The 72,089-nt window shown below is 38.6% G+C and overlaps 1 protein-coding gene and 2 long non-coding RNA genes across 10 annotated transcripts in view; 1 reads left to right on the top strand and 2 right to left on the bottom strand.

The window, feature by feature from the left end:
- The first annotated feature begins 33,115 nt into the window (after positions 1 to 33,115).
- Positions 33,116 to 34,338, top strand: LOC311305502. Its single transcript, XR_014630017.1, has 3 exons — positions 33,116 to 33,256; positions 33,340 to 33,431; positions 33,520 to 34,338. It is a non-coding gene; the product is annotated as an uncharacterized lncRNA (long non-coding RNA).
- A 23,151-nt stretch (positions 34,339 to 57,489) lies between these two features.
- LOC311305554 lies at positions 57,490 to 59,003 on the bottom strand. Its single transcript, XR_014630023.1, has 2 exons — positions 58,892 to 59,003; positions 57,490 to 58,290 (listed from the first exon to the last, which is right to left on the bottom strand). It is a non-coding gene; the product is annotated as an uncharacterized lncRNA (long non-coding RNA).
- Positions 59,004 to 64,883: 5,880 nt separating this feature from the next.
- Positions 64,884 to 72,089, bottom strand: part of traf3ip2a (TRAF3 interacting protein 2a) — a 19,992-nt gene continuing 12,786 nt past the window's right edge. For 2 of the 8 annotated variants that reach the window (XM_084431476.1, XM_084431475.1), the window contains 8 exons: positions 70,835 to 70,952; positions 69,659 to 69,748; positions 69,328 to 69,497; positions 69,169 to 69,257; positions 68,987 to 69,055; positions 68,345 to 68,449; positions 66,607 to 66,681; positions 64,884 to 66,468 (listed from right to left, as the gene is read on the bottom strand). In XM_084431476.1, coding sequence (XP_084287602.1) covers positions 66,322 to 66,468; positions 66,607 to 66,681; positions 68,345 to 68,449; positions 68,987 to 69,055; positions 69,169 to 69,257; positions 69,328 to 69,497; positions 69,659 to 69,748; positions 70,835 to 70,952 — 863 coding nt within the window. In that variant the 3' untranslated portion in view covers positions 64,884 to 66,321. Of the gene's footprint in view, positions 66,469 to 66,606; positions 66,682 to 68,069; positions 68,227 to 68,344; positions 68,450 to 68,986; positions 69,056 to 69,168; positions 69,258 to 69,327; positions 69,498 to 69,658; positions 69,749 to 70,834; positions 70,953 to 72,089 lie in introns of those variants that run through there. The other 6 variants (XM_084431480.1, XM_084431477.1, XM_084431478.1 and 3 more) reach the window with 5 other exon arrangements.

Below are 72,089 nucleotides of genomic sequence, written 5' to 3'. Positions count from 1 at the left end.
AGAGGTCCCATTTTGACCTACTGAACATATTTCTGGCCAAAGAGTCCTAAAAGATTAACACTATACATTCAGATTGAAATCCTCGGATGTTTTATCATCCTGACAAAAGTCCATATTTGACATACTGAATTTTTTTCTGGCCAAGGAGTACTCGAAACTTGACCTTTCCATATATACTCGTTGACTCTTTCTGATGTTACGTCAGCCATACAGAAGTCCATATTTGACCCAAGGAACATGTTTCTGGCCAAAGAGTCCTCGATCTTGGGCTTTCTATACATACTCATAGACTCCTTCTGATGCATCATAAGCCATATAGATGTCCATATCTGACCTTTTGAACTTGTTTCTGGTCAAAGTGTCCTGAAAATGTTTCAAACTATATACAATTATAGACCGCTTCTGATGATAAATCAGCTATACAGAGGTCCCCTTTTGACATACTGACTATATTTATGGCCAAAGAGTCCTCGATCTTGGACTTTCTATACATACTCATAGACTCCTTCTAATGCTACATAAGCCAAATAGATATCCATATCTGACCTTTTGAACTTATTTCTGATCAAAGGGTCCTCAAAAGTTTTTAAACTATATAAAGTTATTGACTCTGTCTGATGATAAATCAGCTATTCAGAGGTCACATTTTGACCTACTGAACATATTTCTGGCCAAAGAGTCCTAAAAGATTAACACTATACATTCAGATTGAAATCCTCGGATGTTTTATCCTGACAAAAGTCCATATTTGACATACTGAATTTTTTTCTGGCCAAGGAGTACTCGAAACTTGACCTTTCCATATATGCTCGTTGACTCTTTCTGATGTTACGTCAGCCATACAGAAGTCCATATTTGACCCAAGGAAGATGTTTCTGGCCAAAGAGTCCTCGATCTTGGGCTTTCTATACATACTCATAGACTCCTTCTGATGCTTCATAAGCCATATAGATGTCCATATCTGACCTTTTGAACTTGTTTCTGGTCAAAATGTCCTCAAAGTTTTTCAAACTATATACAATTATAGACTGCTTCTGATGATAAATCAGCTATACAGAGGTCCCCTTTTGACATACTGACTATATTTATGGCCAAAGAGTCCTCGATCTTGGACTTTCTATACATACTCATAGACTCCTTCTAATGCTACATAAGCCAAATAGATATCCATATCTGACCTTTTGAACTTATTTCTGATCAAAGGGTCCTCAAAAGTTTTTAAACTATATAAAGTTATTGACTCTGTCTGATGATAAATCAGCTATTCAGAGGTCCCATTTTGACCTACTGAACATATTTCTGGCCAAAGAGTCCTAAAAGATTAACACTATACATTCAGATTGAAATCCTCGGATGTTTTATCCTGACAAAAGTCCATATTTGACATACTGAATTTTTTTCTGGCCAAGGAGTACTCGAAACTTGACCTTTCCATATATACTCGTTGACTCTTTCTGATGTTACCTCAGCCATACAGAAGTCCATATTTGACCCAAGGAAGATGTTTCTGGCCAAAGAGTCCTCGATCTTGGGCTTTCTATACATACTCATAGACTCCTTCTGATGCTTCATAAGCCATATAGATGTCCATATCTGACCTTTTCAACTTGTTTCTGGTCAAAGTGTCCTCAAAATTTTTCAACCTATATAAAATTATAGACTGCTTCTGATGATAAATCAGCTATACAGAGGTCTCCTTTTTACATACTGAATACATTTATGGCCAAAGAGTCCTCGATCTTGGACTTTCTATACATATTCATAGACTCCTTCTAATGCTACATAAGCCATATAGAAATTAATAAATGACCTTTTGAACTTATTTCTGATCAAAGGGTCCTCAAAAGTTTTTAAACTATAGAAAGCTATGGACTCCTTTTGATGATAAATCAGCTATTCAGAGGTCCCCTTTTGACCTACTGAACATATTTCTGGCCAAAGAGTCCTCAATCTTGGACCTTCTATACATACTCATAGACTCCTTCTAATGCTACATAAGCCATATAGAAATTAATAAATGACCTTTTGAACTTATTTCTGATCAAAGGGTCCTCAAAAGTTTTTAAAATATATAAAGTTATGGACTCCTTTTGATGATAAATCAGCTATTCAGAGGTCCCCTTTTGACCTACTGAACATATTTCTGGCCAAAGAGTCCTAAAAGTTTAACACTATACATTCAGATTGATATCTTCGGATGTTTCATCATCCTGACAAAAGTCCATATTTGACATACTGAATTTTTTTTTGGCCAAGGAGTACTCGAAACTTGACCTTTCCATATATACTCGTTGACTCTTTCTGATGTTACGTCAGCTATACAGAAGTCCATATTTGACCCAAGGAACATTTTTCTGGCCAAAGTGTCCTCGATTTTGGGCTTTCTGTACATACTCATAGACTCCTTCTGATGCTTCATAAGCCATATAGATGTCCATATCTGACCTTTTGAACTTATTTCTGGTCAAAGGTTCCTCAAAAGTTTTTAAACTATGTAAATGTATAGACTCCTTCTGATGATAAATCAGACCAAAAAAGGTCAAATTTTGAGTCTTGAGTCAATATGTATAGAGAGTTAATGTTCAATGATTTTTTGGCCAAAACATATATTCAGAGGGTCACATATGGACACCTGTTAAAGTGATGAATCATCAGAAGAAGTCTATGAGTATTTAATGTTAACTTGTGAGGACCTTTATGCCAAAAATATTTTCAATCTTTCAATATTTTCATCTATAAAGCCTATGAAGAATCAGAAAGAGTCTATGCGTATGTATGAAAGTTCATGATTGAGAACTCTTTGGCCATAAATATGTTCCTTGGGTCAATAATGGACTTCTGTATGGCTGACGTGACATTAGAAAGAGTCAACAAGTATATATAAAAAGGTCAAGTTTAAACTCTTTGACCAGAAAAAAAGTTCTGGACTTTTGTGAGGATGATATAACATCTGAATATATCAATCTGAATGTATAGTGTTAATCTTTAAGGACTCTTTGGCCAGTAAAATTTTTGGTAGGTCAAATATGGACTTCTGTATGGCTGATTTAATATCAGAAGGAGTCTATACGTTTATGATAGACAAAATCCTATTGAGAATTCTTTGGTCAAATTTTTTTTCAATCGGTCAAATATGGACTACTGTCTGCCTAATTTAACGTTATGAGAAGCCAGTCTATATGTATAGTGAGTTAATGTTCACAGACTCTGGCCAGAAATATGTTCACTGGGTGAAAAATTGACTACTGGCTGAAAATACAACATCACAAGAAGTCAACATCTGTAGTATAGCAAGATAATGTTCATGAACTCTTTGGCCAGAAATATGTCCAGAAGGTCAAATATGGAGTTTGTCAGGATGATAAAACATCTGAAGATATCGATCTGAATGTAGTGTTAATCTTTTAGGACTCTCTGGCCAGAAATATGTTCAGTAGGTCAAAAGGGGGCCTCTGAATAGCTGATTTATCATCAGAAAGAGTCAATAACTTTAAACTTTAAACTTAAACTTTAAAGTTTATACTTTGAAAACTTTTGAGGACCCTTTGATCAGAAATAAGTTCAAAAGGTCAGATATGGATATCTATATGGCTTATGCAGCATTAGAAGGAGTCTATGAGTATGTATAGAAAGTCCAAGATCGAGGACTCTTTGGCCAGAAATATGTTCAGTAGGTCAAAAGGGGACCTCTGTATAGCTGATTTATCATCAGAAAGAGTCAATAACTTTATATAGTTTGAAAAATGTTGAGGACACTTTGACCAGAAACAAGTTCAAAAGGTCAGAACTGGACATCTATATGGCTTATGAAGCATCAGAAGGAGTCTATGAGTATGTATAGAAAGCCCAAGATCGAGGACTTTTTGGCCAGAAACATGTTCCTTGGGTCAAATATGGACTTCTCTATGGCTGACGTAACATCAGAAAGAGTCAACGAGTATATATGGAAAGGTCAAGTTTCGAGTACTCCTTGGCCAGAAAAAAATTCAGTATGTCAAATATGGACTTTTGTCAGGATGATATAACATCTGAAGATATCAGTCTGAATGTATAGTGTTAATCTTTTAGGACTCTATGGCCAGAAATATGTTCAGTATGTCAAAAGGGGACCTCTGAATAGCTGATTTATCATCAGAAGGAGTGTATAACTTTATATAGTTTAAAAACTTTTGAGGACCCTTTGACCAGAAATAAGTTCAAAAGGTCAGATATGGATATCTAAATAGCTTATGTAGCATTAGAAGGAGTCTATGAGTATGTACAGAAAGTCCAAGATCGGACTACAGTCTGGCTGATAAAACATCACGAGAAGTCTGTATAGTAATAGAAATATGTATAGTAAGGTTAAAGTTCAAGGTCTCATTCCAGAAATATGTCCAGAAGGTCAAATATGGACTTTTGTATGGCTTATTTAACATCAGAAGGAGTCATATAGTTTATCATAGTCAAAGTCCTTTTGAGAACTCTTTGGTCATCTTTTTTTTCAATCGGTCAAATATGGACTACGGTCTGTCTGATTTAACATTACGTTAAGTCAGTCTATATGTATAGCAAGATAATGTTCAAGAACTCTTTGGCCAGAAATATTTTCAGTAGGTCAAAAGGGGCCCTCTGTATAGCTGATTTATCATCAGAAGGAGTCCATAACTTTAATAGTTTGAAAAATTTTGAGGACACTTTCAGGTGTCGACGAGTATGTATAGAAAGTTAAAATCAATTAACTGAATGTACAAATAATGCATTCGAATAGACAAAATATACAGCTATTTCATCTATGCAATGAAACATACAACATATGTGCTTTCGCACTGCACTGCATACTCAGCAAACTTATTCATTTGTTCATTGAAGGGAAATTATTGCATTAGCTATCGCATTACAATGCATAGAATAACCTCGTGTGCAAAGAAGAGATAAACGTGTTGCATTGCATTTTGCATTTCAATGCATGCCAGAAATAACTCATTCCTTTGTGACAACAGACAACGATGTACATTGAAGGATATCATATATGCTATGCACCTCTTGCTTTGCATTGCATTGCACACTAACTCATTCCCATGTTCATAAAAAGAAAACATGTGTTGCTGCATTGCATTGCACAAACGATCTAACGTTGTGCATTGAAGAATAACAAATAGGCAATGAACTTCTTGCATTGCATTGCACACCTGAACTAATTCAATCCTATGTTCATTAAAGAAATAATATACTTGTTGTTGCATTGCATTGCACAAACGATCTAACATTGTGCATTGAAGAAAAACATAGGCTATGCACTTTCTTGCATTGCATTGCTCACCAGAACTAATTAATTCCCATGTTCATTAAAGAGCTAACGAATGTTATTGCATTGCACAAACGATCTAACATTGTGCATTGAAGAATAACATATAGGCTATGCATTTCGTACATTGCATTGCATTGCACACCAGAACTAATTCATTACCATGTTCATTAAAGAGATAACGAATGTTATTGCATTGCATTGCACAAACAATCTAACGTTGTGCATTGAAGAATAACATAGGCTATGCATTTCTTGCATTGCATTGCACAAACGATCTAACGTTGTTAAAGAGATAACGTTCTAACGTTAACGTTCAATAAAGAGATAATGAATGTTATTGCATTGCACAAACGATCTTACGTTGTGCAGTGAAGAATAACGTGTAGGCTATGCACTTCTTGTATTGCATTGCATTGCATTGCACACCAGAACTAACTCAATCCCATGTTCATTAAAGAGATAACATATGTTTTGTTGCATTGCATTCCACAAACGATCTAATTGTGTGCATTGAACAATAACATATAGGCTATGCACTTCTTGCATTGCATTGCATTGCACACCAGAACTAACTCAATCCCATGTTCATTAAAGAGATAACATATGTCTTGTTGCAATGCATTGCACAAACGATCAAACGTTGTGCATTGAAGAATAACATATAGGCTATGCACTTCTTGCATTGCATTGCATTGCACACCAGAACTAACTCAAACCCATGTTCATTAATAGAGATAACATATGTTTTGTTGCATTGCATTGCACAAACGATCCAATGTTGTGCATTGAAGAATAACTTATGTGTTGTTGCATTGCACACCAGAACTAACTCATTCCCATGTTCATTAAAGAGATAACATATGTGTTCCTGCATTGCATTGCATTGCACAAACGATCTAACGTTGTACATTGAAGAATAACATATAGGCTATGCACTACTTGCATTGCATTGCACACCAGCACTAACTCATTCCCATGTTCATTAAAGAGATAACATATGTTTTGCTGCATTGCATTGCATTGCACAAACGATCTAACGTTGTGCATTGAAGAATAACATATAGGCTATGCACTTCTTGCATTGAATTGCATTGCACACCAGAACTAACTCATTCCCATGTTCATTAAAGAGATAACATATGTTTTGCTGCATTGCATTGCATTGCACAAACGATCTAACGTTGTGCATTGAAGAATAACATATAGGCTATGCACTTCTTGCATTGCATTGCATTGCACACCAGAACTAACTCAATCCCATGTTCATTAAAGAGATAACATATGTCTTGTTGCAATGCATTGCACAAACGATCTAACGTTGTGCATTGAAGAATTACATATAGGCTATTGCATTGCATTGCACACCAGAACTAACTCAATCCCATGTTCATTAATAGAGATAACATATGTTTTGTTTCATTGCATTGCACAAACGATCTAATGTTGTGCATTGAAGAATAACTTATGCACTTCTTGCATTGCATTGCATTGCACACCAGAACTAACTCATTCCCATGTTCATTAAAGAGATAACATGTTTTGCTGCACTGCATTGCATTGCACAAACGATCTAACGTTGTGCATTGAAGAATAACATATAGGCTATGCACTTCTTGCATTGAATTGCATTGCACACCAGAACTAACTCAGTCCCATGTTCATTAAAGAGATAACATATGTCTTGTTGCAATGAATTGCACAAAAGATCTAACGTTGTGCTTTGAAGAATAACGTAAAGGCTATTGCATTGCATTGCACACCAGAACTAACTCATTCCCATGTTCATTAAAGAGACAACATATGTGTTGCTGCATTGCATTGCATTGCATTGCACAAACGATCTAACGTTGTGCATTGAAGAATAACCTATAGGATATGCACTTCTTGCATTGCATTGCATTGCACACCAGAACTAACTCAATCCCATGTTCATTAAAGAGATAACATATGTCTTGTTGCAATGCATTGCACAAACGATCTAACGTTGTGCATTGAAGAATTACATACTGTATAGGCTATTGCATTGCATTGCACACCAGAACTAACTCAATCCCATGTTCTTTAATAGAGATAACATATGTTTTGTTTCATTGCATTGCACAAACGATCTAATGTTGTGCATTGAAGAATAACTTATGCACTTCTTGCATTGCATTGCATTGCACACCAGAACTAACTCATTCCCATGTTCATTAAAGAGATAACATGTTTTGCTGCATTGCATTGCATTGCACAAACGATCTAACGTAGTGCATTGAAGAATAACTTATAAGCTTGCACTTCTTGCATTGCATTGCACACCAGCACTAACTCATTCCCATGTTCATTAAAGAGATAACATATGTTTTGCTGCATTGCATTGCATTGCACAAACGATCTAACGTTGTGCATTGAAGAATAACATATAGGCTATGCACTTCTTGCATTGCATTGCATTGCACACCAGAACTAACTCAATCCCATGTTCATTAAAGAGATAACATATGTCTTGCAATGCATTGCACAAAACATCTAACGTTGTGCATTGAAGAATAACTTATAAGCTTGCACTTCTTGCATTGCATTGCACACCAGCACTAACTCATTCCCATGTTCATTAAAGAGATAACATATGTTTTGCTGCATTGCATTGCATTGCACAAACGATCTAACGTTGTGCATTGAAGAATAACATATAGGCTATGCACTTCTTGCATTGAATTGGATTGCACACCAGAAAAACTCAATCCCATGTTCATTAAAGAGATAACATATGTCTTGCAATGCATTGCACAAAACATCTAACGTTGTGCATTGAAGAATAACAAATGCACTTCTTCATTGCATTGCATTGCACACCAGAACTAACTCATTCCCATGTTCATTAAAGAGATAACATATGTCTTGTTGCAATGCATTGCACCAACGATCTAACGTTGTGCATTGAAGAATAACATATAGGCTATTGCATTGCATTGCACACCAGAACTAACTCATTCCCATGTTCTTTAAAGAGACAACATATGTTTTGCTGCATTGCATTGCATAGCACAAACGATCTAACGTTGTGCATTGAAGAATAACCTATAGGATATGCACTTCTTGCATTGCATTGCATTGCACACCTGAACTAACTCAATCCCATGTTCATTAAAGAGATAACATATGTCTTGTTGCAATACATTGCACAAAAGATCTAACGTTGTGCATTGAATAATAACATATAGTCTATGCACTTCTTGCATTGCATTGCACACCAGAACTAACTCAATGCCATGTTCATTAAAGAGATAACATATGTCTTGTTGCAATGAATTGCACAAAAGATCTAACGTTGTGCATTGAAGAACAACATAAAGGCTATTGCATTGCATTGCATTGCATTGCATTGCATTGCATTGCATTGCACACCAGAACTAACTCAATCCCATGTTCATTAAAGAGATAACATATGTCTTGTTGCAATGCATTGCACAAAAGATCTAACGTTGTGCACTGAAGAATAACATATGCACTTCTTGCATTGCATTGCATTGCACACCAGAACTAAGCCATTCCCATGTTCATTAAAGAGACAACATATGTGTTGCTGCATTGCACTAACGATCTAACGTTGTGCATTGAAGAATAATTTATAAGCTTGCACTTCTTGAATTGCATTGCACACCAGCACTAACTCATTCCCATGTTCATTAAAGAGATAACATATGTGTTGCTGCATTGCATTGCATTGCACAAACGATCTAACGTTGTGCATTGAAGAATAACCTATAGGATATGCACTTCTTGCATTGCATTGCATTGCACACAAGAACTAACTCAATCCCATGTTCATTAAAGAGATAACATATGTCTTGTTGCAATGCATTGCACAAACGATCTAACGTTGTGCATTGAAGAATAACATATAGGCTATTGCATTGCATTGCACACCAGAACTAACTCAATCCCATGTTCATTAATAGAGATAACATATGTTTTGTTGCATTGCATTGCACAAACGATCTAATGTTTTGCATTGAAGAATAACTTATGTGTTGTTGCATTGCATTGCATTGCACACCAGAACTAACTCATTCCCATGTTCATTAAAGAGATAACATATGTTTTGCTGCATTGCACAAACGATCTAACGTTGTGCATTGAAGAATAACATAAAGGCTATTGCATTGCATTGCACACCAGAACTAACTCATTCCCATGTTCATTAAAGAGATAACATGTTTTGCTGCATTGCATTGCATTGCACAAACGATTTAACATTGTGCATTGAAGAATAACTTATAAGCTTGCACTTCTTGCATTGCATTGCACACCAGCACTAACTCATTCCCATGTTTATTAAAGAGATAACATATGTTTTGCTGCATTGCATTGCATTGCACAATCGATCTAACGTTGTGCATTGAAGAATAACCTATAGGATATGCACTTCTTGCATTGCATTGCATTGCACACCAGAACTAACTCAATCCCATGTTCATTAAAGAGATAACATATGTCTTGTTGCAATGCATTGCACAAACGATCTAACGTTGTGCATTGAATAATTACATATAGGCTATTGCATTGCATTGCACACCAGAACTAACTCAATCCCGTTCATTAATAGAGATAACATATGTTTTGTTGCATTGCATTGCACAAACGATCTAACGTTGTGCATTAAAGAATAACATATAGGCTATGCACTTCTTGCATTGCATTGCATTGCACACCCAAAATAACTCATTCCCATGTTCATTAAAGAGATAACGTGTGTTGTTGCATTGCATTGCATTGCATTGCATTGCATTGCATTGCACAAACGATCTAAAGTTGTGCATTGAAGAATAACATATAGGCTATGCACGCATTGCATTGCATTGCACACCAGAACTAACTCAATCCCATGTTCATTAATGAAATAACATATCTGTTGCTGCATTGCATTGCACAAACGATCTAACGTTGTGCATTGAAGAATAACATATAGGCTATGCACTTCTTGCATTGCATTGTCTTGCATACCAGAACTAATTTATTCACATGTTCATTAAAGAGATGTGTCTCATTGGAATGCACAAACGATCTAACGTTGTGCATTGAAGAATAACATATAGGCTATGCACGTCTTGCATTGCATTGCATTGCATTGCACACCCAAACTAACTCATTCCCATGTTCATTAAAGAAATAACGTGTGTTGATGCATTGCATTGCACAAACGATCTAACGTTGTGCATTTAATAATAACATATAGGCTATGCACGTCTTGCATTGCAGTGCATTGCATTGCACACCCAAACTAACTCATTCCCATGTTCATTAAAGAGATGTGTTGTTGCATTGCATTGCACAAAATATCTAACGTTGTGCATTGAAGAATAACATATAGGTTATGCAATTCTTGCATTGCATTGCATTACACACCCAAAATAACTCATTCCCATGTTCATTAAAGAGATAACCTGTGTTGTTGCATTGCATTGCATTGCATTGCACAAACGATCTAACGTTGTACATTGAAGAATAACATATAGGCTATGCAGGCATTGCATTGCATTGCATTGCACACGAGAACTAACTCGTTCCAATGTTCATTAAAGAGATAACATATGTGTTGTTGCATTGCATTGAACAAACGATCTAACGTTGTGCACATAAGAATAGCATATAGGTCAGGCACTTCTTGCATTGCATTGCACACCCAAACTAACTCATTCCCATGTTCATTAAAGAGATGTGTTGCATTGCAATGCACAAACGATCTAACGTTGTGCATTGAAGAATAACATGTAGGCTATGCAATTCTTGCATTGCATTGCACACCAAAACTAACTCAATCCCATGTTCATTAAAGAAATAACGTGTGTTGATGCATTGCATTGCACAAACGATCTAATGTTGTCCTTTGAATAATAACATATAGGCTATGCACGTCTTGCATTGCATTGCATTGCATTGCACACCCAAACTAACTCATTCCCATGTTCATTAAAGAGATGTGTTGTTGCATTGCATTGCACAAAATATCTAACGTTGTGCATTGAAGAATAACATAAAGGCTATTGCATTGCATTGCACACCAGAACTAACTCATTCCCATGTTCATTAAAGAGACAACATATGTGTTGCTGCATTGCATTGCATTGCATTGCACAAACGATCTAACGTTGTGCATTGAAGAATAACATATAGGCTATGCAGGCATTGCATTGCATTGCATTGCACACCAGAACTAACTCGTTCCAATGTTCATTAAAGAGATAACATATGTGTTGTTGCATTGCACAAACGATCTAACGTTGTGCATCATTGAAGAAAAACATATAGGCAATGCACTTCTTGCATTACATTGCACGCCAGAACTAATTCATTCCCATGTTCATTAAAGAGATGTGTTGTTGCAATGCATTGCACAAAACATCTAACGTTGTGCATTGAAGAATAACAAATGCACTTCTTCATTGCATTGCATTGCACACCAGAACTAACTCATTCCCATGTTCATTAAAGAGATAACATATGTCTTGTTGCAATGCATTGCACCAACGATCTAACGTTGTGCATTGAAGAATAACATATAGGCTATTGCATTGCATTGCACACCAGAACTAACTCATTCCCATGTTCTTTAAAGAGACAACATATGTTTTGCTGCATTGCATTGCATAGCACAAACGATCTAACGTTGTGCATTGAAGAATAACCTATAGGATATGCACTTCTTGCATTGCATTGCATTGCACACCTGAACTAACTCAATCCCATGTTCATTAAAGAGATAACATATGTCTTGTTGCAATACATTGCACAAAAGATCTAACGTTGTGCATTGAATAATAACATATAGTCTATGCACTTCTTGCATTGCATTGCATTGCACACCAGAACTAACTCAATGCCATGTTCATTAAAGAGATAACATATGTCTTGTTGCAATGAATTGCACAAAAGATCTAACGTTGTGCATTGAAGAACAAAATAAAGGCTATTGCATTGCATTGCATTGCATTGCATTGCATTGCACACCAGAACTAACTCAATCCCATGTTCATTAAAGAGATAACATATGTCTTGTTGCAATGCATTGCACAAAAGATCTAACGTTGTGCACTGAAGAATAACATATGCACTTCTTGCATTGCATTGCATTGCACACCAGAACTAACCCATTCCCATGTTCATTAAAGAGACAACATATGTGTTGCTGCATTGCATTGCATTGCATTGCACAAACGATCTAACGTTGTGCATTGAAGAATAACATATAGGCTATGCACTTGCATTGCATTGCATTGCATTGCATTGCATTGCACACCAGAACTAACTCAATTCCATGTTGATTAAAGAGATAACATATGTCTTGTTGCAATGCATTGCACAAAAGATCTAACGTTGTGCATTGAAGAATAACATATGCACTTCTTGCATTGCATTGCATTGCACACCAGAACTAACTCATTCCCATGTTCATTAAAGAGATAACATGTTTTGCTGCATTGCACTAACGATCTAACGTTGTGCATTGAAGAATAATTTATAAGCTTGCACTTCTTGAATTGCATTGCACACCAGCACTAACTCATTCCCATGTTCATTAAAGAGATAACATATGTGTTGCTGCATTGCATTGCATTGCACAAACGATCTAACGTTGTGCATTGAAGAATAACCTATAGGATATGCACTTCTTGCATTGCATTGCATTGCACACAAGAACTAACTCAATCCCATGTTCATTAAAGAGATAACATATGTCTTGTTGCAATGCATTGCACAAACGATCTAACGTTGTGCATTGAAGAATAACATATAGGCTATTGCATTGCATTGCACACCAGAACTAACTCAATCCCATGTTCATTAATAGAGATAACATATGTTTTGTTGCATTGCATTGCACAAACGATCTAATGTTTTGCATTGAAGAATAACTTATGTGTTGTTGCATTGCATTGCATTGCACACCAGAACTAACTCATTCCCATGTTCATTAAAGAGATAACATATGTTTTGCTGCATTGCATTGCACAAACGATCTAACGTTGTGCATTGAAGAATAACATAAAGGCTATTGCATTGCATTGCACACCAGAACTAACTCATTCCCATGTTCATTAAAGAGATAACATGTTTTGCTGCATTGCATTGCATTGCACAAACGATTTAACATTGTGCATTGAAGAATAACTTATAAGCTTGCACTTCTTGCATTGCATTGCACACCAGCACTAACTCATTCCCATGTTCATTAAAGAGATAACATATGTTTTGCTGCATTGCATTGCATTGCACAATCGATCTAACGTTGTGCATTGAAGAATAACCTATAGGATATGCACTTCTTGCATTGCATTGCATTGCACACCAGAACTAACTCAATCCCATGTTCATTAAAGAGATAACATATGTCTTGTTGCAATGCATTGCACAAACGATCTAACGTTGTGCATTGAAGAATTACATATAGGCTATTGCATTGCATTGCACACCAGAACTAACTCAATCCCGTTCATTAATAGAGATAACATATGTTTTGTTGCATTGCATTGCACAAACGATCTAACGTTGTGCATTAAAGAATAACATATAGGCTATGCACTTCTTGCATTGCATTGCATTGCACACCCAAAATAACTCATTCCCATGTTCATTAAAGAGATAACGTGTGTTGTTGCATTGCATTGCATTGCATTGCATTGCACAAACGATCTAAAGTTGTGCATTGAAGAATAACATATAGGCTATGCACGCATTGCATTGCATTGCACACCAGAACTAACTCAATCCCATGTTCATTAATGAAATAACATATCTGTTGCTGCATTGCATTGCACAAACGATCTAACGTTGTGCATTGAAGAATAACATATAGGCTATGCACTTCTTGCATTGCATTGTCTTGCATACCAGAACTAATTTATTCACATGTTCATTAAAGAGATGTGTCTCATTGGAATGCACAAACGATCTAACGTTGTGCATTGAAGAATAACATATAGGCTATGCACGTCTTGCATTGCATTGCATTGCATTGCACACCCAAACTAACTCATTCCCATGTTCATTAAAGAAATAACGTGTGTTGATGCATTGCATTGCACAAACGATCTAACGTTGTGCATTTAATAATAACATATAGGCTATGCACGTCTTGCATTGCAGTGCATTGCATTGCACACCCAAACTAACTCATTCCCATGTTCATTAAAGAGATGTGTTGTTGCATTGCATTGCACAAAATATCTAACGTTGTGCATTGAAGAATAACATATAGGTTATGCAATTCTTGCATTGCATTGCATTACACACCCAAAATAACTCATTCCCATGTTCATTAAAGAGATAACCTGTGTTGTTGCATTGCATTGCATTGCATTGCACAAACGATCTAACGTTGTACATTGAAGAATAACATATAGGCTATGCAGGCATTGCATTGCATTGCATTGCACACGAGAACTAACTCGTTCCAATGTTCATTAAAGAGATAACATATGTGTTGTTGCATTGCATTGAACAAACGATCTAACGTTGTGCACATAAGAATAGCATATAGGTCAGGCACTTCTTGCATTGCATTGCACACCCAAACTAACTCATTCCCATGTTCATTAAAGAGATGTGTTGCATTGCAATGCACAAACGATCTAACGTTGTGCATTGAAGAATAACATGTAGGCTATGCAATTCTTGCATTGCATTGCACACCAAAACTAACTCAATCCCATGTTCATTAAAGAAATAACGTGTGTTGATGCATTGCATTGCACAAACGATCTAATGTTGTCCTTTGAATAATAACATATAGGCTATGCACGTCTTGCATTGCATTGCATTGCATTGCACACCCAAACTAACTCATTCCCATGTTCATTAAAGAGATGTGTTGTTGCATTGCATTGCACAAAATATCTAACGTTGTGCATTGAAGAATAACATAAAGGCTATTGCATTGCATTGCACACCAGAACTAACTCATTCCCATGTTCATTAAAGAGACAACATATGTGTTGCTGCATTGCATTGCATTGCATTGCACAAACGATCTAACGTTGTGCATTGAAGAATAACATATAGGCTATGCAGGCATTGCATTGCATTGCATTGCACACCAGAACTAACTCGTTCCAATGTTCATTAAAGAGATAACATATGTGTTGTTGCATTGCACAAACGATCTAACGTTGTGCATCATTGAAGAAAAACATATAGGCAATGCACTTCTTGCATTACATTGCACGCCAGAACTAATTCATTCCCATGTTCATTAAAGAGATGCATTGCATTGCATTGCATGAAAAAGATCTAACGTTGTGCACAGAAGAATAGCGTATAGGTCAGGCACTTCTTGCATTGCTTTGCACACCCAAACTAACTCATTCCCATGTTCATTAAAGAGAAAACGTGTGTTATTGCATTGCATTGCATTTCACACCAAAACTAACTCAATCCCATGTCCATTAAAGAGATAACATATGTGTTTTTGCTTTGCATTGCACAAACGATCTAACGTTGTGCACATATAGGTTATGCACTTCTTGCATTGCATTGCATTGCACACCAGAACTAACTCATTCCCATTGTTCATGAAAGAGATAACGTGTGTTGTTGCATTGCATTGCACAAACGATCTAACGTTGTGCATCATTGATGTAAAACATATAGGCAATGCACTTCTTGCTTTGCATTGCATTGCACACCAGAACTAACTCATTCCCATGTTCATTAAAGAGATGACGTTTGTTGTTGCATTGCATTGCACAAACGATCTAACGTTGTGCATTGAAGAATAACATTGGCTATGCCCTTCTTGCATTGCATTGCACATCCAAACTAACTCATTCCCATGTTCATTAAAGAGCTAACGTGTGCATTGCATTGCACAAACGATCTAACGTTGTGCATTGAAGAATAACATATAGAGAATGCACTTCTTGCATTTAATTGCATTGCACACCAGAACTAAGTCATTCCTATGTTCAATAAAGAGATAAATTATGTGTTTGTGCATTGTATTGCACAAACGATCTAACGTTGTGCATCCTTGAAGAAAAACATATAGGCAATGCTTTTCTTGCATTGCTTTGCATTGCATTGCACACCAGAACCAACTCATTCCCATGTTCATTAAAGAGATGACATGTGTGTTGTTGCATTGCTTTGCACAAACGATGTAACGTTGTGCATTGAATAATAATAGATAGGCTATTGCATTGCATTGCATTGCATTGCACACCAGAACTAACTCAATCCATTAAAGAGATAACATATGAGTTGTTGCATTGCACAAACGATCTAACTTTGCACTGAAGAATAACATATAGGTTATGCACTTCTTGCATTGCATTGCATTGCACACCTAAACTAACTCATTCCCATGCATGTTCATTAAAGAGATAACGTGTGTTGTTGCATTGCACAAACGATCCAACGTTGTGCATTGAATAATAATAGGCTATTGCATTGCATTGCACACCAGAACTAACTCAATCCATTAAAGAGATAACATATGAGTTGTTGCATTGCACAAACGATCTGACTTTGCACTGAAGAATAACATATAGGTTATGCACTTCTTGCATTGCATTGCATTGCACACCAGAACTAACTCATTCCTATGCTATGCACTTCTTGCATTGCACACCAGAACTAACTCATTCCCATGTTCATTAAAAGAGATAACATATGTGTGTTGTTGCATTGCATTGCACAAACGATCTAACGTTGTGCATTGAAGAATGCAATAGGCTATGCTCTTCTTGCATTGCATTGCACACCCAAACTAACTCATTCCCATGTTCATTAAAGAGATGTGTTGTTGCATTGCATTGCACAAACGATCTAACGTTGTGCATTGAAGAATAACATATAGGCTCTTCTTGCATTGCACTGCACACCCAAACTAACTCAGTCCCATGTTCATTAAAGAGATAACGTGTGTTGTTGCATTGCATTGCACAAACGATCTAACGTTGTGCACAGAAGAATAACATATAGGCTATGCACGCATTGCACACCAGAACTAACTCTTTCCTATGTTCATTAAAGAGATAACATGAGTTGTTGCATTGCATTGCATTGCACAAACGATCTAACGTTGTGCATTGAAGAATAACATAGGCTTTGCACGCATTGCATTGCATTGCACACCAGAACTAACTCATTCCTATGTTCATTAAAGAGAGAACATATGTGTTGTTGCATTGCAGTGCACAAACGATCTAACGTTGTGCATCGTTGAAGAATAACATAGGGTATGCACTTCTTGCATTGCATTGCACATCAAAACTAACTCAATCCAAAGTTCATTAAAGAAATAACATATGTGTTGCTGCATTGCATTGCACAAACGATCTAACATTGTGCAGTGAAGAATAACATTATGCACATTTCGCATTGCATTGCAAACCAGAACTAACTCATTCCCATGTTCATTAAAGAGATGACATGTGTGTTGTTGCATTGCATTGCACAAACGATCTAACGCTGTGCATTGAAGATTAACATATAGGCTATGCCCTTCTTGTATTGTTCACCAGAACTAACTCAATCCCATGTTCATTAAAGAGATAACGTGGGTTGTTGCATTGCATTGCACAAACAATCTAACGTTGTGCATTGAAGAATAACATATAGGCTATGCACTTCTTTTATTGCATTGCAATAAGGAATAACTCTGCAATGATAAATCCGCATTTTTAAGCCAGCTAACAGTAGGCTCATATTCAGAATGTCATTCTCGTATAACGCCAATGACCGCACAAATGGCCTTCCTTTGTGAAATATAGCAGACCACCTTTTTAAATTAACAATTTAAAAAAGGTGGTGTGTTATAGTCAGACAGACAGACAGACAGACAGACAGACATAGATAGATAGATTGATTCTATCTAAATTTAGGAACATAACAAGCATTACAAATCATCTCGTGTGGAGAAAAAATATTGTTTATTCTGAGCAGTATGGCAAGCCATTGGAAAGAGCAGGATAACTTGTAGGCCATAGCCAACTTGAAAGGAAAACAAATTTGCCGAGTAAAAACAGAGTTTGTGTTGTTGAATCATATTTTTTTTCAAGTACATCTTAAATATAGAGCTCATGACAAATAAAAGTTCCAGATGGACAAATTCAAATGCAAAAACCAGTGGAATAACAATATCTTAAAAGAAACGACAGAGTGGCAAACTTTGAAGTAGGGTTAAAGTTTTAATTAGTTGTAAAGCTTGAAGTGTAAATCTTGTTCTCATACACAGATATGGCCTATTTATGAATGAAATTCATGCATTTGTTTGTCATTTAAACTGATTCAAACAGGTAAAGAGACTAGAAAAGACTTATTATCCTGTCGCCCCCTCCAGTGGACAGCATTAAGTATTACGGCCTTCATTGCTCAGATAATGCAAGTCGATGGATTTTTTGGAAAAGTCAGTCTGACCTGTTACTAGTTAGAAAATATATAAGCGAGTCAGACCAGTCTGAAGGTCTGAGCTGAGTTTGGTGAAACATTAAAGTTCTAGGCGGAGTCAATTTCTCATAATAATAATACATAATAATAATGTTAAAAAATATGCTGGCTTTCTCAAGCCAACATAATAAAGAAAACTCAGAGAAACATCGACCAATTCAGTATGTAATAAAATTGTTACAATAACATTTGAAAGGTATGCCGTGCTCTTCAACCAACATGATTTTAATTAATCCCAAACTCTGCTAATTTTGTCAGTATTAATGTACGTTCACTTCTAGCTTCTCTCTTTTATGTCTCTTTCTTTTCATGTGAACTGAGTAGGCTACACATGCATACATTCATAAATATAATCTTTATTTCTGTTTTATTTTTACGTCACACACTTTTGATGTAAATAAAAGACGAGAGTGGTACATGTTACGGACATATTATCATGGTACAGTTCAGCCTATTATTTTTATTTCCACTTCCCTTTTATCCAAAGAGACAGAACTATTTGCACTGTATTTATCAACGGGAAATACATCATGCTAAAATAATCTGTCATATACTGTGGCTCACATGATTGGGGTCGCTTTGCAAGTCGCAGCAGGACGAATTACGTGAGCAGCAACATATTTCTGCTTCAAATATTGTGCGTGGTTAACAGTGCACAACATTAGTTTCAGACATTATTTTATTAAAGTGCATTTGTCAGTGCCGCATTCGTACTGACTCTTATTCTGCCTGACAGAAAGAAAAGCTCGTAGCTTACTGAAGGCGGAGCGGTTTGACCAATCAGATGAAAGGGGCGTTTCATTCCCACGTGTGCAAATGAAATATCGAACCCATAAACCGATTTGTAAACCACAAACGAAAAATGAAAAATCGAGCCAAAATCAAATTTTTCGTTCTTTAAACTAAACTAAAAAACGAATAAACGAGGTTTTCAATTCTCGTTATTCCATTCCAAACAGGAAATCAAATGACCCGTTTAAATCCAATCCGGGTCCGTGTAACGCTTTGCAGTTCTTTGTTCAATTTGAAATTTAATAATCAGAAATGAGAAAACAGTCCGTGTACGTTTTGATAGTTTGTTTTTTCGTTTGAAACACAAAACAAAATAACGAGAAACCACCTGTTTTTCGTTTGTCGTTTCAAATCAAAAACAAAGAAACGGTAAAAAAAGAGCCGTTCTCCCGTTTTTGGTTCTGAATCCAAAAGCGAAAAATGACAAAACCAAAATCAAATAACGGTCCGATTTAGTTTTTTTGAAATTCCATTTTCCATTTTTCCGTTTGAAGATCTACATTGAAATATAGACAGGTTGGCCACGTGACCCGGAAGTAATAGTAAATATGGCCTATCAAAATAAAAGCCAAGCTTTTAGAACGGTCATAATATTCAGCGCTAATGTTATACCAGAGTAACGTTAAAGGAAGAAAAATCAATTAATAAATAGCCTTACATAAACCGGACCGGAATAAATATGTTAGCAACAGTAGTTTATTACAGCTATTTAATATCCAGACATCACCAGTCACGTTTAATGAGCGCATTGTTTGGCTCAATTTGTGTGTGCAGAGTTGTTACTGTTAGCGCTATATTATATAGTTAAATGTATATTTAATGTGGTTTCCACCGTAATGGATAACTGTTCCCCCTTTCTACCAGCAGGTGGCAGTATTTAAATGACTGATTAACACTGTATAACGTGAGCGAGGTAACAGCGTGTCCTTGGGCTTTTTGAAAATAGATATGATGCGTTAGGATAAAATTATATTTGAGGACCAACACAAGTTTTACGAGGGTGTCAATCGAATGGCAAAGACGAGATAGGGACGGATATTATTAGGCCTACGCATGACGTCACGTGGGAATTCACGTTGACAAGTATTCATTCAATCGCTGTCAGTTCGCTGTCCATTACGGTGGAAACCACATTAAATATAAATTTAATTATATAATATAGCGCTAATAGTAACAACTCTGCACACACAATAAGTTCTTAGGTTAACCTATATTACCAACTGTATTGAGTCAAACAATGCGCTCATTAAACGCGACTGGTGATGTCTGGATAGGCACGATATTAAATAGCTGTAATAAACTACTGTTGCTAACTACTTTATGTTTGCAAAATATCGAACAAGTACCCCTAGCTTTATCTACAATATCTAAATTCTCAAAAGTATCAGGATTAAAACTAAACGTTAAAAAATGTGAAATTCTGCCCCTAAAAGACAGCAGCCAATCTGAAATATCTCGCTCAAAAACACTATAACTTATCTTGGTATTAAAATATCGAGAAATCCTAGAGAAACTCTGGACCTATATGCTCCCGGTGACTCAGACCATCAAAACCAAATTTAATTGTTGGTCTGCCAGAGATCTATCCATATATGGCAGAGTTCTGTTAAGTAAGGCAGAAGGGATGTCAAGAGGAGCTTATGTTTTCTCATCACTAGATGTTCCAAAATCCACTTGTTCCCAATTTGATAAAATTCTCTTCAAATTTATATGGAAGAATAAGCCTGACAAGGTTAAAAGGTCTGTTCTCTCAAACCCTCTGGCTGAAGGTGGTCTGAATGTACTGACATTTACTTCTTTTAACCAAATTATAAAAATCAACTGGATTAAAAGATTCCTCAAGTGTCCAAATAGTATGTGGAATATTATTCCAAACAGCTTATTTGAAACTATTGGTGGTCTTAACTTTCTATTGATATGTCCTTTTTCGGTAGGAAAACTCCCCGTGAAATTAAGCAATTTTCATAAACAAACCTTGTTATGTTGGAATCTTATCTTTAAACACAATTTCTCCCCACTATGGGGCAGTCATGGCCTAGTGGTTAGGGAGTTGGACTGGTAACCCAAGGTTGCTGGTTCGATTCCAGAACCGGTGGGAAATGACTGAGGTGCCCTTGAGCAAGGCACCTAACCCCTAATCGCTCCCCGGGCGCCACACAAAGGCTGCCCGCTGCTCTGGGTGTGTATCCACGTTTGCAGTGTGTGTGTGTTAACTACTCACTACTCTGCTCCTAATGTGTGTGCATTAACTTGGATGGGTTAAATGCAGAGGTCAAATTCCAAGTATGGGTTACCATACTTGGCCGTCACGTGTCACTTTCACTTTCACTTCAAAAACAAAACACTCTTTCTGAATAATTGGTTTATGAGTAATCTGAATACAGTAAACAATCTGCTAAATACAAAAAATGAATTTTATTCTTATGAGCACTTCATGGAAAAATATGGTATTGATACATCTCAAGAAGAATTCGAAATGGTGATTGAGTCTATTCCTGTTAGTCTTGTTTCTTTAGCACAGAGCATACAGACAGATACTTCTCTATCTGTAACAGTCGTTCTCCTGCTATTTCTGGCATTCCACTTACAGATAAGAGATGTAACAATACTTTTATTAGAAACATACTTGATCCTACCACTCCTGTAAACACCGATGGACTTTACTGGTCAAGAAACTATGGAACATGATCTTCCTGCTACCTCATCAGTATATTATTGTAAATAAAATCAAAGAAGTTTTATTCAAAATTGTTCACAGGTATTACCCTTCAAAAGCAAACATCTGTACTTTTTTTCCAACTGTGTGTAACATTTGTACTTTCTGTGGCTGTGAAGGAGAAACCATTGAGCATGTTTTTGTTGATTGTCCCCTTGTAGCTTCCTTTTGGTCCCATTTACAAAGATTTATTTCCCAAAAGATAAAAAAGAATATTTCTCTAAGCAAATTTGAAATACTTCTTAAAGTCACTGAGCCATATTTATCAGCCAATGAAAAATATGTAATTAACTTAATTATTTTAGCTAAATATTATCTGCACAAAATGATTTGGCAAAGAAGCAAACCCTCCTTTTACAATTTCAAAATTACAGACCTTAAAAAATATTGGGACAGCATTGAAAAAAAAAAAAAAAAGAACAACAAATTAAACAAAACAATCAAATTATTTCATTATTTTAACTTTAATGCATAAGCAGACCCCTAAGTGTTTTTCATTTATGTTTCTATGTGGTTTGTTATTTTATTTCTATTTTATTTCTTTATTTCTTTATTTTTTATTTTTTCACCTTGTTAAGATCAGATATATGAAGCTGTATATTGATTCAATTTCGTATACGTGTTAAAATTGTAATTTGACAAAATGTTAATAAAATTTGTAAAAAAAAAACAAAAAAAAAACTACTGTTGCTAACATATTTATTCCGGTCCAGGTTTATATAAGGCTATTTATTAATTGATTTTTCTTCTTCTAACGTTACTCTGGTATAACGTTAGCGCTGAATATTATGACCGTTCTAAAAGCTTGGCTTTTATTTTGATAGGCCATATTTACTATTACTTCCGGGTCACGTGGCCAACCTGTCTATATTTCAATGTAGATCTTCAAACGGAAAAATGGAAAAAGGAATTTCAAAAAACCAAAATCGGACCGTTATTTGATTTTGGTTTTGTCATTTTTCGTTTTTGGATTCAGAACCAAAACCGGGAGAACGGCTCTTTTTTTACCGTTTCTTTGTTTTTGGTTTGAAACGACAAACGAAAAACAGGTGGTTTCTCGTTATTTTGTTTTGTGTTTCAAACGAAAAAACAAACTATCAAAACGTACACGGACCCGGTTTGACCAATCAGATGAAAGGGCCGTTTCAGCGCCGCCCACGTGTGCAAATGAAATATCGAACCCATAAACCGATTTGTAAACCACAAACAAAAAATGAAAAATCGAGCCAAAATCTCATTTTTCGTTTTTTAAACTAAACTAAAAAACGAATAAACGAGCTGGTTTTCATTTCTCGTTATTCCATTCCAAACAGGAAATGAAATGACCAAAAAGTACACGGACCCATTGCACAAACGATCTAACGTTGTGCACTGAAGAATAACATATAGGTTATGCAGTTGTCGCATTGCATTGCATTACATACCAGAATTAACTCAATCCAATGTTCATTAAAGAAATAACGTGTGTAGATGCTTTGCATTGCATTGTTTTGTTCTTGCATTGCACAAACGATCTAATAATGTGCATTGAAGAATAACATATGGGCTATGCACTTCTTGCATTGCATTGCATTAAATACCAGAACTAACTCATTCCCATGTTCATTAAAGAGAAAGCATATGTATTGCTGCTTTGCACCGTACATACGATTTAATGTTGTGCATTGAAGAATAACATACCGGCTATGCACTTCTTGTATTGCATTGCATTGCACACCAGAACTAACTCCTTCCCATGTTCATTAAAAAGATAACATAAGTGTTGTTGCAATGAATTGCACAAACGATCTAACCTTGTGGATTGAAGAATAACATACCGGCAATGCACTTCTTGTATTGCATTGCACACCAGAACTAACTCCTTCCCACGTTCATTAAAGAGATAACATAAGTGTTGTTGCAATGCACTGCACAAACGATCTAACCTTGTGCATTGAAGAATAACATACCGGCTATGCACTTCTTGTATTGCATTGCACACCAGAACTAACTCATTCCCATGTTCATTAAAGAGATAACATAAGTGTTGTTGCAATGCACTGCACAAACGATCTAACCTTGTGCATTGAAGAATAACATACCGGCTATGCACTTCTTGTATTGCATTGCATTGCACACCAGAACTAACTCCTTCCCATGTTCATTAAAGAGATAACATAAGTGTTGTTACAATGCATTGCACAAACGATCTAACCTTGCGAAAGAGTCATCAAAGGCTAACTACTATGTGTTCTCATAGACTTTTTTTTTATGTTACAGTAACCATATATTAGCCCATATCTGACCTATTGAACACATTTCTGACCAAAGAGTCCTCGATCTTGAACTTTCTATACATACTCATAGACTTCTTTTGATGTTTTATCAGTAGTTCAAATATGACTTTTTTAATATATTTCTGGCCAGATAGTCCTTGAACTGGAAATTTCTATAAATACTTGTCACACTCCTTTCATTAGCCAGACAGTAGTCCAAACTTGACCAACTAAACATCTTTCTGGCCCGAGAGTCCTTGAACTTTCTATAAATACTCATTGACTCCTGATGTTTCATCAGCCGTATATTAATCCATATTTGACCTATTGAACCCATTTCAGGCCAAAGAATCCTTGATCTTGAAATTGGACTTTCTTTAAATACTCGTAGACTCCTTCTGATCATCAGATATTTCTGGCCAAAGAGTCATCAAAGGCCTATGTGTTCTCATAAACTTCTTTGGATGTTACAGCAACCAAATATGACTCCAGATTTGACCTTTTAAAAACATTTCTGCCCAGAGAGTCCTTGAACTTTAACTTTCTATTCATACATTCCTTCTGATGTTTCATCAGCCATATATTCGTGAATAGTTGACCCATTGAACACATTTCTGGCCAAAAAGTCTTCGATATTCAACTTTCTATACAAACTCCTACCATACTTCTGATGTTTCATCAGTCAGTCCATATTTTACCTATTGAACATATTTCTGGCCCAAGAGTCGTCAAAGTCTATCTTACTATTAGTTCTCATAAGCTTCTTTGATGTTATATCAACCATAGATTAGACCACATTTGACCTATTGAACACATTTCTGGCCAAAAAGTCCTTGAAATTGAACTTCCTATATTGTTATAGACTCCTTCTGATGTTTCATCAGTAATTCAAATTTGACCTATTGAACATATATCTGACCAAAGAGTCCTTGAACATTCAATACATACTCATAGAATCCTTTTGATGTTTCATCAGCCAGACAGTAGTCCATATTTGATCTACTGAACCTATTATTGACTCCTGATGTTACAAGAGCCATACAGTATTGCTCATAGATTCCTGATGTTTCATCAGCCAGATAGTACTACTGAAAATGTTTCTGGCCAAGGAGTCCTCAATCTTAAACTTTCGATTCATACTCATACTGTATCTCCTTCTGATTTTTCAAATAGACTCTTATGATGTTTCATCAGGAATTCAAAATTGACAAATTGAACATATTGCTGGCCAAAGAGTCCGTACTTTCTATAAGTACTTGTCAGACTCCTTTCATTCGTCAGGCAGTAATCCAAACTTGACCAGTTAAACATTTTGGCCCGAGAGTCCTTAAACTTGAACTTTCTAAAAATACTCACAGACTCCTGATGTTTCATCAGCCATATTTTAATTCATATTTGACCTATTGAAACCATTTCAGGCCAATTAATCCTTGATCTTGAACTTTCTATAAATACTCGTAGTTTCCTTCTGATCATCAGATATTTCTGTCCAAAGACTCATCAAAGGGCTATGTGTTCTCATAAACTTCTTTTTATGTTACAGCAACTAAATATGACACCATATTTGACCTTTTGAACATATTTCTGGCCAGAGAGTCCTTAAACTTTAATTTCTATTCATATTTATACATTTCTATCAGATGTTTCATCAGCCATATATTAGTGAATATTTTACCTATGAAAGACATTTCTGGCCAAAGAGACCTCGATTTTCAACTTTCTATACATACTTATAAACTCTTTCTGATGTTTCATCAGTAGTTCAAATTTGACCTTTTGAACTTATTTCTGGCTCATGAGTCATCAAAGGCTATCTTACTATGCATTCTCACAAGCTTCTTTGATGTTACATCATCCATAGATTAGACCACATTTGACCTATTGAACACAATTCTGGCCTTTCTATAAATACTTATAGACTCCTTCTGATGTTTCATTATTAACTTGAACTTTCATTAAATAGATTCCTGATGTTTCATCAGCCAGACAGTAGTCCAAATTTGACCAGCTGAAAAATGTTCTGGACAAAGAGTCCTCGATCTTAAGCTTTCGATACATATCTCCTTCTGATTTTTCATATTGACTCCTTCTGATGTTTCATCAGTAATTCAAATTTGACCTATTGAACATATTTCTGGCCAAAGAGTCCTTGAACTTGAACTTTTTATACTTACTCATAGACTCCTTCTCACGCTTCATCAACTTTACATTATTCCATATTTGACCTATTGAACACATTTCTGGCCCAAGAGTCATCAAAGGCTATCTTAATGTGTTCTCATAAGCTTCTTTGATGTTACATCAACCATAGATTAGACCATATTTGACCCATTGAACACATTTCTGGGCAAAGAGTCCTCGATTCCGAACTTTCTATACATATTTATAGACTCCTTCTGATGTTCCATCAGACAGACAGTAGTCCACATTTGACCTATTGAACCTATTATTAACTCCTGATGTTACAAAAGCCATACAGTATTCCAAAATTTGACCTATTAAATAAATTTCGGGCCAAAGAGTCCTCGATCTTGAACTTGAACTTTCTAGACATACCCACAGACTCCTGATGCTTCATCGGCCATATATTAGTCAATATTTGACCTATTGAAGACATTGCTGTCCTCGATTTTGAACTGTCTATACATACTCATAAACTTCTTCTGATGTTTCATCAGTAGTTCAATTTTGACCTTTTGAACATATTTCTGGCCAGAGTCCTTGAACTTGAACTTTCTATAGATACTCATAGGGCCCTATTTTAACGATCTGAAACGCAAATATCAAACGCGAAACGCAATTAACTTTGTGGGCGGATCTCGGGCGCTGTTGCTATTATACCGGCGGGATAAATGACTCTTGCGCCCGACGCAAATCTAAAATGGGTTGGTCTGAAGTAGCTACATTACTCATAGGTGTGGTTTGGGCGTAACATGAAATAAACCAATCAGAGCATCATCCCACATTCCCTTTAAGAGCAGGCGCGCTTGTTCCATGGTGGATTGCTATTATAACAGTGGATTTGCCAGGCGCACGCCAGAAGCGGTTCACAGCCGAGGAGACCGACGTTCTCGTCATGGCCAAAGACAGAGAAGTGACATTGTATGGGGATGGGGGAAACCCACCACAATAAGCTTAGGTTAACCCTCAGAAGGTCTTTTTTTCGGAGTCACATCCTGGGCCTTCCCGGTCAGAAGTGACCGGAGGCCTAAAAATGAAACTTCCTCCATCCCAGTAAAACCAATGCAATTTATTTTTGTTCTATAATATTTATTCTTTTTTAATTTTGTATTTTGAGATAATTTTATTGAATTTATTAATATTTATGCAATATTTATGGTCTATTTTTTCCATTGAAATTAATTAAAAAACAGTATTTTATATACAGTATTTTAGTTTAATATAGAGTCTAGGCCTTCCAAAAAATGTTTTAAGCAAATTAGCACCATCTGGTGAGAGTATGGAGAGAAAGCGTAGAACCATGGTGTAACCACTAGATGGCATGTACAGCTCTCTATGGAGAGGCATGTGAATTCCCCAGCTGTTTATGGACACATTTACTTTTTTTTTTTTTACAGAATTTGTAACAAAAAATGCAATTCATTCAATTATAACACTTGATGTAAAATAATATTAATTATTATATATGTTTTTGGATTTTTAGATTTTTTGTCAATTTCCCATTCATTTTCTATGGGGGTCATTTTTGACCGAAGACCACAAGTGTCACTATTTTTTCTACGACGACTTAGCATGCTCGGATCATGACCACATTTTTTTTGTGTGTTCACATACCTAATGCCATAAAAGTCACCAAGTTTTGTAACATTCCGATGAAGCTGTGATTTTAAAAAATTCAAAACAGATTTTTTGTAATCAAAATTTATTGGTGTGTATGTGTATAAAAGTGTGTTTGTATGTGTGTGTGTGTGGGTGGGTGTGTCTTTTTTGCACTCTTGATGTTGTAGAGTGTCACCCCTTTACAGCGAATTACTTTTTTTTAGGATTGAGGCCGATTTGTAGATTGCACACACAAAAATTCGGAGAATTATAATTTTTTTGTCAATTTCCCATTCATTTCCTATGGGTCGGTCATTTTTGACCGAAAGACCAAAATCGTCACTATTTTTTTTACGACCACTTAGCATGCTCGGATCATGACCTCAATTTTTTTTTTTGTATTCACATACCTAATGCCATAAAAGTCACCAAGTTTCATAACATTCCGATGAAGCTGTGATTTTTTGAAATTCAAAACAGAAAATGTTTCTCTGACCGAGGACTGTCTGAGGGTTAAACAGGCATATAATCATTTTGGTAAATATGTGAGCTAGATTTAAGCCTATTTTTTCACATCTTCATGGACACCACAATGATTTCCCTCATGTGGAATATTTTTCCTTGTGATTATGTATGGCGTGCAAAAATGGAAACTGCTGCGTCTGTGTGTAGATAAGAGAAGCAAAGTGCACACGCTATATAGTGCTCGCTTTGTGTCATTTCTTTCCTAACCAAGCTTAAAGACGTGTTAACGTGCGTGGGGAGAATGTCTGCCCGTCTTAACGTCTGCTCGTCTGCACGTCTGAACGTCTGCTCATCTGTCCGTCTATGGAAAGCCACTAGGGCAAAATACACGTGAATTTTAACGCGTATTTCACGCGTATTTGACGCGTTAAATACGCGTCAAATACGCGTCAAATACGTGTTGTTTACGCGTGACAAATTAGCGCGTTAAATACGCGTATTCGTTAAAAATCAGTTTGAATGGGTCAGTATCATTAGGTGTGTTCGACATCGGCTGCGGCTGGATGCAACCGATCGGCGAGAGTAGCCGCGTGCAGGCGGGGAGGAGCTGCAAACGGAGACGTGAAGTCGGACACTTTCTGGTTCCCGTTGTGACCGCTCTGTCCGCTCACGTGGTGTTTGCATACTTTACCACAGCTGAAGTCAAATATTTGCCAAATAATACACAGATGTTTCAGAGACATTTTCATTCAATACTTTATGTACAGCTTTATACAGCGTCTGTTGAACAAGAATAAAGTTCAACATAAGCTACTATCAATGAAGTAGAGTCTACGTTTTTTAAGCAGTTTTAATTTGATAAACATGACACAATATAACATGACAACGACATGAAAAGAGTTTTCACTGTTATAATAAACTGATTTGAGAGCTTTAGAGGAACTAAAGGTGTTCGAAATAAACACGAAACACACGTGATCGTTGTCATGCGGTGAATCCGGCCAATCGTGGAACAGCAGTGTCGTCATCAGAGCTCCTGCAGCCCAGTGCAGCCGCTCTTGAGAAGCTGCGCTGGCTGAGTTCTCCGGCTACTCTCGAATTGCTCGCGCGGTACTTTGATGGCATACGTCACAGTCACGTGGCGTCGGCGCTGTATCAAGTCGGACAAAATTTCTAACCGGCATGCACTGCTTCAAGTCAGCCGCCGATCGGTCTGCGCAGAGCTGCATGAAGTCGAACAAGCCTATTGGCTGCTGAAGACTTGGGTCTAACCATTTCTGTGAGCTTAGGGGGGTGTACCGTTCATAGACTACTACCACCATTTAACATGCTATAGATCAGCTTATTCAGCCTATTTATTTTGTCCTTTTTTTGTATAAACTATAGAAATAATATATTTAAATTGCAGTTTTATGAAAATTTAGATAAAAATAAAAGTGCCTTGTTTTTCTCCACTCATGCCTTTTTGTACATAAACACATTAGTGGACATTCTAGCTTTAACAAAGCTTAGCATTTGTGTGGGGAAATCAGTTACAGTGGAGGTTAGCAATCAATGCAGGTATAAGATACAGACCATTGTAATCAATATCTGTCTTTGGAAAACAACGTGAGCTTGTGTTGTTCTTACATTTACAGCTATCACAAGCAGGTGGCGCTTATTGAAACCTTTTTGTTCAGAGATTGGGCACTCATCAGACAAACAGTAATTAAGTACACAGGTGATATTAACAATTTAAATTAATTTAAAGACTTAAATACGGTATTTAAGACTTTATATATAAAGTTTTTAAGACTTTCAGGATTAGAATGAGAGCTTGTGCTCAGGTCAGGACAGGTATAAGAACTTGATTTCGCTTTCCTGACTGCAGAAGTATTCTTCTGCTACCACAATTAAATATTTTCCTATTTCTTTTTTTTCATTTTCATTGTTTTCTTGTGTAGCTCAAATAAAATATCTAGAATGCAATTTTATGCAATTTTTTTAACAAGATAAGATTGCCCCCTTTTGCACATAAGTAGCATTCTAGCTGTAACACCATTCACCACACCTCAAGTTTTCTAACATTAAAAGCTAACATTTGGTTGGGGAAAAGTGTACAGATGTGGTTCTTGATCAATGCAATTGTAATGAACTTTTTTTTTTATTATTTAATTAAATGTATCGCTATGGTGAGCAGGGTGCCACCAAGATGCTTCACAGGGCCCAAATTACAGAAACGTCCTATCTTAAAGGGAAAGTTCACCCAAAATTTAAAAACGAGCAATTTAAGACTTTGAAATCCAGCAGTAAAGTGAATTGCAGTAGTCTAAACATGAGGTGATAAAAGCATGAACAGCCATCGCTAGAGTTTTATGATCAAGGAAAGGTTTGACTTTAGACAGCAGACAAAGTTGATAAAAACTTCAACTTCAACTTGAATTTTTAAAATAAAAAGTACAATGTAAAAACATGTATGTACACAATAAGTGCATTGTATCAAATTATTTCATTATTTCAATGTTAGTACATAGTAGTTAAGGACACTAAATATAAAAGTTATTTTATTTATTTTATTTATTTATTTTCAGTATATACTTGTGTGCGGTCATGCAGCCATATATCAAGGTGGGCCTCACACTGCAGGAGTACATTCACAGTTTCATTATATGGACATTTATCTACTTTGTCCATCAAAGAAGGCTTTAATAAAATAGCTAAGAAAGATACATTGACAGGTGACACTGCAATGACTGAATTTAACCTTTTACAATTTTTTTTACATCAGCAGGTTTCACTTGGAATGCTCCTAATGCAGGCCTGGGCAAACATTGTCCTGGAGGGCCAGTGCCCTCTGCCCTACAGAGTTCAGCTTAATTATTATTATTATTTTTTTTAAAAATTTTTCAAAATGTAATACATTTTCAGTGACATCAATTCTGATTTAAAATAGTAATGTATATGTTAGTAATGTATATGTTAACAAACTGACCGACCCGCTGTACATTTTATCATGCAGATGATTTGTATGAATGTAAGCTTGGATGTCAACTGGCCTGGCTCAGTCAGAATATGTGTTCTGTCAGTGCTTGAGGAACGTAAAGTAAGTGGAGGACTGAAAAAATGAGTTAGCTTTAATAGCACAGTCTCATCTCAGTAAACTGCTGGTTAGGTTTGAAATCTCACAGAGTGTCCGGTAAGAGACTTGGTGAAAAGATGTTGGAAATTTGAGAGTAACCTGTTTATTTGTCACCACAACAACTCAGTTAACAAGGATTGAATAGTTCTCCTTAGTTGTGGGTGCATTTAGTGTGTGGTTTTCTATAGAAACAGAAAATGCAGAGCAAATATAATAACATTAAATATTACAGATATTCAAGATCAGCTTTAAGATCAAAGTTGACAGAGAAAGTTCATGAGCTGCTTCATGGCATCAACAAAGCTTGATTGCTTTGGTTTGGTTATGTCAGCTAAAAACTAATCCTTTAACCCTGAGTTTGTTCAGCTACCTTCATGGTATAGGTCCTTGAGCAGTGTGCAGTACAATTAGTCTTCTCCTAGCCTTTTAATACTTTCAGTAAGCCAATCAAGTCTGTCACATTGCTAAACAAGCATATAAACGGTCACAAAAGCAGCCGTAATATTAATTCTAGCTGTTATGAAGTGTACAATAGGCTTCGCAAGTAATAGTAACAATCCAGATTACTTGCAGATATAAACTGTGTGGTTCTAAAAAAAACATAATCCCCCCATAATCAGCTACTTAGTATTTTTACGTTATATGTTTATGTAACCGAATGAATAGGACGAGTGGTGGTGATTGACGGTTGTGAGCACCAATCAGCAGGGAGGATCCACTATTTAAGAGATGGTTGGTTATGGCCTGGGATGCGTCACGTCCGGCTCCTCCTCTCTTTCCGTTGTTGACAGTGGATACAGGCATAGACATCATATAGGTAGACGCCCTATCGACCGCTACTGCCTATTGGCACGGACGAGCCGTGGGGCCGCCATCTTAAACCGGTCAACCGCTCCGCTCAGTGTAATCTGTTTGGCAGGTGTCAGCACATTTAATTAATCATATCTCACTGAATACCGAACCGATTTTCACGCGGGTTTTTTTGCTGCAAAGGTCATACATTTAGCTATGATACAGGACACATTGCATATTTTATTCACAAAATACAACCAATAGTACGGTAATGTTAAATGTTAAATCTAACTTGTGAAAAGTAATCCCCGAGCGATGGTCCGCCGATTTGAGCAGGAATATGCTGCACAGTGCTCTGGCGTCTACTGCTGCTATGCAACGCAAAAGGAGTATGACCGGTTTAAGATGGCGGCCGCATTTCTTGCGCCCAGCGGCCAATAGGGCGTCTAGCTATATATGATGTCTATGGATACAGGTATGTTTCATTAGCATGTAGCAAGTTTTGTTGTTTGCTGTGTGCATGACAGTAATGATTCATGGCCATTCTAGCCTGTCTTTTCTCCTCCCTGGTTCCCTCGGCTTGTGTTAAGTGGATGCTAAGACTACTAACCTCTCAGGTATGTGCGGACTGTTTTATGAAAGCAGAGTGTTTAGCTTGGTGGGGTTTGGGGATTAGTTGATGTTTTCGCGTTGTGTGCAGTGTTCCCTGTATCTCAGCTGAACGGCAGTTATATGAATATGGTATATCTGTGCCTGTAAAGGGATAATAGAGCTCATCTCCACTGTTTTTCGGTAAGTGTTATGCATATAGTTAAATGCTGAAAATTTTAGCAAGTAATGTATGCATTTGGTAATTGTTTTCTGTGTGGATTTGTCTCAGGATTCTCTCTCCCGCTCGTGAGCGATTTGTTTCTGCTATAGTTGCCGTCCCGGTTGCTTCTCCGTTTCCATACCGCGAGAGCGCCGTATCATCCAATTAATCAGGAGGATTGTCGCTGTCTGGTTTCTTTAAATTATAGTTTAGTGTATTTTGGAGTCGACGTTCCCTATTTTGTGAAAATAAGGAGAAAGTAACCCTGCGGTTGCTCCTTTTAAGCTGGTCTGAATTACTTGTTGTTTTGAAAAACCTGTTTTTGTTTTCTCTTTTTCTGTACCAATATCTGTATATTGTTTGTGACTTGATATGACTTTATTTTTGCCCTGTTTTTGTGATCAGTGATATAATCAATTTGTGCTTTATGGTTACTGTTTTGAAGTTGTTTGTTTTTTTTCTTTCTTTCAGTCGCCGGGTTCCCACGGGTGACGGGTCTCTTGTGGTGGTGGTGGTGGTGGTGCTCCTCCTACGGGCGGTGCCACACTTTTGAAGTGTTGTGGTTGCGTAAGCTGAGTGCACGGTGGTGTGTGTGTGTGTGTGTGTGTGTGTGTGTGTAAGTGTGCTTTTGATTTACTAGCTTTGTGATCCCTTCTCCGTGTGGTGAATCCCGGCCCTGTAAGGTTGTATTTCTTTTCAGTTGTGTAATTAATAGTGATGTGAATTGTTGTATGTCATTTGTTGTTTTTGTTTGTCTTTAAGTCGATGTCAGCCATGCATTAACGAGTCATCAGACACATCCTGGTGCAATGGAGATTATTTTAATGTGAATCTCACACTCTTTTTAAATAGGATTTTGTATTAATAAAGTTTTGTATTTCTTTGATACCCACGTTTCCGTTCCCTTCCTTAAGAGAGTCGAACCTGTGTGACCTAGGGTGACCACCTGCTAATAAGCCCAAGGGGGGACAATGGGTATGTTTCTGAGGGACAATGTGGGACACTGCCTGGCACGGCGGTGCCCCACTGGCAGACTCACTGATAGTGGTTTACCTATTTCTAGCACATACCACCTTGCATAGTATTAATAATGCCCTATTCTCCTAAACATGTAATTTTTGATGTATGCTCATGAATAGGCCAACCAATGTGTGGTTTTTTTTCTAAATAAAGACTCATAATATTTTGAACATTCAATGAATTGACAGATGTACTTCCACTTAAGATTTACTATTTAATTTTATTTATTTTTCATTACAATTTATTTACTTTAAATAAATTAATAAATTATAATATAAATGTATAGGATTAACAGGAATTGTAGTTGCTCAACACCACAGGAACAATTAAAAAAAGTATTTAAAAAAAATACGATTGACCTCGTATTCCCCTCCCTCCATGTCCGATTGAGAAGGACGTTTTGCAAAGGTCACAAAAAGCCCTCTCGGTATCCCCCTCAACACCTTTCAGCCACAAATGTTCATTTCCCCATTCTTGTTTCTTGTACTCACACCTTCTCTTTTTAATTGATGATGGCGTTGCCTCTCAGACAGTCTCTTTCTCGAATTTTTCGAATTGGAAAGCGCGCATCTAAAAGTTCCTTCCTTCCCAGTGTGTCTGGTATGCGCGTGCGTGCGCTGTCATGACAACAACGAAAAAGTTGACGACAACCTAGTCAGCAGTTCAACTGAGGGGTTTGTGTGGCAACAATAGCGCGCTGAACTGTCAAGTAATGTTCGTTTGTCTGCTTGGGGCTCGAGTATATAGAGCGACCAACTTTTTTTTGAGCAAGCATAGATTATGCGTGACACGGTCTCAATTTGCGCGACGCGTGAATTGGGCTTCAAACGCTGTGCGCGCACGCGCTACGCGGGACGGGTGGTCACCCTAGTGTGACCTAAAATCGTAGGTATCATATTTCCCGGGGTGAAATTCCCATGGGTGGCGTAGTCGAAGTCCCTTGTGTCTGAAACCTGGTATTGCTCCGTCACATTTACTTAAATGTTATAAAAGTGCTTTAACAAATTGCCTCATAATTTTTACAGATAAATTGCTTTAATACCAATTATTAGGGTGGCCTACTTTAGTACAGTAGAATATTCTGCAGTCAGGAAAGCCAAATCAAGTTCTTATACCTGTCCTGACCTGAGCACAAGCTCTCATTCTAATCCTGAAAGTCTTAAATACTTTATATAATGGCCCGGTTTCACAGACAGGGCTTAGACTAAGCCAGGATTAGACCATAGATCAATTAGGACATTTAAGTAATTTTTATAAACATGCTTAGAAAAAAACATTACCGATGTGCATCTTAAAACTAAAAAGGCACTGATATATTTTTAAGATCAGTCAGTGCAAGTTTATTTCAGTGGAAACAGCTCAGACTTACATTTTAGTCTAGGACTAGTCTTAAGCCCTGTCTGTGAAACCAGGGGATAAAGTCTTAAATACCATATTTAAATAATTTAAGTATTTAAATTCATTTAAATTGTTAATATCACCTGTGTACTTAATTACTGTTTGTCTGATGAGTGCCCAATCTCTGAACAAAAAGGTTTCAATTAGCGCCACCTGCTTATGATAGCTGTACTAAGCACAACAAAAGCTCACGTTGTTTTCCAAAGACAGATATTGATTACAGTGGTCTGTATCTTATACCTGCATTGATTGCTAACCTCCACTGTAACTGATTTCCCCATACAAATGCTAATGCTTTGATGTTAAAGCTAGAATGTCCACTAATGTGTTTATGTACAAAAAGGCATGAGTGGAGAAAAACAAGGCAATTTTATTTTTTATCAAAATTTTCATAAAACTGCAATTTAAATATATTATTTCTATAGGTTATACAAAAAAAGGACAAAATAAATAGTCTGAATAAGCTGAATTAGCTGATAGCATGTTAAATGGTGGTAGTCTAGTCCAGCCTTTCTCAAACTTTTTTCAGTCAGGGCACCTTTCAAAAGTGCATGAAATCTCAAGGCACCCCAGTGTAAAATATAATTTAAAAACACTGCATAACCCAAATGTAAATGCAAATTTTATATATATATATATATATTTATCTAAAATGAATTTACAATTTTATTAATCCGGTCATATGTTTAAAGGAGAACTCCGGTCAATTTTAACATTGAGCTCATTTTTTTGTACATTTGGAGTGCTGTCAATACAGAGAACAACGACAAAAATCGGTGTTGCCTACACCGAGTTATTCTATTTTTAAAATTTGCACCCTATTGACTTCAATGGGGCAAGTAGTAAGCCTGCTTTTTAGCCTCTTAACATCCTTTAAGTGTCATTACAAGTGCACAGAAAATGTGAGTGATTCCTTCCGAGTGAACACGAGTGGATCTGACTGCAGTAGATGTTAGAGATATTAATAAAAATGAAGTTAATTCAGCCAGCGCTCATACCTTTGTTTACATCCTGTTTTCGGTGGAAGGCCATAGTAATCGATTGTCGAGTTCACGCGCGTGATCATAGGTACTAAACCTATGCGCGTGAACTCGACAATCGATTACTATGGCCTTCCACCGAAAACAGGATGTAAACAAAGGTATGAGCGCTGGCTGAATTAACTTCATTTTTATTAATATCTCTAACATCTACTGCAGTCAGATCCACTCGTGTTCACTCGGAAGGAATCACTCACATTTTCTGTGCACTTGTAATGACACTTAAAGGATGTTAAGAGGCTAAAAAGCAGGCTTACTACTTGCCCCATTGAAGTCAATAGGGTGCAAATTTTAAAAATAGAATAACTCGGTGTAGGCAACACCGATTTTTGTCGTTGTTCTCTGTATTGACAACACTCCAAATGTACAAAAAAATGAGCTCAATGTTAAAATTGACCGGAGTTCTCCTTTAACCCTTTCACACGTAAATTTAAAATATTCTGGCTGACCCCCCAGCGTGAGTTTTTCAAGGTGACCGTTATTTAGAATGTGTCACTTTATGGTTTCCATGGTGACGCGTCATTGCTTGTCAGTGACACACCGCAGCAACAACAGAGCTGAATGAATGATTATCTGCTTTTATGTCATTTTTCCTTTTTTATTCAAAATATTCACAAATTTGTTAGATATGGCATGAAATATCTGATATTACGATTGTCAAATATATGCAAGTGGAAGTGTTTTGTTTTTTGAACACCATTATAACGATCGCGTTAGTTGAGCTGTATGCGCGATGGGCGCCGCCATGTTAGTTTGTGCCGCAGATGCAGTTCAGAGAATCGGATCTGTTGGATTTACAACAAGTGAATTCATCCACTTCTCCCGAAATACATAAAAGTAAGTGGCAGGTGACCTGGGAGAAGAATAGAGTAAACTTTAAAGTTACTTACACAATGTGTATCTGATATGAATAAAACTAATTATAATGGAAAGGATTATTATTGCCTCTTCCTTTGACATCGGTGTGTATTTTACAAACTCTAAATGTATTGTTTTTTTTAGTACTTATGTCTGAAACCTAAAACAAACATTATGTGGATGAAAACACTGAAAAGTTGTGATATATGACAGCTGAGCGGCGCCTGTCTCTGGCTCAGCTCCAGCCAACGAGCGAAAGCACATTTGAATTTAGCAGTTGATCACGTCATGCACTGACCGTTCTAATCACACCGGTGCTCCAGGGACCAGCCTAGACTGATCACACCGGTGTGAGCGTACGTACGAAAGGGTTAAAAAGAAGAAGAATGTATTTATGTAAATTCAAATATATTTATATATGAAATGTCAGAATTTTTTTTTTTTTTTTTGCCTACATAATTTTTTGGCGGCACCCCTGACACAGTCAGGGGGCACCCCAGTGTGACGCGCACCCACTTTGAGAAAGGCTGGTCTAGTCTATGAACAGTACACCCCCCTAAGCTCACAGAAATGGTTAGACCCAAGTCTTCAGCAGCCAATGATACTGACGCGTTCAAACTGATTTTTAACGCGTATTTCACGCGCTAATTTGTCACGCGTAAACAACACGTATTTAACGCGTATTTGACGCGTGAAATGCACGTTAAATACGCGTCAAATACGCGTTAAAATTCACGCGTTTTTGGCCCTAAAGGCTTTCCATACCCGTCAGCCCGTTTGAACGTCTGCCCGTTTGAACGCAATATGTAACGTGCCTTGGCTAATTTCAAAATAGCGCACATACTTTTATGCAGCTACTTGTATGATGGACTTGTCTTATTTGAGACACTGTTTAAACAGTGTGGGCTAGAAGATTTGATCATTTAAGCTATTATTAAATTAGATGAAATATTTTTCAGCAGAGAAAATTACATTAATAGCTATTTAACATAGGCCTTTAACATCCTCGAAGGATATTAAGAAAATACTATTTAGGTTTGGATACATAAAACAAAAACAAAAAAACAACTAATCTCAACAGTAAAAAGCTTTGAATGTATTTTACAATATAATTTATGCACGAGCATGCATGGGAATAGGAAATAGGCTATAGGCTACAATAATAATAAAAAAGCTCTATAGTAGAGTGGATGCATTACTTAATTATATTCAGAATTTCTATGTTATAAAAAATCGTTCTATGAACTTCTAGCAAGCTCATTTAAACCGAGTTGTAAATGCCGAAATGAAAGGAGGCTAAATAAATATTAAACTACTAAATATCAATATAAAATTGCCAGTAGATGGCGGCAAGGCCCTGTGCTATTGAGATTACTGGTTGATGTTCAACGTATTCTTTCAAAAACACAAATATATATTTAACACCCACACAACTACTCCTTTTAGACAATTGCAGTTGTTCTGCTGTGGCGCTGTATTTTCATTGACTATTGTGTGAAATGCCAGTCATTAATATATTGTTTATTTACAGGCATTCTGGTTTTCTAAAAACTGCACATTACAGAAACATTCAAACAAATATTTACAAATTTGTGTTTTACTTGGTATTTTTCCTCAACTTGTCTCAGTTGGCAATTAATTTTCATTATATTAAAAATATATATATATTTCTGTTACTCAGAAGTGAAACATTATGTGAATTTAAAGTGGCTGCATTATAAATAGAAATATGGGTATAGCCTAAATGTATGTGCTATTGTTGGTTCCCATGACATGCTACATTTTAACGTTTTAATGACAGTATCTTGGCTATACATTTAGCATTTCACTAATAAAAGGGAATGTAAAGCATTAAATCAACCAGGTCTCTGAAATAGCTCAGAGGTGCATCTCATGAAGCTTCATTTGACAAGCATTTATTGACAGAGCACAACTCAGTGTCACACATTTAGATAATGGAAGAACAACACAGAAACAAACAGTGTCAACAGCCGTGAAGAAGAGGAGTGATGATGTGAGGTGGAAGGGTACGGTACGGAGTCAAAACAGTGGAAGAGGTCAAGATTGTGGACATGTTTCTAATGAAATAAGGACACTATGCAGACAATGTTATCAATCATGACCTTACAATGACTAAGGTGGGTCAAAAGATAAAGCCGAATGTTGGGAGAACAACAGTGTCTTCAATCATTCAAACGTTTGTTGACCGAACAGGTGTGTAATCAGACATTATTTTCAGTACTGTAATACTATATACGTTACGTACTCCACTTGCATTTTACATATATACAGTAAATATACTTTATAGAGACAATGTAACACACAAACACACACACACACACACACACACACACACACACACACACACACACACACACACACACACACACACACACACACACACACATGTCTGGTTCACCATCTTTGTGGGGACTCTCCATAGACGTAATGGTTTTTATACCGTACAAACTGTATATTCTGTCCCCTTACACTAACCCTACCCCTAAACCTACCCATCACAGGAAACATTCTGCATTTTTACTTTCTCAAAACAACTCATCCTGTGTGATTTATAAGCCTTTTGAAAAGTGGGGACCACTGGCTGGTCCCCACAATGTAGGTGATCTCAGGTTTTACTATTCTTATGGGGACATTTGGTCCCCACAATGTAATATAAACAAGGGCACACATTACACACACACACACACACACACACACACACATATACAGAGTGTGTGTGTCATTGTGATATAAAGAATATAAATATAAATCGTAGCCATAGTTTAAATCTGAAAATACTGAACACGGTTATATTGTATAACATGTACTTCATTAACTGCGAAATTGTTAAGTGAATGCTTTTTACTGTAATTCTTATTTATGTAACAAACTTTATTTCCCAGGATTTAAATATTTAGTGTAGCATTTATGATTATTGTGTGTGCTTAAGAGCAGAATAAAGGTATGGGTATCTCATGTATAAATAGGTAGACAGGAATAGGACCAGCATTCAGGCAATACCATAGAATAAAGCAGTCATACTCTGACCATTTAAGTCTATTATTCTGTTATTAAAAGATGCTACAAATGACATTACAAACTCTTCGTTTTGACATAAAAATAAATGTAAAAAATCATTCAGTCATACATTTCACTTATTATTTATCTTGTGTTAGTGGAATATAACTTTTCCAAAGATGCAGAACCCCCATACAATACAAATCTGTAAGACATTTAAAGCACTTAAAATATTTTACAAAAGCAAATCTATACTATATCGAACATTGCTCCTTTCAGAAATTTTTAATGCATTGAGCCCTTAATGTACAGGAATAAATGACCCAAGACTTACTGAAACTTCCTACAAGTATATCAAGGAGTGGACATGGCTAATGAGCAAATAAGTGTCCCTCTGCGGCCACCTAATAATTTTAGTGTTCATTTCATGTCATTTTTGTTTTAAGTGTTTGTTTTTCCTGCAGGTGAAAACAAGATGCATCCGTTTAAGCCTTTTACTTTATTAATCAGGGCTGTCAATTGTTTTGCCTGAGTTGGGTGATATGTTTGTATGCTCTTAACATAGTAGCAAAAAAATATGCAGTACGACTAGGCTACATTTAATAGAGTGCTAGGCTTTATAAAAACTTTAGTGTAGCTTTATTAAATAGTATATTTATGTTAAACAATTTTAAATTGGATGATTAATTACCTGTTCAGAATAAGTATAGCAGTAACCGGCTAATCAGAAGTATGCTAATTAATTTTAGTTTAAAATCCAATAAGCTTTAAAGTGGTTTATGAATGGTTAATTAATACTAAATGCAGAATCTATGAATGAACTTGAGGCATGCCGACCGGCTGCTGCAGGGCTTTAACAAATCTTAAACAAACAAATAATGATATGACCCACTTTTTCTGAATTTTACTAGCCCATTTTATTTGTCTCTCATAAGATATGACAATAGACTTTTATCTATCATTGGGATACCAAATGTATGTACTTAACAGACATTCAGCATTATAGAAATAAATAAATCCAATGTAGTCCTAAGTAAACTGCCAAAATAAGATTATCTACGATAATGTCTATAACAGTAAATGTATGAGAAAATAAGGAAAATCAGGCGGGCAGACGTTCAGACGGGCAGATGTGCAGACGTAATCCACACGTTAACTTCTAACGTGACGCCGCCGTCACGTCTGTAAAGATCAACAGCTACACGTTATTGATGTGTCTACGTGACGTGTTATTTGCGTGTACATCTCCATATAAAACAAATGGAGACGTACACGCACGTATACACGTGTGTTATCTGTCGTGCTTGTCAGTCTCGTCGCCGAATGAAACATTTCGAGCGCCATACATTATGGCCAAGCATGCGCCCTTAAAATAGCATCTGAACGCGCCACTGAAAACACACCACTGACTTTAGACTAGTTTTTCCTGGTCTATGGCGGAATTGTTTTCTGGAACTGCAAAATAGCACCAGGGAATGTTTGCGCCGGAACACGCCTCCTCTTTTCGCTGAACCGCCCCCGGGAGCGCAAGTTCATTCCCTAATTTACCGACGTGCGTCTGTCGAGGGAAAAGTCCGCTGTGCGTCGGGTGCAAAATAGGAATGATACATGTACACATTGTACAAAGTCAATTGCGCTGGGTGCAAGATAGACTCCTTTTGAGGTTTCATCAGTCAGACAGTAGTCCATATGTGACCTATTGAACCCATTATTGACTCCTGATGTTACAAGAGCCATACATAAAAAATAAATAAAACATTCTCCACCATTATGGAGATCAGTGTTTGCTTTAGTTGGGCTCTTGACCCTTACATTTTTAACTTTAGATTCAGTTTGGCTGCTGTAATTCAGTTGTAACAGCCAGATGAACAAAGAGAAAAAGTGATTTGATGGTATTGGTTTTGAAAAACTGTGTTTTTTTTAAAGTTTTAAATTCCTTCATTGAGACAAACACAAACCTCAAGAATCAGCTCGTGAATCTCAATAATGGTGACATGTTTCATGCCGCAATTCATTCTGGGTGCATCATACAAAACTCCTCAGTGGGTCCCAGAATGCATTGTGGCATGAAGCATATCACCGTTATTGAGATTCATGCGCTGATTCTTGAGGTTTGAGTGTGTCTAGTTTAAAATGTTTGTTTTACACTAATCAACCAAATGGTGACATCAAACTATTATTTTTAATAAATCTTCAACATCTAAATCTCTCTATAAGGATTTTTGTACACAAATGACAGAAATAAATCTGGTTTATAATTGTGAGGTGACAGTGGCAAGAAACCAAAGCTCCATCAGGTGGCAGGATGGAGACAAAAACCTTGGGAGAAACCAGGCTCAGTCGCTCAGTTCTCCTCTGGCTAATGAATGAACAGTGTATGATTATGATTCAGGCAGCATTATAGGTCAAAAGTCAGATTGGATCGGAACATTCAGAATGTTTATCCAGTTCCATCTGGTTGAAGATCGGAGTCACGCCGGTATGGAGACGAGTTTGTGGAGGATCAGTGCGGATGGCTGTCGTGTCGATGAGGCCTTCACAGGGGAGAGTCTAGTTGACACAATCTCTGCTGACACTTCAGGGATGCGTTGTGGTCGTGTCTAGGTGCAGGTCCTCCATTTGATCTGGATCCGGTCTGGATATGGCTGACTACATCATGTGTTGTGGTCGTGTCCAAGCGCAGGTCCACCATCTGATCTGGATACGGCCCGGATCCGGCTGACTACATCATGCGTTGTGGTCGTGTCTAGGCGCAGGTCCACCATCTGATCTGGATACGGCCCGGATCCGGCTGATTACAGTAAATCTTGGGATAAACAGAAAGACTAATATCAGTGTATATGCCATTTTTCTTATGATGTAACGAGTACATCGGGTGTTATAGGAAGTGTTCCCAGTTCCGGGTGACCTAGTTTATGCAGCCTAATAATCATTTAACTGATTTGAATAATAGGAATGTATAATGTTCTATGTGTATGCCAGGTTAGAGATGTGTTTTTAAGTCTAGATTTAAAGGTGCTGTCTGTAAGAATGACAGCTAGTGGTTGAAATAGTACTAATAATACTGCAGTCCAAATTCAAAATATCAGAGATTGTTGTTTCTACCTGTTGAGTGGCCAAAGTCGGGTCGCAGATGCCATATCGTCCCGTTCGCCTGCGTGAGGAGATCTTTCCTCAGCGGGACAGGCCAGGGGACTTTGTCCATCATCTGAACAAGCTCTGGAAACCACGGTCTGGATTTCCAGAGGGGGGCCACTAGGAGGACTGGGCATCCGCTCTCCCTGACCCGTTTGATGACCTGGGAGATCATTGAAACGGGGGGAAACGCATAAAGGGGGCGGCTGGGTCAGAGATGGGCCAATGCGTCCCTGTTCTTCGAGAAGAACACTGCGCAGTGAGTGTTGGTTTTTGAGGCGAAAAGGTCGACTTTGGCCTCGCTGAACACACTCCATATCAGACTGACCGTCTGAGGGTTCAGGGACCACTCGCCTAGGGGAGTGTTGCCCCGTGAAAGCATATCCGCACCCAGATTCTGAATGCCAGGGATATGTGCTGCCCTCAGAGAGCTCAGATTGGTTTGTGCCCAGAAGAGGAGGTCTCTCGCCATGGCGTACAGGTTGCCCGACCTGACACCGCCCTGGCGAGTTATGTTGTCCGTGCGGACTAAGACGTGGTGTCCTTTGAGGTTTGACAGAAATGCTTTGAGGGCCAAACAAACTGCTTTCATTTTCAGGCAGTTGATATGTAAGCTCTGCTCCGTGCTCGACCAGAGGCCGGAGGCAGGCTTGCCCTCGTGCAGCGCTCCCCAACCTAGGTTGGAAGCGTCTGTGAAAACCACTTTCCTCCTGGAAATCACCCCCATGGTCACTCCCTCGTGGTACTAGTCCTGACCCCGCCAGGGAATCAGGGTCCGTAAACAACCGTGATTCACTATGATGCACAGGCTGCCTGACTGCCATGCATGGGCTGGCACATGGCGTTTGAGCAAGTGCTGCAGCGGGCGCATGCACAGTAATCCCATACGGAGTACTGACCATGAGACCGAGAAGTTTTTGAAACTTCTTTAGAGGTGTGCACTTGCCTGCCTTGAAGGAGGCTGCCAGCTTCTGTATAGAGAGCGTGTGCTCTTGTGTAAGCTGCGCTCTCATCGTTGTAGAGTCGATAACTGTGCCCAGAGAGATCACACTCTGGCTGGGGTTCAGTTTGCTCTTGGATAAGTTGATTTTGAGACCCAGGCATTCCAAATGGCTGAGAATCAAAGCTCAGTGTGTCAAAAGTTCGGTTCTCGACTGTGCCAGGACCAGTCAGTCGTCGAGATAATTTAGCATGCGCACTTCCTGATACCTCAGAGGAGAAAGTACCGCGTCCATGCACTTCGTAAACGTATGGGGTGCTAGGGACAGACCGAACGGCAGAACGGTGTACTGATAAGCCTGCCCCTCGAAGACGAATCTCAAGAATGGCCTGTGATGAGGGGCTATCTGAATGTGAAAGTATGCATCTTTCAGATCCACCGTAAAAAAACAATCCCCTGGGCGAACTTGCGCAAGGATATGTTTGGTACTTAACATTTTGAATGGCCGTCTCATGAGAGCCTTGTTCAGATGTCTCAAATCTAGTATTGGTCTGATGCCGCTGTCTTTTTTCGGAACTAGAAAATAGCGTCTGTAACACCCTGAGTGTTTTAACGCAGGGGGGACTAATTCTATTGCCCCTTTTGCTAATAGATTCTGTATTTCAGAGCGAAGCACGTTGCTTCTCACCGAAGTCTCGACAACAGGCTGAAACTTTGAGGGTCTGCGAGCGAATTGGAGCGAGTTGCCTCGCTTTATTGTGTAACCCAACTCGACACACCAGGGATGGCTTGCCAGGCCAAGGCTTGTGTGGCTAGGGTTTGACACGTTTTGGGACGGGCCGCCTAACACAGGGGGACCTTATATTGTGATTTGTGCACATACTGTGTGTTGGGCTGACTGTAAAGGCTTTCGCCTGGGACAAAGTCAGTGAAACAACAGGGAGGGGGCCACCTAGTGAAGGGGGACCATGAACCCGTGTGTTGTGTGTTTGAAACATACTCTTTTTGTGCTTTATTTGGGTCGCCGTGAAAATGGCGTTTGTTTGTAGAGGCACGCGCAGTGCAGCTGGCCTGTTTACAATAATAAAATCTCCAGCTGCCTGAGCTGAACAGGGAGCTGCGAGAAGTTTCATGGGCCTTTTTGAGGGTGGTCCGGCTAGTGCGAGACACAAGCCCTCTCTTTTCACCCCCAATGTTAGGAAGTCTTCGGAGGCCTGGCGTCTAACACAACGCAGGGTCGTGGGCCCTGGCGCCAGGGCAGCAGGTAGCGTTTAGCTGGTCGCGGGTATCAGCTGCAGGACGGGGCTGAGAGACCTGCTTCGCTGGTTTCGCTGGCTGAGGAGAAGGCGGGGCGGTCTTGGGCCTGCTCGAAGCGGAGCTGACGCGTTTCGGCAGGAAGTGTCGCATAGCTTGGGACGACTTCTGCACTTCGGTGTACCTCTCCGAAAATCCATTCACCGCCAGGCTGAAGAGGCCGGAGCTGGAGACGGGGGCGTCGAGGAACACAGTTCTGTCTGCATCCTTTATCTCGGTGAGGTTCAGCCAGAGGTGGCACTCGAGCACGACCAGGCTAGCCATACTCCTCCCGATAGCCTGCGCTGTGCTGCGCTGTGGTAGCACGCAAAGCTAAGTCTGTGGCGCTTCGAAGGTCCCAAAAGGCCTCAGGGTCCGGGCCAGCCTCGTCCATCGACTGGAGGAGTTTGGCCTGGTAAACCTGCAGCACAGCCATCGTGTGCAGGGCTGAAGCAGCCTGGCCGGAGGCGGAGTAAGCGCGTCCAGCGAGGGCTGAAGTGTTCCGGCACGGCTTAGTTGGGTGAACAGCTCTAGTTCTCCAGCTAGCAGTGGTGTGTGGGCAAAGATGAGCGGCCAGAGCCTCTTCGAGGGGCGGCAACGACTTGCAGCCCTTTTCCGCCGCGCCATCCACAGAGCGTTGCAGAAATCGAAGAACCCACGCGTGCAGAGTAAGGACCGTGCAACGCTTTCGTCAGTTCTTTGTGTACCTCAGGGAAGAACAGTGCAGACCTGTGACGAGGGGCCTGCTGGTGACCCGTCAAAAACCAGCCGTCCAGCCGACTTCGAGTAGGCTCTTTGGGCGAGGCCCACTCGAGCTTGAGGCCCGAGACAGCTTACGCGGTTAGCTTTCGCCATCTTTGGAGAGAGATAGCCGCAGCCGCAGCACAGAGATAGGCATGCTCTCGCAGACCGAGCAGCCGCCAGCAGAGAGTGCAGCTTCAGCATGGACGACTCCCAGGCATGAGACGCACCTCGTGTGCCTGTCAGCCTTGTGCAGATGGCATCCGCCAAGGCGCATGTAGAGCAGTGATGCGCGGGTCAATGTATAAACAACCCGCACCCGACCAACGTTTTCAACCAACTCGGACCACAAAAAAAGAAACAGAAAATATTGTACCCAACCCGCTTCCTGACCCGCATTTTTTAAAAGTAGTAAATGCTCATCGTAGCGTCATTGGGCCATAGACGTAGGAACTAGGGGTGCAGGAGGGTGTGGCCGCCCCCCCTCCCATACGCCCCCCATCAGCCTCCCCGGCCTATAATATCCATTAATCCAGCCTGTGGAGGTCGTGCCAGTTTTGTGGATATCAAATGTGTAAATAGCATCGCAAGAAGTACACATGACAAAGCCAGCACTTTGGTCATCATCTTTCATTATTTCGGCAAATGTCTCCCACACTTTGCTCTTTCTATTTGTGTATTTGCGGAGCTTCCACTCCCCAGTCTTCACCTTTTCTCTTGCCGCCTCCATCTCTACCTGCAGACTGAGCTCGTGCGTCATCTTCGCGCCAGTTATGTATGTATTTCATCGAAAAATTGTGTCTAGTACTATATAAATTACAAAGGTTTAATTGGCATCTTTATTTCAAACGACCCGACCGACCGCGACCCGAATATCATTAAAAATATTTTTGGATGACTCGTAACCGCGGGTAACCGCTGGTGACCGCAGGCACCCGCTCATTTTGGATCAACCCGCGCATCACTGATGTAGAGCGAGGTATTTGAAACAACGCTTGCAGCTCTCTTAGGCTATGTGAACGCAGAGGCGAACACACAATAGCAATAATATTGAAAAGGATATGCGTTGATCGCCGGATGGCAACAGGAGAACGGCGACAGGAGAAAAACGACTTCTGGAGTTGAAGGCGTAGTCTGCTGTTAAGCGGCTCGCTCAGGCTGTAAAGGCTTGATTCAACGGCAAAGGCTTGCAGAGGAGTCAGAGACTTGAAGTTGTCGCTGAAGGAGAATAGCAGTTGTCGCTGCTATAATGGCGAATTCGGGCCCTAATATACTGTAGACTTGCCACTCCCTATTTTGGCGCCACGCCATTGGATGTGCAGTTGCTGCAGCACAGCCAATGAGTGAGCCAGACACAAAATTCATATTCAAAATATTTTTGAAACTGAAAAAGAATAAATCGCAGGCAAATTTTTTGACTTCGTTTTTAATAAACTGCATGTTTTGCTAACTATTTCTCATATTTCTTTCGCTGATCTGAACTTACAAATGTGCTTTCAGAGTTTTCATTTACGCTTCTGAAGTTTTCGTTTATGCTTCTGAAGTTTTCGTTTACGCTTCTGAAGTTTTCGTTCCCTTACGAGAACGTTCTCTCGTACTGCGTTGTAAACGATGTGGGAAAACTCCTTTTCTCGAGAATATTGAAGCCTTTATTTTAAAACGCATTGCAGCTGCACAGCGAGAACATCATAGCTCACGCGAGTGAGCTGATTGGCTGTGCTGCGGCAACTGCACAAACCTATGGCGAATGAGCAGAAGCGTGCGATCCAATAGGAGCGCTTGGCGCCCTGCCAGACTCAAGCGCGCCAATTTACATGTGACAGGAGAGTATAAATTGAGAGAAAATTCGCCATATGACAGATCTATCTTGCTTTGAGACTCACCTCGTCGCTGATTTCTCCGGATTAGAAGCCGCCTCGCCGTAGAACAGCCTCTCAGCGGAACAGCTTTGCGCCGTTGGCAGACTTCATCGGGCAAGCGTTTCCCTGTGGCATCCGGCGAATATCCTTTTTACAAAGCAACTTCTAAAAGAGCAAACCGCTGTTTTTACCACGGTCCGGGCTCTGTCAATTCAGCGGCTCGCAGCGTCGTTCAAAGAGGGCTCCTATGTACCCTTCCGAACGTTTCAGAGGATTTTGGGCCTTACGGCGTCAGCATCATCAGTACTCCAACTAGGCCTACTGCGAATGCGTCCTCTTCAGCTGTGGCTAGCACCTCAAGTACCACCCCATGCATGGCGCTCGGGCCTCTTGAAGATCAGGGTGGACCAGCGCTGTATCAGAGCTCTGGACCCCTGGAAAAACACCAGCTGGTACCAGCAGGGTGTGAGCATGGGTTTGGTCTCAGAGAGGAGGGTCATTTCGACAGACGCTTCCAACCTCGGTTGGGGAGCCCTGTACGAGGGCAGGCCTGCCTCCGGCCTCTGGTCGAGCTCGGAGAAACGCCTACACATCAACTGCCTCGAGATGAGAGCGGTTTTTCTAGCCCTAAAAACCTTCCTCCCGTATATGGCGGGACACCACGTCTTGGTCCGCACGGACAACATGTCAGTGGTCTCCTATATAAATCGCCAGGGCGGCCTCAGGTCCCGCAACCTGTTCGCCATAGCCACACAGCTACTGCTATGGGCTCAAACCAACCTGCGCTCACTCAGGGCAGCTCACGTGCCGGGCACGATGAACACAGGAGCAGACATGCTTTCTCGGGGCAATGTTCCCCCAGAAGAATGGTCACTCCACCCCCAGACGGTTCTCCTGCTATGGGAGGTCTTCGGAAAGGCAGAGGTGGACCTCTTCGCCTCAGAAGACAACTGTCACTGCCCAATCTTCTTCTCAAAGAACAGGTGGCCACGAGTGGCCCAGCCTCCCCCTTTATGCGTTCCCCCCGGTCTCGATGCTCCCCCAGGTCATCGAACGGATCAGGAACACCAACTGCGCAGTCCTACTGGTAGCCCCCCTCTGGCGAACCCAGATTTGGTTCCCAGAGCTAATGCAACTGTCTGTGACAGCTCCGTGGCCAATCACGCTGAGGAGCGACCTCCTTGCGCAGGCAAACAGGACTATCTGGCACCCCCGTCCTGATTTGTGGGCCCTCCATGCATGGCCGCTCAACGGGTACCCCAGGACCTCCCAGAAGGTGTCCTGAATACCATTATGGAGGCTAGAGCTCCGTCTACTAGACGTCTCTACCACCTTAAATGGTCAGTGTTCTCCAGCTGGTGTTTAGCTCGGAACCTCGACCCACACACTTGCGAAGTACCAACGGTACTTTCCTTTCTCCAAGAGCTACTGGACGCGGGACGTTCCCCCTCTACGCTCAAAGTATACGTGCCAGCTATCGCAGCCTTCCATGTGCTGGTGGCCGGCTCGTCCTTAGGAAAAAGCGACCTCATAGTTCGCTTCCTTAAAGGAGCCAGAAGGCTTAACCCGCCTCGGCCACCTTCAGTGCCGGCTTGGGACCTCTCTTTGGTCCTAGGGGCTCTTAAGGGGCCTCCCTTCGAGCCACTTCAGTCGGTTGATTTAAGACCTCTCTCTCTTAAAACCGCCCTGCTGTTGGCACTGGCGTCAGTCAAAAGAGTGGGGGACTTACAAGCGCTCTCCACGAGCGCCTCCTGTCTTGAGTTTGGGCCTAACGACTCTAAAGTCGTCCTTAAACCAAGACACGGATATGTACCAAAGGTGCTCTCAACACCGTTTAGAGCCCAGGTTATTTCGCTATCCGCCCTCCCAGCTTTGGGAGAAGACAGTGATGCTCACACGCTCTGCCCCGTCAGAGCTCTGAGAATATATTTGGAGCGTTCGGCCTCTTTCAGACAGTCCGAACAGCTCTTTGTCTGTTTCGGGGGCCGCACCAAAGGGCTGCCGGTCACGAAACTTACGCTATCTAGATGGATAGTCGATGCTATTGCTCTGGCATACACCTCACTGGGCCTCCCGTGTCCCACTGGTGTAAGAGCTCACTCCACAAGAGGCATGGCTTCCTCTTGGGCATGGTCCAGTGGAGTTCCTATCGAAGATATTTGTGCGGCCGCCGGCTGGTCCGCTCCGTCCACATTTGCAAGGTTTTATAACCTAGAGGTTCCTGCTCTGCAGGCACGAGTTCTCTCCATCTAGGCCCTGGCTCTATGGACCCAGGCTGGTGTGGAACTCAGACACACTGTTGTGACTTCATTTATATGTGGGAATAATATTCTAGGTCCCTGGCAGTAGTTATTACCCTATAGCTTGTGTCAAAATGATTGATGGCTTCCGGTTGACCTTGACCTTTCCGGTCGCCCTTCCGGCCTGTATTGTTCTGGATTGACCTTTTGCCCCTGCCTATCCCTTCGATCATGTGTTTTGACAGGTGGCCTTCCGGTGTCTTTCCGGCCTATGTTGTTATGGTTTGCCCTATTGACCTACCTATCCCTAGATCATGTGTTTTGACATAAAGTTTTGTCCTATTTGAACCTTTTTAGCCCTAGATCATGTGATGTTGACAAAGTTTGAAGGCTCTGTTATATATATATATATATAGGAAATGTGTCAGCATTCCTCCGCATTCCTGAGCACATTGTGAGCCCCTTTGGAAAAGTGAGAAGAAAAAGACTGAATGCCTCATCAGCCAGAGTAGTGTGTGTGTGTGTGTGGGTGTGTGGGTGTATGTGTCTGTTTGTTTGTTTGTGTTTGTGCACGCGTCCTCTGACATGATCCCCTCCACATTCCTGAGGTATCAGCGAAAGTGAGAAAAAGAGAGTTGCCCTAATCATGTTTTATATTTCACACAAATAATATACAATAATATCTTACTAAAAATCATTTAATTCAGTTTTAGATAAACAAAAGAATAAAAATGATATTACATAAAACATTTATTCTTTAAAAGTATATAAATTAAAATATATAAAATAATTATATTGCTAATTTAACTAAAGTTGAAAAACATTCTGTTCTTTAAAAGTATATAAATAAATTGCTTATAATATAAAATCACAGAGTGGTTCTCTCTCTCTCTCTCTCTCTCTCTCTCTCTCTCTCTCTCTCTCTCTCTCAGCTCCGTCTGTCGTTCTCTGACTCAGAGGGGCCTCTGTGCATCATGTCAGAGCGTATGTAATGTTAGTCTTAACGATGACTGACCTAAAGTATAATTGTTATTAAACAATGTCTGTTCAAAAAATTTAGATTGTTGAAAAACTGTACTTAGCCGTCTTAAATCTCATTTATATGAAAAAGATTCAATCAGCATTTTTGTACCATAACTGCATATTCTATCCGTACACCTAAACACGACCATCACAGAAAACTAAATTTGTACATTTAAAAAAAATGAAATAAATAAATATTTCTAAGCTGTTTTGAGTGCGTGCACACACACGGTTTAAAAAATTAACTAATCTCTATTTTAAATTAAATTATTATTAATAAAATATATAACCAATGAATAATAACATATGTTACTAAAATGTAAATATAGTTTTAGCTAAATAAATATATAAATAAAAACACCTTACATTTCCAGAGAGGTGAAGTAGTTTTTTATGCAACAATAAAAAAAAACAATCCAAAAAGCAAATAGTTTAGATTTTCATAAACAAAACACCCCCAGATCCTTCAGGGATAAACCACAGTGTGAACTGAAGCTTCAGAACAGAGACGAGAGGAGTTACAGACCAGATGAGTCTCGGGGGACAATGTCACAGTAAATCTAGTCTGCGTTCCAGAGTATATCCAGAGTTTTATACTAAATTCATTTAAAAGACTGTTCAAATTCAAAATTAAAAGACTGTTTAAATCTTTAAAGTTTTATTAAAATCACATCTTCTATTTATCTTTTAGAAGATTACTGTAATGATTTTGTTTAACGGTGACCTAAAGTATAATTGTTATTAAACAATGTCTGCTCAAAAACTTTAGATTGTTGAAAAACTGTACTTAGTCAATTATCATTTTTCAATCATAATTTTTTGTCCATGCGGGGGTTTAAATTTTTATGTTGAGGGCTTTCCATAGAATATTGCATATTCTATTCTGTACACCTAAACACGACCATCGCAGAAAACTTAAACAGCAAATATAAAAAATACAGTAAGTCTCTGTATGTGGTGTTAGACGTCACAGAAAATTCCCATGATGCAATGGGAATCACAGTTATTTGCTTAAAGAGAAATAGCAGTATAATACTGGGGGATTTAAAGTAAATAACTGTAGAAATTACAGAAAATTGATTGGGAGATTGGGCGGCAGTCGAAGGCGGGGGCCTAGACAACCCGATCCCTGGATGTGGAATCTAGCTCTAGGGACATGGAACGTCACCTCTCTGGCGGGGAAGGAGCCTGAGGTTGTGCGTGAGGTTCAGAGATTCCGACTAGAGATAGTTGGGATCACCTCTACGCACGGCTTGGGCTCTGGAACCACACTCGAGAGAGAGGATGGACTCTTCACCACTCTGGAGTTGCCCATGGTGAGAGGCGGCGGGCTGGTGTGGGTTTGCTTATAGGCCCCCAGCTCAGCCGCCATGTGTTGGAGTTCACCCCGGTGAACGAGAGGGTCGCTTCCCTGCGCCTTCGGGTCGGGGATAGATCTCTCACTGTCGTTTGTGCCTACGGGCCAAACGGCAGTGCAGAGTACCCGGCCTTCTTGGAGTCTCTGGGAGGGGTGCTGGAAAGTGCTCCGACTGGGGACTCCGTCGTTCTACTGGGGGACTTCAACGCCCACGTGGGCAGCGACAGTGACACCTGGAGGGGCGTGATTGGGAGGAACTGCCCCCCTGATCTGAACCCGAGTGGTGTTCTGTTATTGGACTTATGTGCTAGTTACAGCTTGTCCATAACGAACACCATCTTCAAGCATAAGGGTGTCCATCAGTGCACATGGCACCAGGACACCCTAGGCCAGAGGTCGATGATCGACTTTGTGGTCGTTTCATCTGACCTCCGGCCGAATGTCTTGGACACTCGGATGAAGAGAGGGGCGGAGCTGTCAACTGATCACCACCTGGTGGTGAGTTGGATCCGATGGCAGGGGAGGAAGCTGGACAGACTCGGCAGACCCAAATGTACTGTGAGGGTCTGTTGGGAACGTTTGGCCGAATCTCCTGTCAGAAAGATCTTCAACTCCCACCTCCGGCAGAGCTTCGACTAGATCCCGAGGGAGTCTGGAGATATTGAGTCCGAGTGGACCATGTTCTCCACCTCCATTGTCAACGCGGCCACTCGGAGCTGTGGCCGTAAGGTCTCCGGTGCCTGTCGAGGCGGCAATCCCCGAACCCGGTGGTGGACACCGGAAGTAAGGGATGCCGTCAAGCTGAAGAAGGAGTCCTATCGGGCCTGGTTGGCTTGTGGGACTCCTGAGGCAGCTAATGGGTACCAACGGGCCAAGCGGACTGCAGCCCGGGTGGTTGTGGAGGCAAAAACTCGGGCCTGGGAGGAGTTCGGTGAGGCCATGGAGAAGGACTATCGGTCGGCCTCGAAGAGATTCTGGCAAACCGTCCGGCGCCTCAGGAGGGAGAAGCAGTGCCCTACCAACGCTGTTTACAGTGGAGGTGGGCAGCTGTTGACCTCGACTGGGGATATCACCGGACGGTGGAAGGAATACTTCGAGGATCTCCTCAATCCCGCCGTCACGTCTTCCATTGAGGAAGCAGAGGCTGAGGGCTCGGAGGTGGACTCGTCCATCACCCAAGCTGAAGTCACTGAGGTAGTCAAGAAACTCCTCGGTGGCAAGGCACCGGGGGTGGATGAGATCCGCCCTGAGTACCTCAAGTCTCTGGATGTTGTGGGGCTGTCTTGGCTGACATCACCACGCGATGGCTGCAAAAAATGGCAACAAGAACATTCTTTGTGTGACATATGTAATGAAATGCCCTTTGAGGTCTGTATCATCTGACAGCAGGCCACGATTGTAATTTTCATATTGTTTAAATTCCTCTTATGTGATCATTAATTTTAATGGTGTAAATGTATATCATGCTAACAATGAGTAGTGTGATGGCCATGGTTGCCAACCTTAATTACCTGGTTGAAGTGAAACTTTCTTGACAGCTGAATATATCACACACGTTTGTTAGTATTCTCTTTAAATTGTAACTGTATTTTTTTTCCTCAATTCTCTGTCTTCCTGTTCTGTCTACCCCCTTGTCATATTGTATGTATGTTTGTATGGACAGGTTGATGGCTAATTTCGCTGGTACTTGTGACTAAGTGACAATAAAAGGCTACTACTACTACTAACAGCTCAGGGGCGTCAGTTTGTGTTGAAAAGTGGTGGGGACAAAAGATCAGATGAAAAAACATTACAGCAGGACGGGAAAAATATTGAATAATGGCGCATCAAAAATGGGCATAGCGTAGGCCAGTCAACAACACGAAAATACTCAGCATAAAACCCTCAACAATGTCGACTGCACATGTAACAGTCCCTGCAACACCAGCTCAACCGAACAGTGCCAAAGCACCATACTGTAGAAAACAGCAGCGCGTTAAGTCGATGATTACAATGAAATTCGTTACATAAAAGAAAACACACCATAAGCATACAACGCAACATATCTGCATCAAATAACACCAGATAAAATTAAAACAATGTGGGATTTGCAACCCACATAGAATGCAGTGCAGTTAGAGAACCAAATCCACAAAATGTGAAATCCTCCTCTGCCATCGCACATCGCAGCGTAACCAATATAAAGTGCCGTGAATAAATACTGTCATTATGTATGCCACAAAAAACCCCACACTAAAATCCAAACTATTTTAAAACTATAAGATGGCCGGCTTCTGTTGTTTACAGACCATGCAGCCTCTGCTAGCTAAACGTAGAGTTCAATATAAGACTGACATTGGTCAGTAGCCAATCTGCGTGTTCGGGGCGTGGTTTTGCGAAGGGTCAATTCATAGACTGTAAAAAAATATGGACGACGCCCCTTCGCTCTCTTCCATTGATGAGAACTGAAGCCGCCAGAGTCCTGATATGGCGCTGACATATTGGAACTTGAGTCTGCGCAGTAGCGATCTCGGGACCAGACCTGCGCAGTAGTGAGCAGGAAGTAAAGCCGCGAGATCAACCCTCCGCCCTCACTCTCGAAGAACGCACGCAGGGAGAGTGGATTCTGCACACTTTTTTACAAATTGATTGCAGTTAGACAAGAGGCTTGTTAAAATATAGTAAATACAATCTCCTCAGTCCTCCGAAGATCCCGAAAAAATGTCCGTTGGTGCTTCAGTGACTACTTCGCTCAGAGGACCTGTCAATCACAGCTGTCAATCATGACGTTACACCACCGCATCACGTAACTAACTAAAAGCCAACTTATTTTTGAAACGGACACTTGAACTTACATCAGCGTGATAAAAATGACAGCAAATGAAATAAACCACCTTTGGAAAAAAGATATTTGAAGTGTAATTTAATTGTTTAGTTGGTCTCACGTCCCGTTGAATAACACGGGGAGGCGGGACTTATAACCTATACTAGGACCAGTCACCGGGGGGCGATCGAGACGTTTTGGCTTCACTTTTGAGGGCTTGTGCGGCACGCTTGGGTCAATTCGCTCCGTGCACGGCGACCGTTGACGTTCGAACTTGAGTGTGTGGGCCAGTACTTCCGGTGATCTGACAGCGAGAGCGAGAGACAACAGCGACCGAGTTCCATTTATTACCATAGAGATATTTTTTCACAATGAGTGTTTTTAGGATTCAAGAGAGGCGACTTGACTTTCAGAGGGTGACAGCCTCAGCACTTCATTGTTGTGTGCCGTTATGTACCGTTTCGTCACGTTACAACAGAGAAATCAGCTTTCATGTATTCCCCGTTGACGCTGCGGTACGGGCTGAGTGGATGCAGAAGATCCGGAGGGATGACTTCAACCCGACCAAATTTTTAATGCATATAATTTTTTGTGTATTTCACCTGTACGTTTATATGCTTTCTATTACAGCATTTATTTTGTGCAAGTGAGATGAGTAAAGATCCGTTTCATAAATCATTATTTGTCTGGTGTTTATTAGCAGTATACAGTATTGTACTACGTGTAAAATATACACAAACTATATTAAATTGTTTACAGGTACCTACAGTAAAAAAATGTAAATGTAAAATATGTGATGATAATAAGTGATGCAAGTAAATGAAAATATATGCGCAGAATTGAGAAAATTGTATTTATGGAGATCAATTGTAGCCTCCCAGCAAACATTTGGACGTTTAATGACCGTTGAAAAGACGTCCGTCCGAGACGTCCCGTCATGGTTGAAAAATAGTTCCAAAATGGAAGTTGAACCGACGTCATTTCTGGCCGTGAATTCCACGTCTTTTCTGGACGTGAATTCCACGTCTCTTCTGCGCGTCCCTGGACGTCTAAATGCGTCGTCATACGTGTTTAAATGTGTTGCTGCATAATTTAAGTGTATATATAAGCCTGCATATAAAATAATCACACACCTATTGTGTAACATCGTGAAAGACAATCAAGTCTTGAGGTTTAGCCTACACATCTTGACAAAGGTTCTAAAAAGGTCCAAAATTGGTCCAGTCAGACCTGAACGTCAATAAAACGTTTTAATCACGTGTACATCAAAAACAATAACACATTATTTGTGGACATAAGCAAAAAAGAAGCATGTTCTGATTAAGCACAACATTTTATTGATATTGAACAGCCAAAATTTCTCTTTATTTTTTTCAATGTTTAACATTTCGTGAGCTTAGAATTTTAAGGTTCTATCTCCACTTTTGGTTGAAATTGAGTTTTTGACAATCTGATCCATTAGGTGTTTATTAATGCCTGTGTGGTGTTATTTTTGTAAAAAAAAAAAAAAAAATGTTAGTAGTTATTAATAAAATAAAAGGTTCCATCTCACAAAACATAAACCGAGTTTAAAAACTTTGATGCTCAATAAACTACAATAAACGGAGATAGAACCTTATAATTCTAAGCTCTCGATTTGTTAACCAAACTAAAATACCAATTGCAAAATACTGAATTATTATATAAAGATAGTTCACCCAAAAATGAAAATTATGTAATTTACTCACCAAATTCCAAACCTGTATGAGTTTCTTTCTTCTGCTGAACACAAAAGAAGATATTTTGAAGAATGTTTGTAACCAAGCAAATAGAGCATCCACTGACTACCATTGTTGGAGAAAAAATGATTATAAATGGGAAGCGACATCTGCTTGGTTACAAACATTCTTCTAAACATCTTTGTGTTTAGCATAGAAAGGTTTACAGGTTTGAAACATGAGGTTGAGTAAATGATGACAATTTTCATTTTTGGGTGAACTATCCCTTAAACACATTGTTTGGCTCATTTTTTGTATCCACCACCCCCAGCTCTTCCTGGAGCGTGTTTCAGGTGTTCTGCCATTGCTGCATCAATTTCAGTGTCTGTAGCATGTGGGCTCCACCTCTTCACAGCATCTAAGGGAAGAGAATATATTTCTTTTTAAAATAAATGAAAATTAAAAATTTGAGGTAAATGACATGCACTTATTTTCAAAATATTTGTATGGTCTTCAGCTAAATTCAAAACAGCATTTGTCCCCTGCCTCTTCAATACCACTGTGGTGCCCTTGAGAAAGACCCTAAACTAGGTGTGTAACAGTGAGAAAGTGAACAGGACATTTCTGATAAAGACAGGTGGGCTGTGATGTCCCCTGAATAGACATGTTTAGCAATTCTAAAATTACAAATTTTTTAAAGCAGTTACTGAAAACATACATGTTCAAATCCAGCTAGCTAAACATTTCATTCTACTTCAGATAATTTACTTTCTGAAAGAAACTCTCAAAAGGCTACATTAATAATTTACAGTAATAACTTTGACTGTATCATTAAACATACTTTATACTATGGTATACCGTTGTATAAGTTCAAAGCAACTTTTAGCCTACTAGCTAATTTTAGCCAAACTCAGTTAGCCAATTTCAGTTGACAATGTGGGGCATCATTTCTTTCGGTTCATTCATGTCAAACAAGTAAAACTCTAGCACGTGAATCTAATAATACAAAATGTACGTACCCAACAGTAGATTTTTAATAATATGGGCCTCAATTCCTCCTCTCTTCGTGGTTGTTCAAACTTCAGTGTTCCGGAGTGAGTCTATGGGGAAAACGCGTTAACATCTCGTGAGATAATCTAACCTATCGCGGGATTTGGTAATGTCGGGAGATCTTTTGTTACATCTTGGTAGCACAGTTTTGGCAATTACATCCAACTCAGACATAAATGGTGACCAGATATATTTCTGTTTTACATGCATACATTCCATAAAAAACAAAACAAAAAAAACACAACGTATCAGGTAGGCTACAGGTTGAAATAATGACTAAAATGCAGAGGCTTTGCATTCACTTAACCACACTGGGAACTGTGTGATTATAATTTATTTAAACAAGATAAAGTAAATATATTTAATTTGTATACAATTCGTGTATTTCATAAAGATAATTCCTGGGGTTTTTTTTTCTGTCTTGCTTGACTAGATGTGTAAAGGACGTCAGTGGACGTGTATTCACAGCCTTGACGTGTAAAGGACGTCAGTGGACGTCTTCACAACCTCTTAAAAACTACTTGGGCAATTAAATGAATTTTTGCAGTATTAACCATGCAAGGATTAAGCACAGCTTTTGCATATTTCACAAGGATTCCATGATGGAGGGTCATGATGGACTATAAATGCACGTGTAAAAGACGTCGCCAGGTGACGTCCTCTCACCCGATACTATAGACGTGTAAAGGACGTCAGTGGACGTATTCACACAACTTATTAAAACTTTAATTTAATAAAATTTTTAATTAACTATTGCAGTATTAACCACGCAAGGATTAAGCACAGCTTTATCACAATTGATTTCATAGAGGGTCATGATGGACTATAAATGCACGTGTAAAAGACGTCGCCATGGTGACGTCCTCTCTCACCCGAAACACAACATGGTATATATTGAACTACACGTAGCTAAAAGTCAAAATAACAATTATACATGCAACCTCAGATAACTGTAGACATGCACACATGTATCTGAATGCATTTTTAGGAAATGTTCTGTGTTACATATTTTTACCGATTTATGCCGTCATACCGCGACTATTTTTGGCCAGGGACACGACGTTGCCGTCGGACCAATGTTTGCTGGGCTATCACAGGGCAAACATGTGAATGTTCACGGTGCATTTTATGCAAACAACTCTAATCGTAGTTGTAACTCTATATTTACAGTAGGCATAATTGTCATTGCGTATGTGTATGCAGCATAGTCAAATACAATCTTCTGTTCGTGAACGGTTGTATTTCATTCATTAATCTGACTATGCATCCGTGCATTTAATTGCCATTGGCTCGTGTGATAGTAATATGGATTTTAGTAGTATTTTAAGTGATAATTGATAAATAAACCTTTAACATTTCTTGGTTCGCTTGATTTTTCAGAAAGTGCTTTCAAAAAGTGGTGGGGACAAAATCAGCCATTTCAAAAAGTGGTGGGGACATGTCCCCAGAGTCCCCTGTGTAAGTGACACCTATGAGCTCAACCTAATCAGAGCCTAACATGCAAAAGAATCATCAGGAATAAACAAATATTCTCCGAAAACATTGGACACTACAATATTTTAAGTATTATATACAGTACTTTAATGTAGGCCTACAATTACACCTGAATAGACTGAATAGATCTCTTGTGCTCCTAAAAGCTTCTGTCGACTAAGTAGTAGCAGCAGGTAAATACAGATCAAATTAAAAAACAAACATAACTTAATATCACTAAAATGAAATGGAAAGCTGCGCTTAACAGACGCTCAAATCCACACATAAACACACCACTGATGTCTTCACTTCCAGGTGAAGAAGCTGTCAATCAAAACCTCAGTAGCCAATGAGAACACACTTACCCACGAGAGAAATGTGTCAGAACAGCAAACGAAAACTCAGGGAGCGTAAACGAAAACTTTAGAAGCATAAACGAAAACTCCAGAAGCGTAAATGAAAACTCTGGAAGCGCATTTGTAAGTTCAGATCAGCGACTGAAATATGAGAAATAGTTAGCAAAACATGCAGCGTATTAAAAACTAAGTCAAAAAATTTGCCTGCGATTTATTCTTTTTCAGTTTCAAAGATATTTTATTTAGTTTCAATTTATATTTATACAATTTATATTTAAATTTATACAATTTATATATAGTTTCTTGAAAAGTTACGTTCATTATTATTGGCACAAGAATAATTCCATACACTCCCTGGAAAATGAGAGAGGAAATGTATTATAATCTAACAATACAAACTGCTTTGAACTCCCACATACAGTAACAAGTTGCAGACTTAAATTATTTATTCCAAACAAATTATATAAATGTTTTAATGGATATTACAGTACTAAATATTTACCTCGGAGTCATGCAGCATTTATCATCTGTAATACTGTTGTGTAACCAGTAGATGGCTGTATAGCCCTATATATATAAACATATATCCATGGCTGTGTATTCCCTAGTTGTTGGATGTTTTCAGTCATAATTACTTGCATGTATTAAGTTTTTAATTTGGACATATATTTATTATTAAAGACTATTAAAGATTAAACATTTTTCTCAGAAATGTTCATTTGAAGTGCAATTTTTTGCATTATTATTAGTCAAATATGGACACAGAAAAAAACATTTTGTTACTCATACTAGCTACATATAATAGCTTTATCAGTCATCTTTATCACACAAAAGTAATCAGAATAAATATTGTGACCAGGGCGATTCTTCAAAATAATTGAGTGCTTACATATTATGGAACAGAGACGTGGTCTGTGGTCAAGTCGTGTCTCTCCTCTTTCAAAAACTCTGCATCGCAAATTAATCAGCAATTGAGAAATTCAGGTTTAAATACTGTAGCTTTATCGGCATGGTAAAAAAAAAGACTTTACATTGCCACAAGTTGAATCAGGCAGTGATTGACAGCGCTCTGGTCCTATGGCATCGGTCATTGACTGATACAGTACTTTTTGTACTGTAGGCTACAGTACAGATACTGTACAGTACTCTAGCCCAATGTTATTTGGGGTGGCTGGGGGGAAATATGATCTAATCGAAGACTGTAACCGAATGTAACTTAGATAAACAAGTCATGTAATGATTGGGCTAAGTTAAATCAAGACAACATAGCTGTATAATGTTATGGGCTCTCACTGAGCTCTAAAATGCCTCTCCACCTGAAAAAAGCCAGTACTGTATTATAAATAGTATTTGTATAGTATTAATACAATTTATTTATTTTTATTAATACTATACAAATACTATTTATAATACAGTACTGGCTTTTTTCAAAAACGTCAATAACCATAACTATTAAGGAACATTTATTTTTGATCTGTATGCAGTGCTTAAAGTGGGCCGTTGCCCACCGGTATGCAGTATCAGAAATTCGGCGCTATGCAGCGGCTCAATGTACCGGAACACAGGGGAATCATCTTGCTTACCAGCTGCTCTCATAAACAGCCCACACTCTTTTGTCTTCTGCTCGGGAGAGATTGAAACTGAACCTACAGATTCACTCTCTCTCTGACATGGACATCTACGCTGCAGTTCCAAGAGGTCCAGTGTCTATATTTCCTTCCCAGCAGAGGTCCAGACTATATGTTTTTGGAATCGTTATATACATTTTCATCTGGGCAACAGTAATACTTTGTAAAAGAAAAAAATCCTAAAGTCAAAACGGTCATCAAAGTTGAGGATATTGGGTCTCAAGAGCCAAAGAAGTGGTGTCTGAGAATTAAAAAAATATATATATTTCATCAGTTGAGCCCAATTGGATATGAATATTAAAAGGTTAAATGAGACGTTTTATCAGGCTATTATTATTTTACATTTAGATAACTATGAATGGCAGAACAGCGAACAACTTCACCTAAAATAATACTATGATGAATCATAGAGGAAACTACACAACATAATAAGGACCAATAGATTTAAGCTTTTGGATTAGCTCATTTGTGTGACTTCAGTTATTAGCATGTCTTGTGGAATGTACATATCTGTTGTGTGAGAGAACTTATTCGGATATAAAAAAAAAAAAAAGCATCAATAATTAATACAAAATAAATAAAAATAAATCTGACTTACCACGAGTAGGCTATCTAGTATCCTGATAGCGACGATGACTAATTATAATGATATCATTCGCTGGAAGCGCATTTGTAAGTTCAGATCAGCGAAATAAATATGAGAAATAGTTAGCAAAACATGCAGTGTATTAAAAATGAAGTCAAAAAATTTGCCTGCGATTTATTCTTTTTCAGTTTCAAAGATATTTTATTCAGTTTCAATTTATATTTTCATTAGTTTCTTGAAAAGTTATGTTCATTATTATTGGAACAAAATGAATTCCATAGTTCAGCTCACAGTACCCTGGGAGGACTCAGTAGATGAGGCTTATGAGCGAAAACATCTGCGCTATGCCGATCTAGCTGCCGAAGCACGGCATCATGGCTGGAACACAGAAGTCCGACCAGTGGAGGTGGGCTGCAGAGGTTTTGTGGCAACATCTACAACCAGACTGCTTAGAGACCAGGGAATTAAAGGCGGCAGAAGGCAGCAGTCAGTGGCTCTGGATGAAGAGGAAAGACCCCAGCTGGGCCCCGAAGTGAGAGGGCCAGGAGGTATGCGGTCAACAATGCTTGACTCAGGGAGGAGGACGCCCCTGCCATGCATAGTCCCAGGAGATGTTGGCTATCAACAACAAGGCAACTCCTATGACTAATTGGGAATGGGACGCAAGCGTAGGATTGATCACCCTGTCGCTGGCCTCCTTTGGGGAGGGTGTATAGTGTGAAAGGCCGAAACACCCTAGGATCCAAAGGTACACTACTGACGATGCGCTCCCTAAATTTTATCAGGCTCACTGTTCATGAACTCTTGGAAGTGCTTGCACAAAGGATAGTAACATCTCATCCTGTGTTCTTGGAATCTGGTATCAGTGAATCAGGCCACTAAATGATGAGTCAGAGTCCATGATCAGAACACCTGATCAGAGTTTCTCTTGAATGTTCTGCCATAACAAACGTGTGTCAGAGACACACAGCTACAGGAGCTAAAGAAAAAAAATATGTTAAAGTGTCAAGGGTCCAGAGACCAACTAAAGCAAAACAATGATCACCATAATGGCGAAATTAATCAATATTTTTTCAACATCTAAACCTTGATGTTATGCTGAATGTAACCTTGTAATAATGCTTTATTTAAGAGGATGTAACTGTGAAGTTGCTGATGCAGTGACATATAGTTGTATTAATTTGTGCATGTAGTTAATGTGCAGTGAATGTGTTTGTTAGTAATAATTCAGGAAATACCTGTAAAAATAGTGTGTCTTTGTAAATAGTTCATTGAAAATTTCTGTTAATCAAATGGTATCGTTTGGACAGAGCAGGCATCATCTTTGTCAGTGCTGGTTAATGTTGATCTGAACCTTTTATAACATGTTTTCACTGTTCGACTAATTCACCAAGCAGTAGCACTTCTTCCTACCACCAGTTCTGTTTTCTTTTCAAATCCATGGCTGATTATATCATATCATATGAATACTACATAATTTTTTTAACAATGTTTTACAAAAAAAAAACAGTTATTTTACAAGTATTTCTTGGATTAATTTTGTGAAACACTCTCTGTAAAACTCCAATGTAACTATCACTGCATCAGCAACTACACAGTTAATGCCTTTAAATAAAGCAACATGCAGCATATCATCAGTGTTTCTTCTTTTCATAGACTGAAGCACAGGCTCTACTCTTTCAGCTCAATGGTAATCTCAAACAAACATGGTGCTAAATAGCACTAAAAGTGGTTCATTGTTTTGTAATCATAGGGGAACCACTTTAAGTGCTATATAGCACCTATCTCTAAAGGTGCTATACAGAATCTTTGTCAAATGGTGTTATGTAGAACCATAAGAGTCTCGTGTGGGCCCTGGAATATTTCCTTATAGAGGGGCCTTGAGGGCAAAAAGATAGGCAGGTAGGCAGGTCAGTTAACAGCACACCGGTTTAATATTTGTAATTAAGAGATGGCAGAAACCGTGTCTATCTTTCATTTCCAATGTATATATCAGGGGTGCCCAATCCTGCTCCTGCTGATCGACTGCTGTTATTAGTAGACTCCACATCTGGCCATATCTTTAGAAAATGCAATCACAAATGATACATTGCTGGTAAAACTAAGATATAATTCTAATTTGATTCTAATTATAATTAAAAGTAGCATTCTGTTGTTGGAGAGTGTTGTGATATAAACTACAGCAGTGCTCAGTGTATTAAATCATTAACCAACAAATTAAATCATACACAGCAAAATCTCCAGAGTTAAATTAACTCTGCTCAGAGTACATATGGTCACACTCTACAGAGTGTTAAAGTAACTTTGAATAAAGATGTTCTGACCAAATTGTCTTAAAAAAAAAAAAAAAAAAAAAGGGCAAGTTTAATCTAGTCACCAGATATCACAGCTTGGCATATAGTAGATGCTTTAATCCAAACAATGTTTTACAAATGAGAAATGCTACAAGAGCAATTCATCTAAATGACACAATTACAAATGTCCAAATATGGCTAGGAGTAGGCTGTTTAATTAACTGCTATGTGTATTTTTCACCACGTTTACAGGCAGCATTCATTTAGAGCGTCTACAGAACATAGGATCTAACAGTCATTCTGTACTCTTTTCAGTTGTAGTGCTCCTAAAAAAAGTTATAAAAAGGGGGAGAGTGTACAGTCATCTGCTGTACAGTCAGCAGATTGGTATGGAAAATAAACATCTTCAGGGTGATACAAGACCCCACTGCAAAATGATCTCGCTTATGCAGCTACTTGACATATAAGTAAATAATAGAACACAATTAAATAATGCTGTCTGTTGTGCCCAGTATAGAAAAGCCTTACGTCTGGTGTAGACACTATGATTTTAAAGACAAGAAAATATGACAAGGCATATCTCACCATCAGATTACCAGTACAACGGTGGGTAATGAAGAGAGACCACAGTCTTATGTGTGCCTCAAAATATAAAGCTTCTGACAGTATGAAGCCAAACAAGTTAAGACGGCACTTATAAGAGTTCACATCACAAACACAAAGAGAAGCCCACTGAAGTTGATTAGTTGTAGTATTGTATTAATTACAATGTTTCAAAGAAATCCTATAGGATTTTTGCAAGTAAGGTCACTCTCAGACATGTCTGAGAGTGTCTTCATATACGTGTTTATGAAAGTTTAGAAACCACTGTAATCCAGTAAAATTACACTGCGGTAATAAGAATCATTATTTAGAGTGATCTTGTTTTTGTTTTTTTTGTCTTTTGTGTAATATTTTTGGGGGACAATGTCCTTAATTCTCATGAAAATGATGGTCCTAAAATAGGCTTTCCTATTTTTTCTTTTGATTTTGAGGTGAAACATGCTATAATGAGATAAACTCTTATAGGGGTTTTATAGTGAGCATCAGCTCTTTGCCCAGCGGAGGGACAATGTATTTCTCTTCTCTGAGTAAACGCAGTAACAGGTCTTTAGCATCTTCAGGCCACCGGTACAGACGAGTGCTCTGCAGCCACAGTGGAACATGACTCTGCAGAGAAAGCAACAGATTGTAAACTTATGGCCATCTTCATATATATATATATATAGGCTATATATATTTATTTCCTTTCAAACATGTATTTCGTCTCATGCCCTTAGCACATACATTTTGTTTTTGGAGACTTACTTGATTAGCATTGGGAAACAGCACTGGTACCAATCTGAAGTTCAAACATCTCTGCAGAATAAATTCATTTTGGATCTGAAAAAAACCCGGAATCAATCAAAAACATGCACAGCGAACCCAGAGGGGAAGTGAATTTATTAGATACCAAACCTATAAGAGTATAAAATATCTTACATATACTGTAAGAATATAAATTATAATATAAAAATATTATTTTACACATGCAAACTTATCTTGGTTTAAAAGGATAGTTCAGCCAAAAATAAAAATTCTCTCATCATTTACTCTTCTTCAAGTCGTTCCAAGCCTGTATGGCATTGGAATATAGCTGTGATCCCCAGTCAAAATTCGAAATCCTTTTAGTCACTTGTTTATTTCAATTTTTTTTTTCACAGGGATATAATACAACAGACGTTTAGGCTTGCAGGCCTTCTTTAGTGTGTTGAATGCTCCAATCCTTTCAACCACTATTTAAACTATTAATTAATTACACTGAAGTAATTAAAATTGACCAGTGTTAAAAATCACTCAATTAAATATGTTCAATAGCAATTATCCACATACAATATGATCTTGTTTAACACATTCACCAACAATCCTCATGAATCACAAGACATACATTTACACTAAGCACAATAACAGAGGATCCCACAATCAAAAATAAATAAATAACCATGGACAAATTAAAAAACCTTATGCATTAATCCAGGTAACCACATCAAATTCACAGCAGTGAAAGATCAAATGATTGAAGTCATCAGAAATACATTGTCACTGATCTTCACACTTAGAATATTTAATTTATAGGCTATATGACATTTGTAAAAATCATGTAGTAATCTATCTTTACATCAGAAAACAGAACAATCTAATTTTATGCCATAAGGAGCCAGTCAATTTAATTTATAAATCCAAAATGCTTCTCGTTTCAATAATTCTTTATTTATATCACCTTTACGTGATATGTCCCATATCGTTGAACTGTCTAACTGATCCTCCAAAGCAGCTTTCACTGGCCAAAGACCACCCAATAGGCCGTCTGACTGACATGTAAAGTAACCAATCACGGTTCGTTTTGTTCGGCATCAAGTTTAGGTGTGTGAAAATGTAAAGTTTATGTCTCTACAATAACTCTTGGACACTGTAGATCTTACAAGATCAACCTTATCAATAAAATAAATTTAAAGGAGAACTCCGGTCAATTTTAACATTGAGCTAATTTTTTTGTACATTTGGAGTGCTGTCAGTACAGAGAACAACGACAAAAATCGGTGTTGCCTACACCGAGTTATCCTCTTTTTAAAATTTGCACCCTGTTGACAAGTTGGGGCAAGTTTTAAACCTGCTTTTAGGCTCTTAACATCCTTGATGTGTCATTACAAGTGCACAGGTCACGTGAGTGATTCCTTCGGAGTGAACGCGGGTGAATCTGACTGCAGTGGATGTGAAAGATATTAATAAAAATGATGTTTATTCAGCCAGCGCACATACCTGTATTTACATCCTGTTTTCGGTCGAAGTCCACAGTAGTCGATTGTCGAGTTCACGCGCATAGGTTTAGTACTTTTTGTAGTACTAGATTTTACAATCTTTTTGTCGTTGTTCTCTGTACTGACAGCACTCCAAATGTACAAAAAAATGAGCTCAATGTTAAAATTGACCGGAGTTCTCCTTTAAGAAGCTTTCACACAGATCTATATAGAAGGATCTGAAAAGACAGCTGTCAACCAACTCTCACCTGAGTGTGTATGTATTTGGTGTGTAGTCCATGCTGATCAGATCCATCTCCTTCAACATCCATCTTATACTTTGGACTGATCACTACAATGATTAGCACTGACTTCTGCATAAAAAAAAAAAAAAAAGATTCCAGCAGAAAGCAGAGAATATAAACATACTAGCAAATTTTGCCTGAAATTGCTCAATATTAATTCATTTATATAATGTGTGTGATAATTTTCATAACAGCACTCCTGCACAGGTGATATTGCTCAATTTAACTACAGCCCAAGATTGACTACAATACTACATTCAGTGTTGTTCAATAAATCAATTTCAAACTTTTGTTTTTTCTTGTTTTAAAATCGAAATGAAGCACCCAGAGTAAAGAAAAACTCAATTAAAGGTGGAGTACCAGGGGTAGAGTTACGAATGATGTTTAAACAAAAAGAGCAATGTTTTAATAGTATCAAAAGTCACGGTATTTACACTTTTTGGAAGAAACAATCTATGAATGCTTACAGTATTTACATGTATTTATATATTAAGCTGTTTTTCTTTTTATATTACACATACATCACTTTTCAAAAACATTTCAGCTCTTTTCCTGCCACTGTAATAATAATAATAATAATAATAATAATAATACATAAATTCTTACATTTTTTAAAAAACTGTCCATCCATTTGTTGATATCCATTTCTCTAACTCTGTCTTCAAATATATCAATCTAAAAAAAAGAAAATGGTATTTGTTGTTTATTATATCTAGTATACACATGTGACAAACAATAAATGTTTAAATAATAGACACTGTAAATAAGCAAAAAGTAGGCAATCTTACAGCCGGTCTGAATCCTTGATTATTCAAAAAACTCACAAAGGGCATCAACTCTGCTGCAGTGTCCACAGAGTATGTTATGAAAACATCTCCTGAAAATCATAAAAGTTATATGTCAGAGTTCAAGGTGATCTGAAAATCTGTCTTTGAAGCATGACTCACTGCAGTCATCTGGAAGACTGATGTTGCGCTTCAGTGTTTGAAGGTGGCCGACAGCAGCTGGTTGGGACGGCTGGACAGACACTTCTGACATAAGCTCTCTCACAGGAGCTGTGCTCTGATGGGATGTAACGTGAGGAGGCCTCACAACAGCCACTTGTCTAGAGATGGGTCTCCAAAGGGAAGCAAAACGTTGAGATATGTACAGTTCAGTGTGTCATAACTTAAATTAAACGTGATGATTATTTCAAACTTTCTATTATTCCTTTTGAGTTTATAAAATGGATGCATTTTAAGTAATCAGAATTGTTTTACTGCTTTGAGTTAAATAAACCTGTTTTGTTTGTGATGATGACGACCACAGGGCTGGCAACCTGTAGTGCTTGACCAGTTACCCAGTGAAGCCAAGTGAATGGGTGACCTTCTGGGAAAGTTAATTAACTCAAGTTTTAAATTAGTACAACTTTATATTCACAAATAGGATGAATGCACTTAACTTAAAATATTGACAATAAAAAATAAGAAAAAAGGTTTTTCGGGGCAGGGCTTTAGCTTCCTTAATTAAATGGACAATGATATTTTTTATTTTACTGACTTATTGCTATAGTATGTTATTGCAATACTGTGGTTGTCTCTGAGTTATAGCATGTACATTTAGAAAGCATTTGTAACAAAAAACTCCTGGCAATAATGTGTTTTCAGTATTCTTTCCACAGCGCTGAATGTCATGGTTACTGTGGAACACGGAACACCTCACTTATATGATTTTATGGTAAAATTTGTTATTTTTTGTGTTAATTCAGGTGTATTTTGACCAAAAACAATGCACTGTGGCTTTAATTCAGAGTGAGCAGCGCAGCAAACATTGACTCTGCACCGAAGCGATGCCGTAATATATCAGCCTTAATATGTAGTGGCAATGCTGCTTCTGCTCTGTTCCTGCCGTGCGCCTCTGTGTCTGCCGTGCGGCACCTCTGTGTGTAGTGGGAATGAATCCTCTAATTTGTTAACATGTGCGGCGAAAAAAATATGCGCTGCTCAAGCTCTGCTTGCATATACAGTATGAAACAGGCCTTGTTTACAGGGTACTTCCTCAACAGTTAAGTTACATTATATTCCGCTTTATATAATACAGACTGTTTCAAAGCAGCTTCACACTAATAAACAGGAAAATAATAGTTTTAATGTTGCAAAATTCTACTTTTTATATATATATATATATATATATATATATATATATTAATTATATATATATATATTAATTGTCTTTTTAAACCCTAGCTGAGCAAGCTAAAGACAACAGTGGCATTGATGTATCCATCTGTCTGACATCCCAACTCCACAAGTTGTTTTTGCATCAAGCTTTTTTTATGTTAAAAAACAAGGCAAATTAGTTTTGGCAAGATATGACTACTTTAATTTTTGTTGTTTAAAACTAGAATTGATTGGTAGTTGGCACATTATGTATTGAAAAAAAAAAAGAAAAAAAAAAAAAGATTTACGCAGTCACCTGTTCTGAGCATAATATCTTGCATGCTCAGGTAGGGGCTGATGTAGCGGATAGCTGGGACATGGATAATTTGCAGGCAGCTTATGCCAGTGATATAAAACCTCTGGTGGGTACTCATCTATAAAGACAAAACACAGAATTCAATTTCTATGCAGTTAAGTTATGGCTAAATTATCTGCAGAGGCTACTCATTCAGGCCCACCTGGAATCTTTGTGCACAGAGCTTTGCAGATTTCCATAGAATTGGAACACCAGTCATTCTAAAAGTTCTACACCTCCCCTGGCCCATTGAGTCTTTGTTAAATATTTTGGCAAACCGAACAAAAGAATACAGGCTTTCAAAATAGTCTCTGTGGTGATCCACCAAAATGAAAAACCTTGATGAATCACACAAACATTTTTTCTTCTAAATTAAAAAAAACAAACATCTACTGGACATTTCACTCTTCATTGTTAGCTAACTATGGTTTCAGTATTTGCAAAATATTTGGCTTATCAGCCAAGCTAAATATAAAATATAAATATCCGCCTAAGGGTACATTCGGGTATAAAAATATGAAAATACTTTGTAGGGCCATAAAGTTGAGTCTTTTATCAGTAAACTTGTAATTATGAATGTGACATTTGGTCAAAAATATAAGTAAATTAATCGAATAAAGGCACTTTTTAAAATATTAAGTGAAGCAAAAAATAAATAAATAATAATAATCCCATAAAAGTGAGAGATAAATTTCTCGATCTCTTCCCACAATATAAGTCAATATAGAATGTGATTACACCAAGTACTACATGTTCCTGGATCAACATCTTTGTTGGTCCAGGAAAAAACATTACAAACAACCAATCAGATTCAAGGGACAAGTTTACAGCGTTATGTCAAGTTTAGGCTTATATAGGCATGACTATGTTGATCCAGGAACATGTCTTACTTGGCAAAATCACGGTGACCGTTTCAATTTAAATAATAATGAGGAGATTTGGTAACACTTTCTATGAAGTCCATGTTTATAATGAATTATAGCTCCATTTATACTTATTTATAAGTAATTATTACTTGTCAGGAAAACAGACTCAGCGGAAACGGTAAGTAATGCAATAGAGGGCAGTTTATTAAAACAGATGCAGTGAGATGGGAATGCAGATGATCATAAAACAACAACCAGAGTGAAAATAAATATATTAATCCAAATGGATGAGTTGCTCCACACACACCTTAGATTGCTGATGAATGGAATGATGATATTGTTCTCTTATC

This window comes from Rutilus rutilus, assembly GCF_951802725.1.
Source record: "Rutilus rutilus genome assembly, chromosome: 15".
Taxonomy (NCBI): domain Eukaryota; kingdom Metazoa; phylum Chordata; class Actinopteri; order Cypriniformes; family Leuciscidae; genus Rutilus; species Rutilus rutilus.
Note: the sequence above shows the minus strand (reverse complement) of the source record. Positions and strands in the feature narration are given on the sequence as shown.